This window comes from Leopardus geoffroyi, chromosome A1, assembly GCF_018350155.1.
Source record: "Leopardus geoffroyi isolate Oge1 chromosome A1, O.geoffroyi_Oge1_pat1.0, whole genome shotgun sequence".
NCBI lineage: Eukaryota > Metazoa > Chordata > Mammalia > Carnivora > Felidae > Leopardus > Leopardus geoffroyi.
The window spans coordinates 95,055,807-95,127,895 of record NC_059326.1 but is presented as its reverse complement, the minus strand read 5'-3'; the positions used below and the strand labels follow the sequence as shown (position 1 = coordinate 95,127,895).

At 45.1% G+C, this 72,089-nt stretch overlaps 1 long non-coding RNA gene across 1 annotated transcript; it reads right to left on the bottom strand.

The window, feature by feature from the left end:
* Nucleotides 1–38,359: 38,359 nt before the first annotated feature.
* Nucleotides 38,360–70,019, bottom strand: LOC123602142. Its single transcript, XR_006714384.1, has 5 exons — nucleotides 69,734–70,019; nucleotides 69,405–69,590; nucleotides 62,414–62,553; nucleotides 38,810–38,879; nucleotides 38,360–38,674 (listed from the first exon to the last, which is right to left on the bottom strand). It is a non-coding gene; the product is annotated as an uncharacterized LOC123602142 (long non-coding RNA).
* Nucleotides 70,020–72,089: the final 2,070 nt, after the last annotated feature.

Genomic DNA, 72,089 nt, shown 5'->3' with positions numbered 1-72,089 from the left:
ATATTTCCTTGGCCTTCCCCCTTCCCTCTCCCGTTGTTACTTTGGCCCCACAACCTCATCTGAGGACGCATTTGTTTGCGTTCCTCATTGACCCGACAGGTCTATTTACCAAATCCTAGAAATCGATCGTCTGCTTTGAAGACGTGAGCCCTTGCCTCGCTTTCCCGTACACGCACACACACAGGGCTCTGTCGTTTCTTTGACGGTCAGCAGACACGCAAAATCCTACCGAAACCGGGTCGGACGCTAAAAGCAGCTATAAGGACGACGCTTTTCATCGGAGCATGCCAGGACCACGCCAAGACGGGTGGGTGCCCCAGAGACCAAGAATTTGCTTTCTCGGCCAATGGATATTCATTGAGATCTTGATAAAAGAACACCAGATGGATAAATGAAGAGGGGAATCCAATCCCTAAGGCAGCCCACCTCTTCTCGGCAGCAGCCCCAAGCCATCCACCTCTCCCTCAAACTTGCACTCCCACCTCTGCAGAACAAAAGCCCTGTGGTTAACCACATCCACCCCTCTTTAAAGGCAATTTAGCAACTTTAGGACCGAGCAAGGCCTTTCGGTTCCTTACACCCCTCCAGGCCGAGCACTATGCCAAATTATTCCAACAATTCCACCAAAACCATTCTCCCCCAGAAAGGAATTCTGGTCAGTATAAATGTCCCCACTTCACTATGGTTCCAGGGATGCTTTTGTGCTGTTTCTATATCAGCGCCCCAGACAGCTCCCCAGCCCAGCGAGCACAGAATGGGAACCAGGTGGGAAGAAGGAGCAGGGCTTCAGAGGGCAGCTGTGCTCTTAGCTTCAGGACAGGCTTTTGGGAAGGGGCGGGGGGGGGGGGGGGGGGGCGGGCAGGCCCGAGGCCAGAAGGACCCGCCATCCTGTGAGCACGAGGCCATTTTCTAGACGCAAAACAAAAACTTTTCAGAGTCCACAGGATGGGAAGTCATGGTGAAGTGCCAGCCTTGATCGTATGGAATATCATTCACAGAACGTACAGGGGGACTTCGTTTCCAGTGATCTCTCTGTTTTCCTCCCTTTGCAATCTCCTTAACAGACCACTTCCATAGCACTGATGTCCAGCAGAAACTAACGACAGCCATAGAGTATAATTATTAAGTTTTCTAATAGCACGTTTTCTTTTCTTTTTTTTTTGAACTTTTAAAAACATTTTATGTATTTTTGAGACAGAGACAGAACATGAGCGGGGGAGGGGCAGAGAGGGAGGGAGACAGAATCCGAAGCAGGCTCCAAGCTCCGAGCTGTCAACACAGAACCCAACGTGGGGCTCAAACCCATGAACCATGAGATCGCCATCTGAGCCGAAGTCGGATGCTTAACCAATGGAGCCACCCAGGCACCCCAACCTTTTATTCTTTTTATATTTATTTATTTTGAGAGAGAGAGACAGAGAGCAGGAGCAGGGGAGAGGCAGAGAGAGAGGGAGAGACAGGATCCCAAGCAGGCTTTGCGCTGAGACAGGGCTTGATCTCCCGAATGGTAAGAGCATGACCTGAGCTGAAACCAAGAGTCAGATGCTTCACCGACTAAGCCATCAGGCACCCCTTTGATAGCCACATTAAAAAAAAAAAAAAAAAAAAAAAAAAAAAAACAAAGAACCAGGTGCAATTAAATTTAATATCCCCTTTAGCCCAATATACCCCAAATAGCATCATTCCAACATATAGAAATATTAGTGTATTAATTGTTTTAATATTACATATTGGGCAATGCAGTTATAAAGGCTCTTAGCCTCATGATGCGATTAGTTCTTGTTCCCAGAGAAATTTCAGTCTGAAGAGACAGTTTAAAGAGTCTGTCTGAGAGGTAGAGTTATCTGAAGGTCCCGTCCAGAAAAAAAAAAAAAAAGAAAGAAAGAAAGAAAGAAAGAAAGAAAGAAAGAAAGAAATCAAGCAAGCAAAGAGGAACTGTAAGTGATTAGAGGTCAAGGATTCAAACTTAGCCATAGATCCTCAACTCTGCCCCTTCCTATTTAGGGAAAGAGAAGGTGGAAACAGAACTCCAACATAGGGGAAACAGATTCCCTGTAGACAGAGACCCGGGCACTGGCTTTGCCCTGTTCTGGGTCTCAAGGTACTGAAAGAAGGACACATTCAGCATTTAGTAAGGGCGGGCACAGTTCCTGACTGCTATACGGCTGGTATGTAGGGCCCTGAATGACCAGAGCCCCTTCTGGCCATATCAGCTCTGAGTACAATTCTGTGGGTTATGGAGCAGAGGGGGAGGGGGAAAGCAAGAACAGCAGAGGTCTGCCAGCACCCCAGGGTCCTTTATAACCCAAGCTCCTCCTCCTCGGGCAGCAGGGTGGTCCCATAACATATTCCCTCTTCCCCGTCGGGATTTCCTGGTCAAGGTCCTGTTCTCAGTACCAGGTGCTAAAAAGATGGGGTGAATTAGGACATCAATGGAGGGAAACATAAAGTCTCTGAAGTGCTAAGAGCGTACATAGCCCAATCTCCCATTTTTACCCCCCGTGCTCCTTTCTAGGGGTCCTAACAGGATCTTTTACTCTCTGCTTGCCCATTTGTTCAAGCAAGCTCTCTGGTTGACCAGGTGTTAGAAAGATCTCCCCTATGTGGAGCCAAAGCAAACTTTAGCCGTAAGTTCCAGCTCACCCTGGGCATCGGTCTTGCCCCTGGGACATGCGTAATATCCCTTCTGCAGGCCACTCTTTAGGTCCACGAAGGCGGCCGTCGCATCTCCCCTTTGCATTTTGTGAGTGTGTGCCAAACAAACACCTTGGGATTCCTTAGTTCCTTTCTCGTTCGTCAAGGTTGCCAGGCCCTTCCTGGCCCCGGAATCTGCTGCATTTTTTGAATGTCCTCTTAAACTGCAATGCACGGCGTGGAATACGCTCCTCCCTGTCTGCGCTGAGCAGCGTCCAGCACAGTGGGGCTATTGTCTGGGACACAGCTTGGCAGCGCAGCCGCACGTCCGCCTTACCATCCTTGCCCAATCAACGTTCCCCCTTCTTCTCCCACCAGAGATGCTCTCTGTTCTCCCTTCCACAGCGATGCTCCTACCTCCTCCGCACCACCCCAGCCCTGCCTCTGCCCAGGGCCTCATCATCGCTCACCAAGATTCCTGAGATGGGTTCCAATGGCTTTACCAATCCCAGCCTCTCCTGTCTGCAATCCAACTCTCACCCTGTTTCGAGAAGGTTCTTTCTGATCCACAAAGGCATTCACATCACACCCTTGTACAGAAACAACCACAGCTCCCTATGGCCTTCAGAGTAAGTCTTAACCTCAGGGTATAATGTTCCTACTTCCAGTTATCTGGCTTTAAGCTATCTTCTTGACCTCATGGTCCACTCTACCCTTCCAGCCATGCCGGATCCCTTGCCATTCCTTTGAGCCTCAAATATTCATACTTCCTCCCTGGTTGTAGAAGGCTTTTTGATCATCCTTTAAAGCCCAAAGTCAAAGTCACTCCTCCATGATGCCTTTAACGACCTTGGAAATCCCACAGTGTATTATTTGTATTTCCTTATTGGGTCATTCATTTATCTTTCTTTTGCTCTTTTTTTTTTTTTTCCTTTCCTTTTTTTAAGTTTATTTACTTACTTTGAAAGAGAGAGAGCATGTGCAAGCGGAAGAGGGGCAGAGAAACAGGGAGAGAGAGAATCCCAAGCAGGCTCCAGTTCAGAGCCAGACCCAGGACTCGATCCCATGAAACGTGCGATCATGATCTGAGCCAGAACCAAGAGTCAGAGGCTTAACTGAATGAGCCACCCAGGTGCCCCTACCTTTCCTTTTCAACCAGACACTGTCCCTATACGCAAGGAGGTTCTGACTCTAATGAGAGAAATGGACAAGCAAAGAGCAGACAGAATCACGAATGCTCTAAGGGAGGACAGGTATGGGAACTTTAGGTGTAAGGGGTAGGTGTCTAACCAGACAGACTTTGGTGGCATGGAAGTCTGCACAGAGAATAGGTCATTAGAACAGAGTCATGACCTGAGTCGGAGCTCCAGGCTAAGGGAGTTATCTGTGAAGAAGCCATATGACGAGTGAGATCATGAACCACTGAGAGAAATGAATATGCAAATTTGTGGCTGTGGCACAGTATAGGGATGGGCCATGGAGAGGACAGAGCTGGGACTCTGGCGAGGCCATTTCACACAGGACATTGAAGGCTACAGGGTGGGGCATCAAGGAAGGGTTGGAGCAGGGGAGTGATGTGCAGAGATTTCAGGCTTAGAAATACCATTTTAGCAAGAGTGTGGAGAGTGGCTGAGAGCCAGGTTGGAGTGGAGTCAGAGAGACCCATTTTGAGACTGGAGCAAAACTACAGATGGCCGTGGGTCCAAAGATCGGTGAACAGATTCAAAAACGAAAAGGAGTAAGAAACATCAAGTGGGGAACTTGAACATGAACAGAGAAGGATAAATGCTAGGTCTCTATTTTGTCTTTTTTGGTATAAACTGCCTCCAGAGAGGGAGCCCCACCCTCAACCAAGCCCAAAGTCCCTGGTAACAGGCATAATCTCTCAATCAGCTTTAGAGCCTCCACGTCGCCTTTGACAGTATTTTGCACAGGTAGGGTCTTCTTTTTTATCTTCTTCTTCTTCTTTTAAAGTTTATTAATTTCTTTTGAGAGACAGAGTGAGCAGAGGAGAGGCGGTGGGGGGGGGGGAAGGGGGTGGAGAGCATCCCAAGCAGGCTTGTTACCATCAGCGCAGACCCTGACATGGGGCTCGATCTCACAACTGTAAGACCATGATCTGAGCCAAATCAGGAGTTGGATGCTTAATCAGCCGAGCCCCCACCCCTGCTTAATCACCCGGGCCCCCAGGAGCCCCGACACAGGTAGGGTCTTAAGAAGCTTTTGCCAAATCTGCCCAAACACCTAATTTTTTGTAGGCCGGTTTAATTTATGACAATGTGTCAGGTAGGGCACAAGTTGGGGTGGGTCACCTTGAGAAAGGCCCACAGTTGGGTCATTCCACGTTCATCCATCCATTTTTTCTCTCCCCAACTATTTACCCAGCGTCTCTCACATGCCAGGCGTTGTTTGAGGTGTAGGAGACAGACAGTGAATGACAACAAGCTTCCTGCCTTGATAGAGCTTATATTCTACCAGAGGAAGACAAACATAATCAAGTAATCCAATAAGATGAAAACATAAATTCACAGAGGTATGATTGCCAAGGGGGAAAATAAATGGAATAAGAGGCAAGAACAACTGACCATGGAGGTAATATTTAAGCTGTAAACTGGATGACAAGAAGTCAGGAAAGACATGTTAGAAGAGTATTCTAGGCAGAGGGTGTCTGCGACATAAAAGGGAGGGGAAGGAAGGGCAGGGAAGTGTCTAGAATGAGTTCAGAAAGGTGGGGAAGCTCTTTTAGGGCCTCACAGGTCGTGAAAAAAAAACGTTTGACTACTTCGCATGATATTGGCATGATCTGGCATGAACCCCGCTTTGGGGTTGTTATAACCTGCTCCTCATATCATTGGAGAAAAGCAGGGCAGTTTCCTATGACCGGGCTTTTCCTGGGAATGTTCCACAGGGAACCACCCCAAATCACATGAGCGACCTTAATTTAGTAAAAATTTCACCCAGGTTTTGCTCCAGCATCTTTAGCAACATTCTGTACTACTTATCTAGGTACAGGAATGCATATGGCTCTTGGTCCACCAAGGGGACTGAGCCTAACAAAGTCTCTGTGGCATGTCTGCTGTGTGTGGTGCCTTTGCCTCTGTTCCCTGTCTCCTCCTGCAGCGTGAGGTCCTGGGATATGGTGGTAGACTGACAGAGCCAACATGGCATCCTGTGACTGGAACCCAGTGCGGAGGTGCAGAAGGAGAGGGAGGAAGAGAAAAAGGAGGAGGACAGTACACTGGCCACGCCAGGCCTGGCAAGAGCTCGTGAGCAGTGACTGTGGGTGACGACGCGGAGGTTCAAAGAATAGGGAAAGAAAGGCCGAGGAGAAAAATTCGGCTCTGTGCCTCTTGCAATGAGATAGTGACTCAGCATCAAAATCACAGCCATGGGACACTTGTCTCTTCTGGTTCCCGCCGCCCCCCCCCCCCCCCCCCCCAGGAGAAACAGAGGTAATTATTTCTGAAGTTCCAAGGGATAAAACTGGAATAAGCAAAGATCGCAATGAAACCACAAACTGAAGAGAGATATGACAAGCCCTCTGTTTTTCCTCCACCCCATTTTCACACCAGGTCTTTCTTATCCCTTAAAGGGTCAAGAGAACTTTGTAGAGTAAGGAAAAAAGACTTAGAACCGTAACTCCTATAAAGAGGGAGATTATCAACGGCAAATGGGCCTCTGATGAGCAAGTTCTGTTTTGTTTTCTCTTACAAAGATTAAAACACGAGGGCCTGCCACGGTATTTTTGTGACAATCATTCGCCCCTGTCCTGACTCTCCCCCGCAAAACAACAACACAAAATCTCCCCATCCTTACAAGAAGCCTGTTTGCAATTACCTCTAGATTCGGAGATGACGGTTCCTTTTCTGCTCGCTATAAATGTGGTTGGGGCCATACCATACACTCTGGGGTCTCGGGTTCTTTGGCCCAGTCCCTAGGATTTAATCAATGCCCTCATAGTTGAATGGCGCCCATGTGTTAGTGATCTCACAGATACATCATTGTAATGCTTCATTATGGTTTTCCTTAGAAGGGGGAGGAAGCCGGGGGGGGGGGGAATTCTGTATGAGTTCCAGCATGTACAAAACACTGCTGTCAGAATCTTACCCACAGTAGTAGCCTGAGCATGTCATTCTAATCACAGGGGAACCATATTGGCTCCTTGTCAAATGTTGAATTGATTTTCAAATGGCTTTGATGACTTATATATTCAGCGCACAGTTTGGGGCCTCTGTTTATCTCTCTGTATGAGCCTAGTCACAGCTTGAGAGCATTTGGAACTTGTTCTGTTGGCCATTTGAAAATATAGGTTTAAGTCACTCTTTGGTTGCAAGAGACGAACATTTGGAGCTCATTCCTGGCTGGTCTCCAAAGCACAGAATGAATAGATCTATTTAAGATGAAATTTGAGTTTTATCTTCACACGGAACGCTTTTGAATTAAACATATACATAAGTTGTGCATGATTTTATTTGGGGTAATATAGCACACGAGAGCTTGAAAGAAGAGAAGAGGAGAAGAAAACAAAAACACCACCCAGCCTCCTGGTTACGCTGGTCACATGCTGCCTAGTTTACCTTCCAAGTTCAGCCAGGTGTTCCGTACGGCAGGAGATCTGACTTTTGCCTGAGTCTCCCTCCAGGATAGATAAGAAAATCTTGCCAGCATGGAGTGAAAATTCAGAATTGGACTAGAAAGATGAGACTTTTGCTCACCTAGGAATTGATTAATAGATAAGAGAAGGGAGGAAGGAACTGCAATAAAAACCCAGAGGAAATCTACACCTGGGACCTGGCTGGGGTGGGAGAGGGGGAGGCTAAGCTTTTGTGTGACGCGTTAGATCAGTGAGGATGATAATTAGTTGAAATTAGCAAAATGGGAAGCAAGACAGGAATGTGAGAGCCTGAACACCCAGAGTCGCCCGAGCTCTGCTTGTCTGATCATGACTAGCACAATTTTCCCCGGGGTGGCTGCAACACACAATTCCTTATGCTATGGACACATTTGATGGATTAAATGAAAATCTAACCTGGGCTATCTATTACATTGCAAGATGCATGCTTAATACACGTGGACTTGGTGGGAAATGTTTATGACGGGAGGCAGAGACAAGTCAAGCCTGCTTTTTAAAATTCATAAGGTTAATGCTTATGTTCCCCAAGGTCCAGAGAGCTAATGATTTCACTTTGTGATCATGCTTTGTTCCTGTCTATATTGGAAAGAATTCAGTTGTTTCAATTCTGTCTCCAGAGAACTGAAATACCCTTAAGTCATCACCACAGATGTAAAATGAGAGAGCAAGTAAGCCCTGAATTAGCTAGCATTCCTCACCCCATTTCAGGGTTCGAGGTCTGCTGGAAGAGTCAGAAAGAAAGAAAATGATGTTACAGCCAATCCTGGCCATGTTCTATCAATCTGTCATGTCATTTTCCAAAACATAGGGCCTAAATGCTGAATTCAACAGAGAAAGGTATATTGGAGCTGGGACGTGAGGACAGCTAAAGTATTCACAGCTCTAAGGCTGCCAGTCCAGAAAGGGTTAAGATCTTAGGTCAAGCCAAGATGGGATCAGTCTGTCTCCGCCAGTCAATACGTTTCCAAACGATAGTTTTAAATCTGAACATCTGAGGTAGATTTCCAAAGAGGCCAATGACTTTTTTAAAAAATTATTTATTCTGAAGGGGGTGGGGGGCAAAGAGAGAGAGGGAGAGAGATTACCCTAAGTAGACTCTGCACTGTCAGCAAAGAGCCAGACGCAGGGCTTGATCCCGTGAACCATGAAGTCATGACCTGAGCTGATATCAAGAGTTGGACGCTCCTCCGGCTGAGCCACCCGGGCTCCCCTCCAATGAAGCCAATGCCATTTAAGCTTCAAGACCCCTCACTTTGCACAGACCTTGAGAGGGACCTTAAGTATGTATTCTCATGGTCATGTGTTTTTACAAAACTTGTAAAAGCAAAGTCCTTTAATTACCATGGAAAGAAACTATTGTCCACTCTGACTTACTCTCCATCATACTTCCCCTCATGTTGGGAGGCCCCAGAGTGGCTGTGCTCATGCTGAGTATCTAAGAAGAGAAAGTCGAGTTGGCGATCCCTTGGCTTGGGTTTAGGATGACATATTTATGAGGTTTTCAGGGTTTAACTGTGTATAGTTAAGTGATCACTAGTCATGCTGGAATAACAGTGACTTCAGAGATGGCCCAATCACCCACAGTGAAAATTCTCCCAGTGTTGGTTCATGAAGGGACAAAGTCTGAAATAATATTATGAGATGAATTTCTCCCATGGTGTTCAGCACCAAACGTTTGTTGGTTGGAAAAGAGAAAAAAGTTGGACAATGCTTGGATCCAGAAGCTATTCTGGCTTTTTTAACTGGATTTGTGATCTTAGTGGTATTTGATAGCTGTTTTAGATGTATGATTTGTTGTGATTTCTTTTCTTATTCGAAATTAATATTTATTTTTACATTTAATTTTTTTTTGAGAGAGAGAGAGAGGGAGAGCACAAACTGGGGAGAGGGGCAGAGGGAGAGAGAGAGACAGAGAGAGAGAGTAAATCTTAAGCAGGCTTCATGCTCAGGGACAGCCCGACGTGGGGCTCGATCCCACCACCCTGGGATCTTGATCTGAACCAAAATCAAGAGTCGGATGCTCAACCAACTGAGCCATCCAGGCACCCTATATTTTGACATCTAACTTATATTTGTAATCATGGATTATTTTTCTAAAGAGCCCTAAAGGTGATTCACCTCTGCCAATGATCCAAGAAGTCAACTAGATAGCATCAGAGACTATAGACTAAGGGTTAGTGTAATAAAACCTTCTGGAACCTGAGATTCCAGAAGCTACAGAAGGTATATGATCAACATTGCTAGAGATTCTAGTATAGCCTCAAGATATGCCTGCTCTGATCAACCCTGCCTGACCAGTCCATCACTGGATTCTGAATGAGATCTTTCACTCTAAACAACTTCTTCCCAAGAAAGACACAGTACCCTTGAAGAAGGGTCATAATCATGTGCCATGTTCCTTCCCACAACAGCTGTCATACTCCAAGGGCTGGACAGAGTACCCTCTTGAAGAAACTGTGATAATTTTTTTTTTTTTTTTTTTGAGAGACAGAGAGAGCAAGGCCAGGAGGAGCAGAGAGAGAGAATCCCAAGCAGGCTTCGTGCTGTCAGCGCTGAGCCCTGACATGGGGCTTGAACTGAGAAACCCTGAGAACATGACCTGAGTCACAATCAAGAGTCAGACGCTTAACCAAATGAGCCACCCAGGTGCCCCAAAATTGTGACATCCTATCACATGCACTTGGTTTACCTCCTATTACCATTTAACCTCAAGGTAGGAGGTGTCAAATCCCAGAGCCTCTCCCTATCACCTCAAACCCCCATTTGTGTTTCTCCAGGATGCCAACCTCCTCATCTGTTCCAGGATAAAAGGAAATGAAAACCAAGCTCAATGTGATTTACTTAATGGCCAGAACACATTCTCTCTTCCAACCCTTCAAGCTCCCGAGCGTTTATTCTGTTCCACAACACGAGGCTTTGTTTAGTGTCCTAACACGATTTCATTATCTCTCAATGTCTCTTGCTTCTTTCATAGCCCATCTAAACACCATTCTCCAAACGATATTAACTAACAGAAAAAAATAGCTGATGGAATGTAGTGTGGGGTCAGGACCTATCATCACACGTACTTGCTTCTGCTCCACAAAACACAATCGAGGCACCACGGCCTCAAGCAGCGCAAGTCCGTCAAATGGGTTTAGGTAAGGTACTTTCAATATAGGCCATTTGTGTATTTATTCTTGCACAGAGCTGTAGCAAATTCGAGACGATTCCAAAGAAAATATAATTGGCTTTGGGAGAGTAAAGAATAAGGAAGTTTACATCCCATAAATTAATATGAGTAAAAAGGTCCCAGGTATATGAAGCTATGTTAAAGTGTGCATGCATTATATGGACACTTCACCCCATGGATGCAATATGTGTGTCAGCAACCAGTTATGAACCGACATTCTCCGAGATGCACTGTCAACTATTTGTTTAATGAAGTTGAAAATCTTGCGTTCAACAGCATCAGACTGCAAGCATAATAATAAAACATTGTCTCAGCATTTGTTTTTTTTTTTTTTTAAATTTGTTAATGCTTCATTATTTTTGAGACAGAGACAGCGTGAGAGGGGGAGGGGCAGAGAGAGAGGGAGACACAGAATCTGAAGCAGGCTCCAGGCCCTGAGCTGTCAGCACAGAGCCCGACGCGGGCTCGAACCCACAGACCGTGAGATCATGACCTGAGCCGAAGTCAGATGCTTAACCGACTGAGCCACCCACGGGCCCAACACCGTCCCACCATTTCAAACGTCCGCAATTAAAGATAACACTAAACATAAGCAACACTGAACATCCTATTCTTACTATACCCTTTACCAACATAGTACAAACAGTAATATTTTACCAGAAAGTTTCCCGAACTATAAACAGCATCCTATGATAGCCAGTCTCCAAGATGTCCACCAATGATCCCTGCTTCCGGGGATTCACACCCCCCAGATAGCCTCCTCCTCAACCGTATCAGATTTGATCGGTGTGGTCAACAGAACATGGCAGAAGTCATGATATGTCACTTCTGAGATTCGGCTCTAAGACTGTGGCTTTGGGGGCACTCTCTTGTTTTTTCATCCAATCTCAATCCTTTCCTTTTTTTTTTCTTTCTGTCTTTCCCCCTTCCCCACATCGCTTCCTGTGGGGGAAGCAAGCTGCCATGTTTTGAGCTGCCCTCTGGACACGTGGACGTGTTGAGAGCACTGAAGCCTCCAGCCAATAGCCAGTAAGGAACGGAGGCATGCTAACGTCTGAGTGGATGGAGATTTGACTGGTACACCCTCCCCCACACCCCCACCCCCACCCCCACCCCCGGTTCCAAAACTAAGTCCAAACTTCAGTAACTTACTGGTTGAGGGCATATCTCTATGACCTCATAGAGATGAATGAGAAAAGCCTGTGTGTACATTTGAAACGGAAAGGGTCACATGCTGAAGAAATAATCACCTCCCTTGTTCAACCCAAATACAAACAAGTGTACTTAAAGGCCACGAGAATGGAGCAGAGCACAAACAAAACCATAAACGGTTCTGTTCTGTATTAGCTTCAAGCCCATCTCGTCTCCTTAACCCAGGAGGAAAAAACACGCTTAAACCCCACGTTTTAGGGGCATGTTAAAAACGCACGGCACTGAATTTCCTGCAGATTTCTTTGACTTTGCATTTGCTGTGCATTTAGAAATTGCTTCTGATAAGTCAATTAGTGCTTTTCAGAAACTGTTAACTTAGGCAATATGTCAAGTAAGCAAAGCATTTTTTAACCTACCAAGGGAACAGAATATGAAACATTCAATTCTGAAAGTTCCCAAAGGTAGAAGTCAATATGCCCTAATTCATTGATATTTCTGCCGCAGATTCTATGGACAAGAAGTCAATATTTCTACCCTAAAACTTTGGAGAGAAGCAGAGTGGATTTCCAAGTGACTATGCATATTTTAAGAAGGCCTTTTCTTTCTCATTCTATCTTCCTCCTTCCCTTGTAGGACTGTCACTGATGACTCCTCTGCTACCATATCCTGGAGGGGACAGACGATGTCTGGTTCACTTCTGAGTCCCTTTCACAGTGCTTATCACAGAGCAAGTGTACCCCAGACATAACAAATGGTTTGATGTTAACCAAGCCCTTCCTTCCCAGGTGAGAGCCAAGGAGATTATAAAAGAGAACAAGGGTCAGTGAAACAAAAAGTGAGTAACATTCTACAACAGCAAGAAAACGAATACACAGGCACCCTGTGATATCCTCATGAATTCTTGCTTGAGTCAAAGACGAAATATACTCAGCATACTAAAATAGAACAAGAGTGAGTGTGTAACCAAGATTTAGAGCCAAAGCAACATATACTAATGTGCCAGAACAAAGTGGGGATTTTCCTGATTCCATAGAAATCACCCATCTTTGTACATGTTAGACAATCAACACAAGGAAAGTGCTGTGTTTTCATGGGTAATAATGGGTTGTAGTGAGCAACTTTTCCCATATACGTTCCCACTGAAAAATGTTTTTCCATGAAGAATTTACTGCTCCTCAATCCCGGAATTTGTCTCATAAAAACCACACAGAAATCTCCTCGGTCTTCTAGTGTATGTCATAAACTTCTCATCCCAGGCATCCAGGAAATAGAACTTTATTTACAAAGTTAAAATAGAAGCTGCCATAAATAATTACTGCCAGAAGGCTAAAAATAACTTTTACTCCTAATTACTACTAAAATAATACAAGGAAATGTTGGAGCCGTATTTCCCAGCACTTCCTGGCTATGAAAATGCCAAAGAGTCACTTGGCAACTGTAACTCAAACAACAGAGTTTTGTGTCAATCAAGACAAAGCAACTGGGATGCCTTGGGAGGCGAGGGAGTGGGGGGGGGGCGGGAGGGCAGTTGGCAGCTCCTTTATGAACAAGATTATTATCTGTACCCTACCCCGGCCCTTTCGTATTTTTATGCTTTTTCCCCCAGATCACTTGTTAATTTCCCATTAGACTGAATCAAGAGGAAACATTCTCAAGTATTGAATAAGCATCTGGTCATAATGCAAAACAACTGTGTCGGTGAATCAGCACCTTTTCTAAAATTGAGTTTGACCAATGAAGCAGGCAGTCTGTAAGAACTTTCATGTTCAACAACATCTGTCACTAACGGAGGTATTTCCAACTGCTCTAAATTTCCTATCTGCTAAATAGTTCCCACATCACTAATCAGTTCAGTCTGACTTTGCTAACCCAGTATCTTCTGTGCAATTGGGTACCAAGTACATATTGCCCAGGAGTATGGACTGCCCAGGTTTGAAGCTCACTGTGCCACTTACTAGCTACGTGACCCTGGGCAAGTAACTTAATGGGATTTTCAGCAATGGCAAAGAGGAGAGAAGAATGGAACCTATTTCATAGGGTGGCTCTGAGTATTGAACAAGGCAAATGAGCATCCCACATACTTGGTACAGTACTGGGCATAAAGTTAAGTGCTTAATGAAAGAGTGATGGGCCTCATTATTCTTGCCATTTTTTAAAGTCTTATTTCTGCTGTTAATATTATTACTCTTCCAAAACTATGAGGACTGACCTCCTCCAATAAATGTCCAGAGGCACACTCACATGTAAAAGCTTGACTACAGTCCATGCGTTGATAGGCTATGTTATCAAAAGGTACATTTATCAAGCCCAGACATATGTGCAGGTCCATGAAAGGTACAGAAGAGATAGGGTATGGGCTTTACATCCTCAGAATCAATCATGTGTGTTCTCTGGTCCCGTTTTGAGTCACCAAGCTGTTTCTCCCAATATTCGGCATGGTAATTATTTTACATCTGCTATGAAAATAGATTCCAATTCTCTTCTTAAACCCAGACTCTTTCACCCTCCGTAGTAATTCTCAACTTCTCCAGTGGTAGAATTCACAGGATAAGGGATGAAAAGAACTTTTAAGAAATTCATCTCCACTCCAAAGAACAAAACAATAGCCAACAGGGATTCTATAATTTACTCATGTCCTTATTCAAATTAAGATATGGAGACACCAATAAGGGAAACCAGGAAAGCTGTAGGCTAAATAGCTCGTCCAGAAGAAAAAAAAAAGGGGAGGGTTTGGCGGCTCTGAAATGAAGTCTTCTTCATAAAAGCAGAATTCCTGCGGGGCAAGTCAGCTGATTGGTTTTTAATGGAGTGCAAAGTTTAATCCCGTTACAAACTAAATCGTACCTAAATCAAATCGGAATCCCTCCAGCTGACTGTAAAAAGAATCTAAGAGGGTACCATCCCTAAACATACATACATATATCTCACACCTCCATGCTGTGGCCATCATTCTATAAAACACAGAAATCATTTACCGGTAACTCTTTGAGTCACGATTTACATTGAGTCAACTGCTTTTGGGGAAAAATAAAATAAAATAAAAAAGAAACTGTCTTCTCTTCCTAAGGTCAGGAATAATCCAGGGCTTTTTTGAAACAATACAAGAGACAATATACTTTGAAAGAGGGTTACCAGTCATGTGAAAGTCAACTTTCATCTGTTTTGAACTTAGCAAAAATAAACCAAACAGTGGATGTATTTGAAGTTCTGACAAATGGAGAAAATGATCATTTATGTCAATGGGTAGAACTCATCTGGCCATGGTAAAAAAAAAAAAGAGAGAGAGAGAGAGAGAGAGAGAGAGGAGAAGAATTGACCATTCATTGTGAATCTATTATGTGTCAAACAGTGATGTTTTATGTAGACTGTCATTTACTCCTCATAACAATCCAATGGTGAGAATATCGCTGTCGCCATTTTAGGGATTATCAAAGAAACGGATATTCAAAGAACTTGAAAAGACTTCACCAGAGTACTGCAGCTATTAGTGACTCAGCCACCAGAGACCAAAAACCCATCCCTGGTCTCTACACTATACCATTAACCTACCAATGGACCAACCTACCTCACACAGGTACACAGACATTAATTTTTAAGCAAGTTCAAAAAATTATTAACCTGGATGTCGGGAACTCAAAGTGCATTTTGATATAGAAATAACCGTACAGATGACAGACACGTCGGCCACTTTGCAAACAGGTAACAAGGCCAGAATTTCACAAAAGCGAACAGCTGAATAGCCCTATTGCTGCTGCAGAATTGTTGGTTATTTGGGCTTCCTTTATTTTCTCAGATAAGGGGTTTCGGTCTGTAGGAGAAGGAAGGTGAAGAATTGCAATTAGTGATTCCAGATATTAGCCAGGGACGATCTGGTTGCAAGAATCAAAACTCACTTAAATTAGTTTAAGTAAAACAGGAAGAACATGGGGATTAAGGCCGGGACTGGCAAGCTGCCACGAACAGATATTCCAACCTCCAGTTCCGAGGGTTCAGTTCTTGCCTTTGCACTGATCTGTGAGGCTGCTTCTTTCTTCTCTCTCTGAGGATAATTTTCCCTGCCTTTCCACACTCGGGGGGCGGGGGGGGGGGGGGGGGCGGTGGGGTGGAGGGAGGGTCCACTTTCATCATGTCCCAGTTCAAACACGTCCCTGAAAACAAAAATCTCTGGGGCGCCTGGGTGGCGCAGTCGGTTAAGCGTCCGACTTCAGCCAGGTCACGATCTCGCGGTCCGTGAGTTCGAGCCCCGCGTCAGGCTCTGGGCTGACGGCTCAGAGCCTGGAGCCTGTTTCCGATTCTGTGTCTCCCTCTCTCTCTGCCCCTCCCCCGTTCATGCTCTGTCTCTCTCTGTCCCAAAAATAAATAAACGTTGAAAAAAAAAAATTAAAAAAAAAAAAAAAAAAAAAAGAAAACAAAAATCTCTGAATACATTGGCAAATATCCTTTAGAATATCTGGCTCACTGGAAACTTTGATTTCTTTTCTGTTCCAGCAGCAGAAGAGGGCTCTTCAAACACTCAGCTCATAGACCTGTGTCTTAGTCTGCTCAAGTTGCTACAACAAAATCCTACAGACTGGGTGGCTTGAGCAGCACACATTTATTGCTCACAGTTCTAGAGACTGGGAGGTCCAAAAGGCAACTGTAGACAGCTGCCTTCTCAGTGTGTCCTCAGATGTACACTGAAAGAACTCCAGGTCTCTTTATCCTACTGTAAATCCCATCATGGGGACCCACTCGCCTGACCTCATATACCATCACATTGCGGGTCAGGGACACACACGTTCAGTCCATAACAAGGTGGCTCACCAGGACCTTGGTTCTCAGTGTCTCTAAGGGAGTCCCAGTCCCACACTTCCTGGCCTCTCCTTCCATCCATAATCTTTCTTCTACTGCTGACACTTCTTTTTTCTCTGTTTCATCACCTGGCAAAGCTCTAGAAGAGCTGTTGGCCAAAGACTTTGGACCAAGAGTAGTTTGGGCACTGAAAGGTCTAACAGCAGGTATATAGCTCCGGAGGGGTCTCTGGTGGAGGTGGTCTCAAATGCAGCAGCCCGAGAGCAGACTTAGGGATCGCCCATCCCGGACTTTTTTCAGGCACCATCACCTGATAACGGTTATCTTGGGCAAGTCACTTGTTCCTTTTCATGTTCATGGGAAGATCTGAGTAGATGAACCTTCAAGTCTACAATTCTGCGACCGTGACACAATGTCAACTTGCCCATCTTCCATTCATTTGACCTGAAGTCTATATAACCAGACTGAAGGCTTAAGCTACATCTACCCTCATATTACAAATTTCCTTCTCTCCATACTTGTGAACACAGATTTTTAGTTCTTGAACAATCACCATCAATCAAAAAGGTTATGTTGTGTTTTATGAGCTCTTGACTGCAATTCGCACTCCAGGGGAGTCATTTACTCATTCATCTCTTTGGACCATTGCTTAGCAGCATGAAGAAAAGGGTAAAGGCATGGCATAACCTCAAAGGAAGCTGAACTTCAGGGGAGAGAGAAGACTGATCACCATCAAAGGACAGCAGAGAGAACTGGCAGCTTTAAGGAAGGCTAACCATCATGGCAGGCTAAAATACCTTTAAAGTTCGGAATTATGGGAAAAAATATCAGTGATGATGTTTGCCAAATGTCTAAATGTGTCTGAAAAAGCCAAGTCCTTACCAGATCAGCTCCAATAAGCTGTCTTCTAGGGGAATTAAGAAGTCACAAAGATACACAACAAAATTGAGCATGAAGGGAAATAGGGGAAGGGATATTATTAGTTGGATCCAGGTCTGGTTCTTATCTTCTTGCTACAAGTGGGGAGGGGAGTGGCAGAGAAGGTAAGAGTTTTAGACATCTGTCACTCATGATGCCATATTGCACTGGAACAAAGGTGATTCACAGAAAGTCCAGCCAGCCAGCTGTGTGGGTCTCCCTGGTCATTTCATTAATGGCCATCACCATCCTCACATAAGCCAATAAAAGAAACCCATGGTTTGTATGATTGAATTTTCCCCACCTGTATTAGCTGGAATTCCCCAGAGAAACAGAAATCAGTCTACCTACCTACCTACAAACCTACCTACCTATCTACCTATCTACCTACCCACATATAGACAGAGAGCAATTATGAGGAATTAGTTTAAGAGATTAAAGAGGCTGAGAAGTCCCAAGATCTGCCATCTCCAAGCTGGAAACCCAGGAAAGCTGGCGGCATAATTCAATCTGAGCCAGAAGGCCTGAAAATCAGGAGACTGTTGGGGTAAATCCCAGTCCAAGGTCAAGGGAAGATGAAATGAGATGTCTCAGCTCAAGGAATGAGGAAAATAGAGGGGATGGTGGTGCTGAATTCCTTCTTCCTCCACCTTTGGTTCTATTTAGGCCATTGACAGAATGGATGCCCACTGGGGAGGGCAATCTTCTATATTGAGTCCACCAATTCAAATGCTAACCTTTTTCAGAAACACCCTCATGGCATGCTTATAAATAATGTTTAATCTGCTATCTGGGAAACCTGTAGCCCAGGTAAGTTGACAGGTACAATTAACCATCATACCGCTTACCGCACTAGGACATGGTTGCACTCTACGCGAATAGCTTATAAATTGGGGTAAGGAGTGATGGGGGTGGGGCAGACTAATTGTGAAGTAAAGGCAACTCTAGGCCTCCCACAGGCAAGAAAATGTGCTGGGAGTCTAACCAAATAACAAGAAGGATGATCTGTGAGTTTCTGCTTTTTTTCATGAGTGTCTTCATGCCCATGTTTTTGCTCTACTCCCACACTGCCCTCTTGACCCATTCACCGTGGGGTTCCCAGCTGGCCTCCCCAGGGCTAGGCTTCCTATCCTTCAATGGGATTTTCAAACCTTAATTAGATATCTTCTCCTGACTGATTCTATCACATCACTCCCCTCTCAGAAACCTGATTCAGTCTACATCAAATACCTGGACATAGCATTCAAACTTCCTGTTCTCATTCCTGTCAAACTGGTCTCACTCCCACAGACAGCATGCTCATTCCTGCCTCTCTGCCACGCTCCTCTTCTCGAATACCTGACTACCTGCCCATCACTGGCTTGAACCTTCCAGTCCTTCAAAGTCAGGAAAGTTCCCCCATCTTCGTAAAAGTCAGCTGTGACCACTCAGATCCTCCCCCAGGGGATGGGCCCTTCCTCAAACATCCACACTGCCATGTCAAACAAGTTTGCGAGTAATGATGTGTTTTAATACCTTTTAATCTTGTGTCTCCAGTCAGACCGTCAACTTCTGCCACTCAACCGGTCACATAGGCTCTATCGGTGTTTAACAACTATAAGAATGAATGACTATACTTGGCCATATGACCTACACCCTTTATCTCTCATAAAACAAGTCACACAAGGCAGTACCGATATTTCAGCCCAAGTATTAGTTAAATGGTGTCCAGTGGTAGCACTCGGAAGAGTTGTGAGGTGATAACACAGGCAAACTCTTACCTTCACAGGGCAAGGCATGTAAGTAAGAAAGACAACATCTAACGTCTATATGGTCAATTGAATATTCTGGACGTATAGAGGATGGGGAGACAGTTGTCATGCGCACAGGCCACGAGAGGATGTGAGGGCAGTGGGATGGCAGGTAGAAAGCAAAAAGAGTAAAAAAAAAAAAAAAAACTAGATTAATAACGAAGACGAGCATGGAGACATCTGTCCACATCTCAGCTTGGATAAGGGTAAAGGCAAAGAAGGGAGGAAACAGGCACAAGACATATGTACAACCTGGGACCCCTTTAGCTCTGTCCCCAAAATAGGAGTCTGTGCCTGTTGGAGTTGCAGCAAGAAGGTGGAGGCTGGCTTGTTAACCCGTTGGTTGTAACTCCAAGGATCTGAATGGATGCTATCCAGTCACCGACTCCAGGTGTTGTGTGTGGGTTCTGGTGGTGATTCATTTGTTCATTTGCTATTTTATTAGGTGTTTACTGTTTGTTACGTTCCCTGCCAGCTGATGTTACGAACCATACAAGGCCCTGGGCTGGCCCTTCAGGTGAAAATAAAGGCTGATGAGAAGGAAGGAAAACGGTAATGTGAGAAAAGCAGGCAAGGACCCTGTGGGTGACCCTCTATGTGTCCAGAGAAGAAGGGCTGACTCTGGAGGCCGCTGCTGAACTAAGAATTGGTTGGAGCCAGCTTTTAAGAATGTTAAATTGTTTGGGTTTACAGTATACATTTTTTTTTTATTTTGCATTTCACTGTATCTGACATCAGGATAATAATAATAGCAGGCATTTAAATAGCACAGGCTGTGTGCCGTGATACATTCTCAATGCTCTACAAGAGTTCATGAGTCTTTACAATGACACACTGAGGTAGATACAATTATCAGTCCTGTTTTAGCGAGGAGGAAACGGAGGCACGGGAGTTAAGGCGCTCACCCGAGACCACAGGGTTTGCCAGGGGGGAAGCCCTAGTGTTCACGCCACGGAACTGGGCTCCAGAATCCCCTTTCATCAGCAATAAACTTAAGGTAATATGCACACGTGTGCATCGAATATATCCACCCCCAAACAGCTATTAAATCAAAGTGCATCTTAAAACCAAGGGCTCCTTCAGGTCACAGAACCCTGCACTGCCTTGAATTGGGGTGGGAATCCTATGGGGTTTAGCAAATATTTATGTAGCTGTGGAGGATTAAGACACAAATAAGATGTAGTCACTCCCTGTAAGGAGGTCAACGTGTAGTGGGAAACGCAGATAAGTAAACACCTCATTATGGTGCACCGTGCTAAGGGCCGTGGTACTATTTCTATTGTGTCGACAAGCTCGTGGGCTGCTAAAAACAAAAGGATTCAGTCTGTCTGCCAGGTCTAAAGAGGCCTCACAGCGCTGGTAATCACCGAGCTGAGTCTCAACAGAAGATACATTTCACTCGGGCTAGCAGAGGATTGTAAGCGTTAGCAAAGACCTTCCAGGAGATAGTCCTACAGAAAGCTAATAAGGGATAATCATGAAATGGAACTGTAATAGCACCTAAATTCTGTTTTGGCCTCTCCAGTCCTTCCTCTCCAAGGTTTCTGAAGAGGGGCGCCCGGGGGGCTCAGTAGGTTGGGTGTCCAGCTTCAGCTCAGGCCATGATCTCACAGCTCGTGAGTTCGAGCCCTGTGTCGGGCTCTGTGCTGACAGCTCAGAGCCTGGAGCCTGCTTCGGATTCTGTGTCTCCCTCTCTCTACCCTCCTCAGCTCATGCTCTGTTCTCTCTCTGTCTCAAAAGTAAACAAACAAACAAACAAATAAATAAATAAGTCAGGTTTCTGAAGAGCCTAGGTGCACAAAAAAAAGCCCAAGCAAGGTTAGCTAATACTTTCTTCTGAGCTTCCTGCCCGCCTCCCAACCTCAACCCCTACTATAAAGTCAGAAGCTAAGCTAGACCCGTGGAAAATGCCTTCATCTAGGTTAGGATGGTTGAAATACCCTAGAATCCCAACAGCGCAGAACCCAAACCACAGGTCTCAGCATTCTGGTTTCATGATCCAGGTGTAGCACCAGAGTCAAGACAGAGCATTTGAGCACAATGGCCTGGGCAGCATGAGAGAGAAGAGAGCCTTCCAGTGAGGAGCCTGGGTCTCTCCTGTGGCCCAAAGCACCCCCGGGCAAGTAAATGGAAACACAGGATGTGGGTAAGAGCGAGAAGCAGTCTGCTTACAGGACTGGTCCTGATCCTCAGTTCCACTCCTGCCTTGTGCGGTCCTCTGGAATTTTCATAATACAAGCACTGGGACTTTGTTTTTTTTTTAAAGATACGGTATAATGAAATCTTTAGCCACTGGCAGTCCTTATGAGAGACTGATTTATAGCACCCGTTCCTTCATAGAGTGGAACAAGCCAGGTAAAGGGGAACCTGAGGAACAAATGGGTCTGCATCCCCCACAACACACGGAGGCATAAAACTCTGCCATGCATGTAGGGAGCCAGTCTAATTCAGCATTGCAGAGCATCTATTCGGTGAAGAGTCAAAGAGGTGAGGTCATGTCTCCCGGTCAGTCTGTCTCCCCATTTGGAAATGAAGGAAATCATCCTGAGATCTTAGTAGGCAGCAGTTATTTCTGACACTCTAAGCATTTTTTGGTCCTAGCTGGGAGGAGACACAAGGCTTGAAGGAGGACGGGATTTCACTGCCTAGCTCTGTGGCCTCACGCAGGTTACTGACCTCCCTAACCTCACTTTTGTGGATCGGGATGTCAACAAAATGGCGGCAGTGCCTACCTCCTAGGGTGGTTGGGATGAGCCAGTGAAAGAATGTATGTCAAGTGCCTCACGTGAAGCCTGGCACATGGAACTTGTTGGTTCTTTGTGAGAGCCTACTGTACAAGGACAGTCTCTGCCCTCAAATTCTATCAGACTGGGCATAATTACTGTTAGTTGCAGTAGGGTCAGTGCAGGAACCAGAATTCACCTCACATGTTTTCAGCAGAATGGGTTTAATACAGGAGTTGAGAGGCTGACAAATTCACTAGAAAGTGAGAGATGAGCTTCTTGGAATGAGTCCCAGAACAACCCAGAACTGGCTTAGCACAGGGCCTGCGAACATAGAGGCCCAGCTACAGCCCTGGCAGGCGTCTGAGGCCCCTGCTGCAGCAGGAAGCAGGAGAATAGACTCAAGAGGCTGTGCTTAGAGACTGGAGATCAGATCAAGATGTGGCCACTACCCCCACTGCTTCCTGACAAGCAGGAAGCTACAAAAGACCAGAAGCCAGGGCAAGAAAGCCATGACCTTGCTGGGCAGTAAAGACAGCCAGAGTGGAAAAGAAGCCCCTGTTTCTCTTCTTAGAAATCTCCTATGAGAACTTCTATCAGTGGAGCCTAATTTATAGCTTGGAATTTTAGCTGCAAAGGAGCCTGGGAAATGTAGTTTCTAAGTAGTCAACCATGCATCAAGCCAAAACGCTAGGACTCATGACAGAAGGAACAGAATTTTGTAAACAACTAAAAATCTATTTCTTTCAGTACAAGATGGAGGAGAGGGTATGTGAAGGCGGAGAATAGTATCACTAAGCCCCCGAGGAAGGAAAAAGGAGTCAGCAAGAACAATGGGATGACCACCAGGAAGGAGGATAAGAAGGACCCTATGAAGAAAGCTAGAAACTGGGTACTTGACATTGTCTAACAGTGGAAATAAAGACCATTTCTGACTTTCCTATTTTCATCCTTTTGGAGAGTATAATTCCTTCTTCAGGATTCTTTTTTCCTAAGTGTCCCTAAATGCTGTTGAAAGTCTCATTAACTTGTCTATTGTTAACGAGAGCATCATTAACTGGGTCCAGAAAGAACCAGAGGCCCCTTCCTCAAAGGCCGGCTCTGCGTGGAGCTGGTCCCCATGAAGTTGTACCACATCATCGGCTTAGTTCAATTAACGCACAAAGGAGTTGTTAGTAATTACCTGCCACTAGGTTTTCTGGATTTCTCCTTTAAAATGCCATGTCTTATTATTATTATTATTATTATTGTTATTATTATTAATCAAGGTATGCTCTTTGAACCAAGATTGCTTAGAGTTGAGTACGGATTGGCAAAAGGAAAGCAGACCATGGGTGGCAATTGGGTGTTTACAAGGAAACATATTTTATATCTTGAAGTACAAGCCTCTGATGGCTGACGCCATTTTTCTTTGTGCCCATGGTACAGGGAAAGGCTCTAGTTCTTTACTGGTGAAAATGGCAATGGCAGAAGCAGCAAAAAGACACTATTGTTTTCATTTTGCACTAAGGTCCCCAGACAGAAGCAGGCATTTCTCACATTTGCTTTCTCAAGGCCTTTATTGTCCCAGCTTCCTGTTAAAAATCGAGCTAGTGATGGCAGACCCATGCGATCCCATTAGAATACTGAAAGCAGTGTATTACAGTACCAGGCAGGAGAGTGAGGGCCAGACAATAGGTATAATAGGAAAGTATTAACCCCAAATGAAATCGACAGTAAGCTGCAAATTGCAGAGCCCGGGCTCCGGCCAACACAACGAAGACACAAGTTACCATTGATGGGAGTTTCACAAGCAGGCAAGATCGGAGAGGCTGAGAACAAACAGAGAGGAGACAGAGAGGTTCAGGGACCCCCAGCTTTGTTCCTGCCAGCTCTCCCAGGGAATTCACCACGTCTCTCTAATTTACATTAAGTTGGCGCTATCAGAGACAAGCATAGCCCAGACATTGAAAGAACAGTTTCGAACAGAGCTATTTGGACGAAGAATGCTGGATCCATCAAGTGGAGAAACATGCTCGGAGCCTTTAATCTTTTGTGTGCATGCCCCTGTGTGCATTATCAGCCATAACATCTAATGGTGACTCCTCTCCTTGCCTGAGCAGGGGGAAGCAAGAAGAGACTGTCTTTCAAAAAACAGAGAAGATGAACTTTCGGGTCGGTTTCTTAAGGGCTTCTGGCTAGATTTCCTCCACCTTCAGCGAATCTAAGAGGTCGTTGGCCAGAGAAAGATCAGCAGGTAAACATATAAGAATAAGGGTGAGTGATTCTTCAGCTGGGCCTTGAACATGTCCCAGCGAAAGAATTATGCTGAAATATTTCCAAATTACTAGAGAGCGTGTTTCTAAAGATGTAGACATACAACCATAGGTTCACAGCCTCTGTCCACATTAAACGTTGTCTTAGAGAAGGCAGGCCATCCCTTGTACAGAGATGATTCAAAATTCCCCATAAAGGTATTTATTCCAAGAAAACAAAAACTCACCTTCCCCACATCCTCCTGCCTGGAACAAATGGCAAACCTTCTAGAAAGAGAAGACACATCCTAATGATCTGAGGTACACAAACTTCTCAAAATCAGCCTAGATATTTTCAGCAGAGAAGATGGGTCTATTTATACACCCTTAACTGAAGTCAGGAAGTGGGAAACTGTAAGATTGTTCCCGTCAAACAAAAGACTTTTGCCTTAAGACCTATATAAATAAAATCATAAAACTTTACTGAAGAGCATAAAAGAAGATTTGGATAAATGGGGACATACCGCATTGCTGGACAAGAAGCATCGACGTGATAAAAATGTCAATTCTTCTCAAATTAATCTACAAATTTGGTGCCATCTCAAGTAAAACACCCACGGTTTCTTTCATGGAACAGACAAGGTAATGCTCTGGGTTTCTGTGGAACAGAAAGTGTCCAAAAATAATTAACAATAATTTTTTTAAAAAATGGTTTAAGTAAAGCTATATGAGATAGTGTGTGATTAGCACAAAAAAAGTCAATGAAAACAGCTAATCACAATAATGTACTAAATATCTCCCGTGTATGTATGTGTCTGTGTGTGTGTGTGTTTTGTGTATATATATGGGAAATTACTTCCAATTAGTCAGGGGTGGGGCACCTGGGTGGCTCAATGGGTTATAAGTATCCAACTGTGGTTCAGGTCACGATCTCACAGTTTGTGAGTTCGAACCCCATGTCGGGCTGTCTGCTGTCAGCACAGAGCCTGATTCAGATCCTCTGTCCCCCTCTCTCTCTGCCCTTCCCTACTCATGCTCATTCTCTATCTCAAAAATAAATAAGTAAACTTTAAAACATCAAATTAATGGGGGAAGGAGAATAACCAATGTAAATGTAGTTTTTTACCCATCTTAGGATAGATGGGTAAGAAATATAAGGTCTATCCATACCTTCTAATACAATCCCCCCAAAACAATCAAACATTATCATAAAAGCATCAGGAGATGCAAAATCTAGAAGAAATAGAAAAGACTGACAAATATAACTGTGCAAAACAAACTTGTGATCGTAACAAAATACTGTAAAACAAAAAGACAAGGAATAGATGAGAAGAGAATATTTGGAACATGTATCAGAAAAAGGGATAATACCTCACAATCTAGAAGTAGGTACTGCAAAGCAGTAACAGAGAGCACCATAGTCAAAATGGCAGAAGGTTTGAAAGGCAACCATAGAAGAAACTGGGCAGATGAAATGGAATCTTCCTTGACTCTTCTTTTTCTTTTTTTTTTTTAAGTTTATTTATTTATTTTGAGAGAGAGAGAGAGAGAGAGAGAGAGAGAGAGAGAGAGAGAGAGACAACGTGAGTGGGAGAGGGGCAGAGGCGGGAGAGAGAGACAGAGAGAGACAGAATCCCAAGCAGGCTCTGCATTGTCAGCGCAGAGCCAGATACGGGGCTCAAACCCACGAACCGTAGGATCACGGCTCGAGTCAAAATCAAGAGGCGGATGCTCCACCTGCTAATCCACCCAGGTGTCCCTCCCTTGACACTTCTCTGTCACCTAGCCCTACATGCAATACATGACCAGTTCTTTTCTCTCCAGTTCCACTGCCAGTACCCTAGTTCAGGGTCATCTCTCTCTCCCTTCTACCCTGACAGCCTCCCAATTGAACCCCCTGGCAACTAGTGAGTCCTCCACACTGAAACCAGGCAGAGCCCGATGAAACACATCACCCCCATGCCTGAATCACTCCTTCCATTACTCTTGGGGGTGAGAACCGAGTCTCAGCAGGGTCTACAAGGCCCTACAAAGTCTGGCTCTTACCAGCCACTCTGAGCTTGTCTCCCATGGTGACAGATTTACTCTCTGGATGTTAGCCTTGTTTATTTTTCTCAAATGCATGTACCTCCTCCTATCATGAAGCCTTTTACCAAGCAGCTTCTTCTACCTAAAAAGCTCAGCTGTCCTGGACCCTCTTTTCCCCTCACGCCTGTAGAGGCCAAGGGCAGGCCACTCCTGCATTGAACACAGTTTTGAGTTAAAGGCAATTAGAGCCCAGGGGATTCAAGAAGGGCTCTTTACCGCTCCCCCCTGCACCCCCCCCCCTACCCTCAAGGCCTAAATTTACACGGGAAAGGAGAGCTTATACCAGGAAGACAACTATCAACAAAAGATTCCTCTCTACTTGAGAGACTACCTGCTTCATAAGGCAACCTTTATTTTGCAAGCATCTCCTCTCACATTCTTGCTGATGTATCCTCAGACCTCACCCCTCTCCTTGGCTCAGGATGGCCTCTAAGCCTCGTGGAATTTTGTGTCTGTGTAAACCCCCCCTTATGTACGAAACCAAATTTGATTTTCTGTCAACTCGTCTCCTATCAGTCTGATTCTTAGTCCAGCTAGATGGACCCCAAAGGGGAAAGGAAATCCTTGCTCCTTGACATCCCTATCTTTTCAAGGCACCATCTATCTTCTTCCTGAAAATCTCAATTCAGTGTCATCAGTTCTTCCAGAAAACCTTCCCTGGCGTCTTGGATTAAGCCCTTGTCCCCAGCATAAAGTCTTATAATACATACCTCTCCTTCATGGATGGCATTGCCACATTTGTAATGTTACAGGATTCTTTAATTGATCTCTCTCTCCTGCACTAGGCTGTTAGGCTCCCCAAGAAGAGGGACCGTGTCAGTTTTTGGTCACCACAGTATCCCATTGCCTGGAACATAATAGATGCTCAATATATAATGTTATGAACAAGTGAATTTTTAATAAAAATGCATATATGTATACTTATATATACATAAATTTATGTATATGTATAATTATATATATTTGTATCTATCATTCATATTTATGTGTCAGATGGAAAGTGCTGGAAAGAGCACAGACAGTGTTAGCAGAATTTTTCACTGGGGATTTTTGGAGATTTTTACTCAATTTCACATTTTAATAGTGAGTATCAATTCCATTGGGAAGCTAAAAAAAATGAAGTTATTACCATTTGGAGGAAAATACTCAAAAATTAAAGCTATGTAGCAGCTGGGAAATTTAAAAAATTATCAGATTTGAGATGATGATTCTGTATTCCTTTGTTGTTTTTGTTTTGCTGTGCTTTTTTTTTTTTTTTTTTTTTTTATGTGAGTTGGCCAAAAGCCACTGCTCAGGCCACCCACTCACCTACAGCTGCAGGATTTTCAAGTCACCTCACAGCTTACTACTGCAGGTTAACTTCTCTTGTCACCTCAGTTTTTTTACCCTTATCTGTTGTTGCTTTACTATTGTTATTAGTTTTCTTTCTTCCTTTCTTTTTTCTTTCCCTTTCTTTCTTTCTTTCTTCTTTCTTCTTTCCTTCCTTCCTTCCTTCCTTCCTTCCTTCCTTCCTTCCTTCCTTCCTTCTTTTCATTCAGCAAAGCTCATTTTAATTGCTCACTGCAAATACCACCTACTTACCTGGCAACACAGACTGTCTGCCTGTTTGAAAAAGCGAACCTAATTAGCAATAATGCTAAGAAGAAACTAGAAACAAGAGGGTGGAGGAGGCAATGGAAAGAATCATTGAGAAAAAGTATTTTAAACAGTTTAGAGCAGGGCCCCCAAAAGGCCAAGGTGGCCCTGAGTTTTGAGCGATTGTCGGGCTTCTTAAAGGTGAGGCTTCTCAAATAATTACGGTAGTGGAGCCGGAAAAGGTGTTAATTGACTTGGGGACTCAGGCGGCTTTTCACTTTGCATAATTTACTCCGAGGAAATGAAAGACAGTTGTGGGTTATCCTATATGAGTCCATCACTACTGTAACCCAGGAAGGGACTAGCGTTGTGACAAAAGAAAGTTAATGAAACGAGGATTTTTGATTAAAAGTTTTAGATTCTGGCCTCAGCATTTGTAGGATTTCATTCCCCTTGCAGCGCTGAAAACGATCATGCCCTCTACCACATTTTAACAAAATGAAAGCCATGTACCAATTTTAAATCTTGGAGACCCTTAGCAACCCAGGCATTTGCTCTGATTTTTATAGCTATTATGAAATTATTGCAAACCTCACCTTAAAAAATTAATAAGTGACACTCCGTGAGCATAATTACATTGTTCATCTTTCCATAATCCATAATTCCTCTGCGTGTAATAACATGTGATCGGTCCTTCTGTAACCCAGCTGCTTCACATAATTGCTTGCTGTCCTACTGAGAAAAACTTTTAATAAACGACACATTAAGCAAAATTGTGCAACTCTATTCTCTTAGCTACAAAATCAGAAATGGTTTTTCCCCCAGAATTGAATCCTATGATTCTTTCTCCCTTTTCACAATAGCATTGGTGGGTTGGGGAGGAGTGGGGATTCGAATATTTCAATTAGAACCCCCACAGTTCTCCAGGAATACTACCAGGATTTTGAGACTAATTGAAGAAATAGATAACACGTGTCTTTCCTGCAGCGGCTCTTATTTCCTTAATGGACATTTTTTCAGCAACTTTAAGACATGTTTCCCTTTTGAAATACAACATCACATAATGGGCCCCATCTGGAATGGAATGTGCACAAACTAAGAACTGGGGGAAGAAAATCTTTTTTCCTTTTTTCTTTTTCTTTTGGTCTTTATCTAGGGTAATTGCAATTAGCTACTGTACTATCTATATATGTTACCATGATAGAAAATGAGCAAAGCTTTTCAATGACTAGGAACTCCAAATCTTGAAAAGGTTGATATCCAAGGGGGAAAAAAAAAAATCTTGTGAATTTTGTTTTTCCAGAAGGGAACCGTTTTGTTTTCTATTTAGCTCTATATTACCTTCATGACTGATAGATTGGCTTTTTTTTTTTTTTTTTAATATCCATTTGGAATAACATCTGAACTTTCTAACCCCCTTCTTCAAATTTGGATGAATTCTGTGGTGAATGAATCTTTTCTTTCAGTCAAAAAAACATGGAGAATTTCATGAGGAAAAGTATTCTCTGAAATCTTATCCTAGTGTTGGGGTAAATGAAGACTTGGACAAAGCAGAAGGATTTAAGACCTAGGGACAGAAAAATATTAAATCAGAGCTGCTGACTCCCTTCATTCTGTAATGATTTCCTAGGTCTGCCATGAGAATTGTAGGTATAATTTAAAACACCAAATACCCTGTAGTGCGTGAAAGCCAAGGCCCAACCCTGGAAGTATGGACCAAAGATGACATTTGGGAGGAAGCAACAGACAAATATATGAGGGGATCATTCTCTTGAGAGCGAAATCAGAGAGGGATTCCTAGTCCTGTGTGGAAAAGGGCCCTAAATTTCAAGTCATGGCAGTGGGATAAAATATTAGGTGGTTAAGGGACAACTGGGAGGCTCAGTCTTCGGCCCAGATCATGATCTCCCGGCTCATGAGTTCAAGTCCCGCGTTGGGCTCTGTGATGACGGCCGAGCCTAGACCCTGCTTTGCATTCTGTCTCCCTCTCTCTCTGCCCCTCCCCTGCCTGTGCTCTCTCTCTGTCTCAAAATAAATAAACATCAAAAAAAATTAAAGAAAAATATTAGGTGGGTTAAGTGATATCCCAGCTTTGGCAGATACTGACAGTTAGGATGGGATTGGTGGCCACATTAACACAATTTTGTTCTTGCTCTGCCTTTCTCTGCCATCTGTGGTAAAAACCATGGGACCAATCCTGGAGACGTGTTTCAGGATAAGGCAGTGCGTTCAACCCCTTCCTTTAGTTCTGTTGTACGACATGGTTCCAAATCAACAGCTGTACATCCTGTTTGGGCAGAGTTTTCTCCACCCCTCCCCCAGAAATTAAGGTAAGGTATGCTACCTGGCAAATGAAGAAGAGAGCAGGGGTTAGTTCTAATTAGTTCTAATCAAAGCATTGGGTTTTGAATTCTCCTTGTCATTCTATCTGAAGGCCTTTATAAACCCAACAATCACCTATGACAACCAGAATAAGAAGCCTTCTCATTCTCCTCCAGCCTTTCTATCGAATAGTCTTTGGCGCTGATTGCTAAAATGCAGATCCAATGACAGTGTCTGTGCATGGAAATCACAAGCGTCTTCCAAGATAAAACAGTGAGTGCAAAGCTCAAGAAGCATTAAAAGGAAACTACCTGTATTTTCAGACCTCAAAGGAGTGTATATCTTTGGAAGATAATGACATCTTGGACACAAAAATCACTACTTTACAATAGAAATCTCTGATACTCAATCTGCCTCTGTCAACATATGTTTAGGGCCAACGCATGCTGCTTATTTCATTAAATCACCATGAATCTGGGATTGGAATCGTTACACTATTACAGTGCTGTGCCTTCCTCTAAAGCATTATGTTCCCCTTAAGTGTTTACTTTCATTCTTTATCCCAGCCCTCTATCCTATTTCCCCTCTCTCTGGCAATTATCCATGACAGTAAGAATTGTCTGCTGGTGTCATTTTGTAATCCAGGAATACGGGAGCTCATACAAAAGTTTTACAGTTAACTTTGGGGAATGAGATCAAAAACTCCACCATAACACTCTATGATTGAACAATTATCTACAAAAAAAAAAAAAAAAAAAAACCCCACAAACGTAATAACTGTTGCATGGAAGGCATAGCAAGTCAAAATTTCTCCATTTGTGCGTGGCTGCGATCCTCCTGACGTGTTATCCATCTAACAGCCATAACCTGCAGCCCAGAATAATACCTCCCCCAACTCCAAAATGTGGTAGATCCCAAGGGATTCCTCCGGAGTCACAGACATCCCCTCAGGGTGACATCCCAAGTCAGTGAAACTCAAGTTCCCAGTTAAGAGAGGTGACCACAGGTAAAAGTAATGTTCCAGAATTCATCTTTCAGGAACGGTAAATCTAGAACCTGTGTAATTAACATTTTGCAAATGTTTCCCTCAAGGAGAAAAAAAAAAATTAGATAAACGCTCCATAAATTTTCACAGCGAAAAAGGGCGACGTTCTGACTGCGGCCCACCCACTGCATAAACAAGTGACAGAATGGGCACCATTGGCGAGCCCCTCTGAGGCTTGATTAAAGGCTCACTGCACTTTTCCTAAAAATCTCCGTGTTATCACACACTCTCTGGCAAACCCTGAACCCTGTCATTACCCTCGGCTCAACAACACTCAGAAACCTTGGTCCCCAGGGATGTTGCCATGTTTCACAAAGGGCCGCATTGTGTCTCTAATTCCTACTCTCCTCGCGGTTCATTTTATATGCTCTGCATGTGTGTTTGGATTTTCAGAACATGACTCATACCTTTTACATTCCTCTGCAACCCTACCAATGGAGAAAAGGAGTGATGGGTTGGCTGATTGGAAGTGAAAGAAGGTGTCCTTCTCTCCCTGGACAGTATGACTTTTTAAAGGATGCACTAAGTGACTTCCCGGCTCACCAAGATCAATGCGATGTGACATCTGAGAAGGGACAGGAGTAGTGGGTGTTCTCCTTATGTTATTTTTAGACAGCTCATCATTTCTTCCACTGACAGAAATAAAGCTTTTTTTCTCCCCCGTCTTTCTCTCAATAGAATAACAGAGCAACATGGAATAAGTCTAGCTCCGTTAGCTCTCCCACACAATTGCATCTAACCGAAAGATTTCGCTAAGCCACCTATTTAGCGTCATAGTCAAAACACATTGAACATGATTCTGTTATCAGTGTTCGGCCCTGAGAGGCTGCGGAATTTTTAAGGAATATGTAAATTTTTCACACTTTTGTCAGGAAGTGAAGACAATTTTTTCTCTGGATCCAGTTGGAAACCCTCTTCATTATTTGAAAGAGTGCCTTCTGGAAGAGGAGGAGCCTTGCCCAGGGAATTGGGGGTGGTGGGAGGACGCTGCCCTGCTTGAGACAAGGAAATGAAATCTGTTCTTCGGCTCCCTTAATGGTAAGGGACAAGGGATGTGGGAAACGAGAAGGGTCAGGGAGAAGAGTCAGCTTTTGGAAAGAGGCTCTCAATCTCTCCTGGAAAGGAGTGGTCACTCAAGATGTGTCCGGAACGGAGTACTGTCTTCACTGTTGCCGAACAAACGGAGTCCCACCTGCACACCCAGTGCACTCTCCCCCATTCCTACATGATCGACCTCACGTTTGGGATGGAAAATGGGGACTGTTGGGATCAGAGAGGCTGAGTTTCTCTGTGCTGTCTCTCTAGGTCACACGGTAACGAGTCTGCCTGTCGGCCGCAGAAACCCCAAGACAGAAACGAGAAAAACTTGTGTAACCATCAGAAACCTGGGGAACTTGTAGAAATCTTGCAGAGACTTGGGGTGCTCAGAGACCCGGGTAATCTGACTCAGATCTATAAGAGCAGAGAGGTTCCAGCTACATCTGGATTACACTTTTCCCCTCTCTCTCGGTATTTACACAACCTTTTTATATTTCGTAGGCGTATGTCCTGCGCACACGTAGGTTTGGGTCTGTCCATGCACGTGTGTGTGAGAGAGAACATTTACAGCAGGATCTGACCCAAGACGGGGAGCTCACTGCTCTTTTCCATTCTTCTTTTTTCCCTAAGAGCGTGGTTAGTTTGAGACAAATCTGTTAAAAAACTTGGGTGAAAACCCTGGGGCCTACAGAGAAAACTTGGCTTGTCATTGAACATTCCAATTGTCCTGGGGTGGAAGGCTCTGACATCATTGGAATCATAATGCTTTTTTGTTCTTTTATTCTTTGGACTTACGTCTTTTATACTTTTCAAAGGACTTTCATATCCTTTATGTCATCTCACACTGACGACATCCCTGCAGGGTGGAAGGACAGGTATTATTATAATAACTCAGCCACTCTTCCAACAACAGTCATCATTCACGACTGAGGCCCCAGAGCCCACAGCAGGAAAAGCAACCGAATCACTTTATGGCCTCCCGATCCCCACCCAGCAAGGTCCTCTGAGGCCGACTGTGTGACCAGGCTTCGCAAGCGGCCCTAGGAAAGAGTCCCAATCAAAGGGCAGCCTGCCTGATGGTCAGATGCCAACAGCTCCGCCTGGTAGGAGCTGGGTGGGTTGGGGAGAGAGATGCTCTCCTGTACGATGACTTCTCTTCTTTTGAGTCTACTAGAGCACGTGAGTTAGAGACATGGGGTGGGGGTGGGGGGCTCGCCAGCGTGTTTGCTGCCTTCCTTCGGTCTGGGAGATAGAATGCAATGGGACAGGATGAGAAAGAACATTCCCTCTTTTTTCGTTTAGAGCTCTTTCTTTGGTAAAGCAGCAAGAAAGCAAAACTCTCTAGATTTCGAGGAAAGATGCATAATGTTCTTTTCTTTTGTCCTTTCCCAGCCGGTGACGAACATGCGTCTGTAGAGCAAATGGCTGGACTATTTCATGGCCCCAGTGAGTCATTTTATGTTCTTCAGGAACTTCTGTGTTCACAGCATGAATTTAAAAACAATGCGCAGGGGACGCCTGGGCGGCTCGGCCGCTTGAGAGTCTGACCCTTGATTTCGGCTCAGGTCACGATCCCAGGGTCGTGGGATGGGTCCCCACGTTGGGCTCTGTACTCAGCGGGGAGCCCGCTCGAGATTCTCTTTCTTCCCCTCTGTCCCTCTCCCCCGCTTGTGTGTGTGCGCACTCTCTCTCTCTCTCTCAAAATAAAATAAAATAAACCATAAATAAGTTAACTAATTACAAAAATAAAAATGTGTAAAGTTATCAACCTAGTACCTGCTACACAGTAACAGTTCAGTAAGTGTCATCTATTGCTATAATGATATGCATAATTATATATATACATATGTACGTGTGTGTGTGTGTGTGTGTATAAAATTTACTCTCTGCAACAGAGTAAAGGTTGGTATGTCTCTTGAAGCGGCAGGAGGTGCCACATAGTACTTCCGTGCCTAGGCGTGTCTAGATACGGCTCATAATTTGAAATTGGCAAAACCAGCGTCCTACCTGTCCAGGAACTGGGGTGAGCCCAGCCCGCATGGAGAGGCCACTGGGTGTAAGATTACCACCAACCCTGCTGGACCCACTAACGCAGGGGGAGCACACCTGCAAGCAGACACCATTACTTGGCACTAACACGTGAAACCCTTCATTAGGGGCAGGGAAGCAGTGTGACCGACTCGAACAGGCCTATTCACATTTGTTGGATCATCCCCCACACAATTCCAAAGGCAAGAGCCTGCAGCCATTTTTAAATGTATCCATTTCACAGCCAAGCGAAAATGTTTCTGTACCAAGAATAATCTTACATTAAATTTCTCTTTTTTTTTTTTTTTTTTCCAGCAGCCTAAATTTAACCAGGGGGAATTCTTTTTTTAGACGCTATTCTATTCAACCTTTAAAAATGAAGGATCCGAATTTAATGTGAAATCTGCATTTCATCAAAGATGGGACGCCGCGTCCTTGGCTTAATTATTCTTTGGAAATCGAACATCTTTACTACTGCATGCTTAACAGGTAGAAGGAAAAACAAACTGCAGACGATGTGATTCAGGCCTGAGGGACTGGAGGCACTGTTTCCATCTACACTGATATCGCAAGGGGAACCCCCTTTGCACTGATAATACTCACATGCTGAACTAGCACGCGGTATAATAGTCAGTGATAATGTCGCTCGATGTCTACCCTTAGAAAGAGCATGAATCAGTAGAATAATAACACTCCCCAATTACATGACACTTTGCTTTATAACCCCCCCCCCATAATATGGATCTCTCCATTTTATTCTTTTATTAGCCCCTGGAGGGGAGAGTCACCAGGGCTCAGGGAAGAGAGATTACCGTAGGTGGTGAAGTCAAGATTTGCATCTTACCCTTCTAGAGCACTTCTCTTTCCGTGGTGCAGCTTCCTGATGAACACTGAGAGTTTTGTGAATGGGGGGGAAGGAGGTGTAGTAACTGTACCTCGGGAAACAGCTTCGTGAAAAAACAGAGGAAGAACTGAGGGATGAAAGTCAAACTCAGCCGGAGCCTTGATTATGCTTTTGAGGCCTCAGGGTGACCTGGGACAAGTGCCTTAAATATCCACTGCCTCTGGTTTTCATCTCGCAGGAGGGAATGTTAATTCTAGTTCTTTCCACCTCATCAAGTTTTTAAGTAAAGAAGGAGCTAATGAATATGAAACTGTTTTAAAAGGTATTAACTCTTTTCAAAATGTAGGCACTGGGAGATGATTTTTGAAATAAAGTATATTGCTAGTTAACAGAAGCAGTTGGATCAAATGAATGTACTCAAGGCCTAGGAGGTCCAGTCTACTCCTGGCCATTTAGATGCCTCCAGAAACCAGTGATGGAGCGGGCACCCGGTCTCTGTGCCGTTTCACTTGCATTTCCCTTTTGATGCTAAAAGGTAGAGATTTACCTTGGGAAACTCCTCCCTCTGGATCCAGACAAGAAGGGAGCTTCGTCAAGGAATCCACCCTCCCTGGGCACGGGCACCCTGCACAGAAATCGGAGACTGAGCAGAAGGTTATGGTACCTAAGAAGGGTTGGTGCCCATCAGCCTGCAGTGGAGGCTCAGAAGAGGCCTCCCTGCCTCCAGTCTTCCGACAGTTCCTTACTCCTCTGCCTGCCCTGCCTGGTTTCTCAGCCTTCCTTTTGATTCTGGAAATTCTCCCACACCCTTGTAGGAAATCCCATCCATGCCCTCTTAGGGGTTGTTTTACACCACTGAGTCTAAGAGGGGCTTGCCAGGTCACCATAGTTATCAGGACAGAAGATTTCTTGAAAGTGGGACTATTAGAACCCCGTCAATGTTTAGACACGAACAACCTGTTCTTTGAGTTGGCCAGGGTTAGTCCCAGCAACTTGCAAAGAAAACACCCTAATGGTGAAAGCTGCAACACTAACAGATCGTTGCAGCCAGAGGAAGGCGGACAGAAGAGTGACGATCAAGAAAATCAAACCATTTGGTCACCTAGGAATCTACTGCGAAACAAAAGGCTGGCAAGTCAGGTAAAAGAGCCGCCAAGAAGTCTACAACCACCATTCCTGAAAAAGTCTCCTTTTTTCTTCCTTTGCCAAGTCCATAAAAGTTTAAAAGATCAAAATAAAAATATTACGGTTATGACAAAAATTAGTTTCAAACTAAATTACACTGTGTGTGTGTGTGTGTGTGTGTGTGTGTGTGTGTTCTAAAAAATTTTTTGTGTGGCCACGTAAAGAGTACTGTTCAGTGTTATTAGTTTTATAAGAAATGTACTAGTAACTCTGCTAAGGAAGTTGTCAACTTTTTGTTTTTTTAAACTTTTTTTTTAAATGTTTATTTTTGGCAGAGAGAGAGAGAGACATAGAGCATGAGCGGGGGAGGGGCAGAGAGAGAGAGGGAGACACAGAATCTGAAGTAGGCTCCACGCTCTGAGCTGCCAGCACAGAGCCCGACACAGGGCTCGAACTCACAGACTGCGAGATCATGACCTGAGCCGAAGTCGGACGCTAAACCGACCAAGCCACCCAGGCACCCCAGTTGTCAACTTTTTGTATGAAAGTTAACTCTGAGGGCGCGTGGGTGGCTCAGTTGGTTAAGCGTCCGACTTCAGCTCAGGTCATGATCTCACGGGTCCTGAGTTCGAGCCCTGCATCGGACAGCTCGGGGTCTGGAGACTGCTTTGGATTCTGTGTCTCCCTCTCTCTGACCCTTGCTCCACTCGCTCTCTGTCTCTCTCTCTCAAAAATACAATATTAAAAAAGGAAGGAAGGAAGGAAGGAAGGAAGGAAGGAAGGAAGGAAGGAAGGAAGGAGGGAGGGAGGGAAGGAAGGAAGGAAGTTAACTCTCTTCAAGACTCGGTTCTGCTAAAGTGTATTTGATGGTACGGGGTCATCACGGAATGAAATAGCAAGGAAGAACCGCTTTCCAAAACCTTTGAAATGTCCTGGAATCAGATAAATAAATATCTAGAGATACTTCCACAAGACTGTTCAACAGCCAGAACATCAAACATGAAAGGGAAATTCAACAGGTTCCCCGCACAATAAAATCACCACCCTCATTTAGTATCACGCTGTCTTCACACCTAAACATTGACATATTCCCTCTTTCAAGAAATCTTCTGTTCTGATAACTACTGCAACCTGGCAAGCCCCTCTTAGACTCAGTGGTGTAAAACAACCATTTTCTAATGTTCCCAAATTCCGTGGGTCGGGAATTTGGAGTGTAGCCAGGATGGCTTGACTCTGCTCCGGGATGTCTGATGCCCAAGCTGGGAAGCCGTGGTCATGGGGGCGAGAATCGTGTGAAGGTGCCTTCCCTCACACGTCCACCGAGAATGCTGGCTGTCAGCCAGGACCTCACCTGGGAATGTCAACCAGAGCATACACAAGTAGGCTTTCCATGTGGCCTGGGCTTTCTCGCAGCCTCAGGGCAACTGGACTTCTCACATGTTGGCTCAGGACTTTTTCCATGATATCCCAGCCAACAGGGTGGGAACTCAATCTCATTTTCTGGGCTAGCCTCCGGAGTTACACGGCGCCATTTCTGCTGGGCCCAAATGAGTGACAAGCCCATTTAAGAGAAGAACACACCAACTTCCACTCTGAATGGGAAGAGTAACAAAGTCTCCTGATAAAAGACCAGGTGGGATGGGAGAGATTGTGTGGCCACCCTTGGAAGATACAATCTGTCACATCATCAGGGATCTCTTCTTTCCAGCTAGAAATAAGCTCTCCTTCTGTAAATTCTCACAACGCTCTATTTTCGAACTGAGGCTTACAGATTTCCATCTTACACTGTAATTACCATGGAACATGGGCCATCTTCACCATTCCATGAGCTCCTAGGGTTTTCTTTCCTTTTTTTGGATCTTCACGGTAGCTTACAGAGCTCCTGGCACTTAGAAAATGCTCAATAAGGTTTACTGAAGAAATGTGTTTGTTTTTTTTTTTTTAACCAGTTTCAGATGGGACTACAGCTGACCCTTGAACAGCACAGCGTTGGGATGCCAAGCCCCGGCCCGATGCAGGTGGAAATTCACATAGAAATCCTGACTCCCCCAAAACTTTACTAATAGTTTTCAACTGACCAAAAGCCTTAGAGATAACATAAAGTGTGGATCAATACATATCTTGCATGTGATATGTATTATATACTGAGATCTTACCAATAATTCCCAATTTTGTGTTACTTTTTAGAGTATTTCTAGGCTATGTGCTTCACCTGGGAGTTTTTTCAAATTGTGGCAAAATCTCCCCCAAATTTCCCAATATATTTATTGAAAAAACACCCGCGTGTAAGTGGACTCACACTGTGAGCTCAAGGGCCAACTGTATTAGCTACCTAGGAGACACTCACAAGTGCTTTTGGAAAGAAGGGAGGGATGAAGGAAGGGAGAGCGGGAGGGAGGGAAAGGAGTGGGGGGAAGGGAAGACGATGCAAGGCAAACAGGCAGGCATAACTGTTTGAAGTGAATCGTTCATTCTCGAAACATTTACATTGCTGCATTTAAAATTTTCTCTGGAGGACAAAAGATCCAGTTCTCCACCTTTCATGTACACAGCTAAAGATCCCTAGGGAAAAAACACACAATCATGCTGACAGGTGTCATTTCAAACCCAGGACTGTGAACATCAAGGAGGCACTTGTGCCGTGCTTCCCTAACCCATTCGTGTCCCTCCCTTCCCTCACAGGTGTCTATTTCATACCTTCTCCTCTCGTCTCAACCTTCAACATCTTCTCCAACATCTTTGTTTTCGGTCAATGACCTCCTTCCTTCTGTGAACAACAAAACGATGCAAAGGGAGAGCTGCAGAGACCCCTCCCCTCTTATCATCCAGCCGGGCCTCCATGCAGAGGCCCTCTGTCTTCCCACCGCTGCCATACATGGACCATCTATGCCCCATTCCAAAGCCAGTCCCGCTGCTCTAATGCTGGACTCTAGTCCCACCTACCATGATGCTCCCAAAAGTCCCACCCCCATCCCCCTGCACCAACAATGTCAGTCGTTGTGTCAATATGCTGGTATTTCTCTCTTCTTAAAAAGATATCTGGCTTCACCATAATTCACCAACGGCCCATTTGTTTTCTGTCCTTCATAAAAAAAAAAAAAAGTAGTTGAAAGTTGTTTATACTTATTGTTTTATCTACATCTTCTCAAAGTGTCTCTTAAACTCACCCCAATCAGGTTTTCACCCCTACCACAAAATGTTCTTGTCAAGGTCACCCTTGGACCATCTCAGGACCAAATCCAATTTCCAATCCCCAGTCCCCATATTGCTTGACCCATCGGCAGCATCCGATGCATATCCGTAATTGACTTGGTTTCCAAAACACTATATTTCCCCCTCCCCCCAGCTACCTCCCCCACTCTCCTTCTGTATCTCCTTTCTTGGTTCCTTCTCCTCTTCTTCTTTGCATTTAATGTTTGGAGCTCGAAGCTCAGACCTTGAATTCTTCTCCATCTCCCCTCGTTACCTTGTCCAGTTTCTAGTCGCAAAGCTTTAAATTACCATCTCTACATGGGAAAGAGCTCCCAGAATTTATCTCCGCCCACAACTCTCGTCCAAACTCCAGACTCAACATCTCTGCTTTAGATGTCTAGGAGGTAGCTTGTACTTAACGTGCCCAGTAGTGCTCGTGTAGTCTCTCCCACCTCAGTTGATGGTAAACTCCAATCTTGAAAATGCTTACACCAAAAACACTGCAGTCATTCTTGCCTTCTCTTACATTTTATATCCATTATATCGGGAAGTCCTGTATCCAGACTGTGACGACTTCTCTCCACTGTTTCAAGCTACTACCATCCCTTGGCTATTGGAATTGCCTCCTAACTGGTCTCCTCCCCCCACCCCCCCCCCCCCAGCTCCTGCGTCCCTACTGTCTGTTAGCAACAGTGCAACCAACATGGTTAGTTAAAATATCAGTCATATCCCATCTCTCCTCTGGTTAAAGCCCTGCAACACCTCCCCATTTCAATCAGAGGGAAAGCTAGAGTCTAAACAATGACCAACAAGCCACTACATGGCCCGACTCCTGGTTACTTCTCTGACTTCACCTTTTATTGTTCCCCGCCTCCTCCACTGGTCTTGTTCTTTACTTTGAATGTTCCAGGCATGATCCCACATTAGGTCTTTGCCTTGGCTCGTCCCTCTTTGTGGACTGCTCTTCTTTGGAATATGTGAATGGCTTATTCCCTTATTGCCTACAAATCTTTATTCAAATGCCATCTTTTTTGTGAGTCTACCCTGAACACTCATTTCAACCTTCAGTGACCTGCCCCTGGGCATTCCCAATCTCTCTTACCCTGCTCTGTTTCTTTGGTATCATTTATCATTGTCTAACAGACTATTTAATTTCCCCATTTATTATTTATCATGTCTACTGTTTGTTCTGTATCACTCCCTGCTAGAACATAAGCCTCAGAAGAGCAGAGCCTTTTGTCTGTTTTGTTCACGGACGTGTCGTGAGCCCTTAGAGTACTGCCTGGCACATAGTAGGTGCTCAATGAATAATTTTTGAAAGAATAGTGTGAAGACAAAAATCTGTGCAGAAATGGAGTAGAAGAGGGGCACCTGGGTGGCTCAGTCACCCAGAGTGTCTGACTCTTGATTTGGGCTCAGGTCATGATCCCAGGGTCATGGGATTGAGCCCTGCATCAGGTTCTGCACTCTCTCTCTCTCTCTCTCTCTCCCTCTCCCCCCTCCCTTCCTCCCTCCCTCAAAAAAAAAAAAAAAAAAAAAAGAAAAGAAAAAGGGAGTAGAAGAGAACGTACATGGTGTGATTTTAGGGACATTGTGGCATTTCTTTTGTCCCAAAGTAGCTTGCCCAACACAATACCAAGGCGTGACCACCCTTCCTTCTCTGGCTTACAAGTGCCACCTTTAGACTCAGTCATTATTAGTCCAGAATAGTGCAGTCAATAGCTAAAACACACACTCATTCTGACGTGTTGGTAGGAGCTCATAGCAAAGTTGGGATGGGATTGGCAAAGAAGTGAGGGAGACAAGAGACAGGGTGTTAAAGTCAAAGGGCATTGGACTGCAGTGTTTGGCCGGCTCAGTCCAGAGAGCACACGACTCTTAATCTCAGGGTTGTTAAGTCTGATGCCCACATCAGGTGTAGAGATTACTTAAAAATAAAATCTAATAAAAAAGGGGGGGCACTGGACTTTGGAAGAGTTCTATAATCTCCTTTCCTCACCTGAAAAACTGAAGAGGTGGATTGTGATCACTGTGTTTCCTCCATGCAGTGAAGTACAATAAAAAGCCATCTTATTGGAAGTCAGACAGCTAGACTCAAATTCTAGCTTTCTCACTCAGAAGCCTGAGAACACCACCTAACTTCCCTGTCCGCCCTGACCAATGAGCAACATGAAGGCTCCCAGACCATGAAAGACAATGCCTGGGGTGTGTCCTCAGAAACAGAAGTTAAAGGATTTCGGAGGCACTGAAAGATAAACATGGCTGCCTCCATCCTTAAGCCTTGCTCTGTAGTCTACATATGGCCAAGACAAATATAGTCTCCCCGGTCTTTAAAACATCGTAGCGTTACAAAGAGGACATGTGACATGGAAAGGGGCTAAGACGCTCTTACCTTGTCATCCATTTATTAACTGTGACTATGATGAAAACCTAGAGGGAAACATGTCCTTACAGTAGACCCTGGGGCCCAGGACTATAACTTTAAGTCAAAGGAGACTCAGAGGCGGTACTGTAAAACCCAGCCAGGCCAATCCCCCGGGGTCCTTTTAAGGAACACAGGCATCAGAACCATGTGTCCGCGGCCCTACGGCACAAGTCAAAACAAGTCAGCTCAACAAGACTTTCATTTAGAGCTAATTCACCCTCTCCTGTAAATAAGGTCTAAGGTAGTCATGAACTGGCTAATGTAGCTTGTTCATATTCTTCCAAAATTTTTCACGGACTAGATCACTTTCAGAATAGCTACAGTCAAATGGTACCCAACAAACGTCCCCTCTCATGCTCTTCCCCACCCTCCCTTCCTGCCTCCCTCCGTGCCTCCAAGAATTGGCGTGGAAACCATCACGGCATTATGTGTAGAATCAAGAAACTAAGGCGGTGTTAACAAAAAGAAGCCAGACACCACAAACTGCATCCTGTATGATTGCCATTTATACGAAGTTCAAAACTCAGCGAAACTAATGTAGGAGGTGAGAGGTCAAGGTCATAGCTCAGTTAGTGGTGGCTGCTATTATAAGCACCTGCTAGGGAGTTTCTAGAGTGCTGGTAATGTTCTCCCTCTTCATCTGGGCGATAGTCACATTATAATATACTTTTCCATAGGTTCATTCTACTTCATGTAAAAAACAAACTGGGAAGTGTTTTTGAGGGAAACAGCCTCCTTCATATTATCAGTGAGCCCACAGTTCAATCACACTACAGTGAATATGGTGTCTGTTCTGTTCCAAAATTAAGTATATGGCCTACAGAAAAAAAAAAGTCACAAAAATTAGTAAAAAATCTATCATACCATCACATATTTGAAAATCAGCATGGGGGCACCTGGGTAGGTCAGGTGGCTGAGCGTCCGACTTCGGCTCAGGTCATGATCTCATGGGTCGTGACTTGGAGCCCCACATCGGGCTCGCTGCTGTCAGTACAGAGCTCGCTTTGGGTCCTTTGTCCCCCTTTCTCTGCCCCTCCCCTGCTTATGCTCTCTCTCTCAAAAAATCAATAAAACATTTAAATAAAATAATGTAAAGCAAAAAATAAAAAAAATCAGCTTGGAGGTCTGTAATATTCTAGTATCAAATTATTCATGTCTCAAATAGAAAATCTCCAATGTTCACATTTATTTTTAAATTTTGTTTTTTTGTTTTAGAGACAGCATGAGCAGGGAAAAGGGGCAGAGGGAGAGAGAGACTTAAGCAGGCTCCACACCCAGGGTGGAGGCTGACATGTGGCTCAATCCCACAACTCTGATCATGACCTGAGCCAAAATCAAGAGCAGGACATTCAACCGACTGAGCCACCCAGATGCCCCACAAATGTTCACATTAAGCTGGCAGCTACTGCCTACTAAAATACTGACTATATGCAATGCAGGCATTCAATCAGTGTTTGAAAGTTTTGGCAAAGCCAAAGCACGGCCTGAGAACAAAGGAGAAATTGATTTCTAATAGATGTTCTGAGATGTGTTGCTGAAAAATCCCATACTATAATACTTCAACAAAAACTGTGGTATGGAGGGGTACCTGGATGACTCAGTAGGTTAAGTGTCCCACTCTTGACTTCGCCTCAGGTCATGATCTCATGGTTCCTGGGGTTGGAGCCCCATGACAGCATGGAGCCTCCCTGGGATTCTGCCTCCCATTCTCTCTCTCTCTCTCTCTCTGCCCCTCCCCTGCTTTCTCTCTCTCTCTCTCTCTCTCTCTCTCTCTCACAAAATAAATAAAATGAAGATTTAAAAAAATTGTGATATGGAAACTCTCCTCCCTGCCCAGATTCTGAACCAGTGAGTATGGAGAGATGCCTCTGGTGGAAGAGAAGAGAGCTTCTCCAGGAGAAAGAAGGAAGGAAGGAGAAACTCACCAAACAGGTAATTTCACAGCATCTTCTATTCCCCCGGGGAAGGAATGAGCCAAGGCCAAGATGGCAGCACTGATGCTCTTCTAGTCTCGTGGAAGGAAGCATAGTGGGGTCCAAACTCCCTCACTTACAGATACCAAGATTTGATTAGTAAGTTAAAAGGTGGCTTTTAATGAGGTGGCTGTTGCTAAAAGGACATTCCACAGATCCAGTCTTCCACAGAGGTGGGTGCCGGCCCCAGTGCTGCTTTTTCCTATCTTTCCCCGAATGTTTTAAGGGGACCATCCTGGGGGGCACCTGGGTGTCTCAGTCGGTGAAGCATCCGACTCTTGATTTCAGCTCAGGTCATGATCTCAGGGTTCTTGGGTTTGAGCCCCGTGCCGGGCTCTGCACTAACAGTGTGGAGCCTGCTTGGGATTCTCTCTCTCCCTCTCTCTGCCCCTCTCCCGCTCCCTCTCTTGTGCTCACCCTCTCTCTCAAAATAAATAAAATTAAAAAAAAAAAAAAAGAAAAGGGGAACCATCCTGGCGTGCATGAGGGGTGCCCTCGTGGAATCCAGAGAGACGAACTCTGTGCTGGGCAGAGCTGGGTGACAGGTTTATGACAGCAGGAACTCGGGGGCCAGAACAAAGGAGAGGCAGTGTGATAAGGAGCCAGACCTGCCTGGGCTCAGGGACCTGCCTGCTCAAGTACCTGGAACTCCACCAGCCCAGGCAGGGAGCGTAAACTCTGTGTGTCTCAGGCTCCTCACCAGCAAAACAGGATAAACACAACCATCTCATGGGTTTATCATCAAGTTTAAATGACCGTATGTACATAAAGCACTTAAAACACCTGGCACACAGAAAATGTTATACAATTTTGGCTGTTATTCATATCATTGCACTAAATAATAATGTAATATAAAAGGCAGGACACATTTGGAAGCCTGGAAATATACATGCTTTGGTTGTTTTGATTTGCTTTTCTAACCGATCAAGGGAGAAAGTTAATAGGGATGCCCAGATGTATCAGTTGAACCATGTAAAACAGGTGATTTGGGGCCAATTGTGTTGTTGTTGTTGTTGTTGTTGTTGTTGTTGTTGTTCTTTGCCTATGCAACAGCACTTTCATGTGATTTGAACTATTATCAAGAGGGGGGATATGAATGTGGGGTTTTTCCTGTTTTTTGAACTGTCTGGGCCCCTCTTGAACCTAAGGCCAAGAAGTGCTTATGGATTTGCAGTCCCAGGGCTCAGCCATTAGGCATCCTCTACCCTCAGATGCCGCTGGCAAAGGTGTGCAGCCGGCCACAGCCACACTGGGAGACCCTTTCTTCTCGCCTGAGCTTTTAGGCGGGCAGGGAGGCGGACAGGGCCCGAAGGCATCCATGGTTTTACCAACTATTTCATGGGGCTCTTCAAGTCTGTACGCTCTTCAGACTGGAAAAAAAAAAAAAGTGACGTGACCTCCTTCTACTGCAAGTCCCAACCCGCGGCTGAGGATGCCAGCCTGGTCTTCCTCCGTGTACGGACCCAGCCTGTTTCACAGTGCACAGTTATTTTTTCACTTGATCCATGAAGGTATAAAATAAATACGAAATCTTCCTCGCCTATCCTCAATAACTGACCCCTTTCCCTAAAATAAATACTCTTAAAGGTTTTTTTTTTTTTTTAGGTATTTAGCCTAAAGAAGTTATGTTTTTACCTGTATTTTTTTTTTAAGTTTACTTATTTATTTTGAGAGCGAGACAGAGAGAGAGAGAGAGCTAGGAGGGGAGGGGCAGAGAGAGAGGGAGAGACAGAATCCCAAGCAGGCTCTGTGCTGTCAGCACAAAACCCAACGCTAGGCTCGAACTCACAAACTGTGAAATCATGACCTGAGCTGAGATCAAGAATCAGATGCTTACCCGACTGAGCCACCCAGGTGCCCCAATGTTTCTTTTTTAAAAAAATCTACCCAAATGATGGGATCTTCCATGCATGCTGCTTTTCTTTCTTTCTTTCTTTCTTTCTTTCTTTCTTTCTTTCTTTCCTTCCTTCCTTCCTTCCTTCCTTCCTTCCTTCCTTCCCTCTCTGTCTCTGTCTCTCTCTCTGTCTTTTTCTTTCTTTCCTTTACAACCTACTTAGAAATCTATTCACTACGTACATATAGGAGACCATCCTGGAGTCCACGAGGAGCCCCCAAGGAGTCCTAAAGGTCTGTTGGGGCAATGGTCAGTCATGTTGTAACACTACTAACAGTCCTATCATAAAGTAGCTAGAAGGCTCAGAGGCTAGAGAAGTCTACCTGTGGAAAATTCTGCATAGATGTTGCCCCCAATTTTTTTTTTTTTTAACGTTTATTTATTTTTGAGACAGAGAGAGACAGAGCATGAACGGGGAGGGGCAGAGAGAGAGGGAGACACAGAATCGGAAACAGGCTCCAGGCTCTGAGCCATCAGCCCAGAGCCCGACGCGGGGCTCGAACTCATGGACCGCGAGATCGTGACCTGAGCTGAAGTCGGACGCTTAACCGACTGAGCCACCCAGGCGCCCCTTGCCCCCAATTTTTTAAAACAGTTTTTTTTCCCCATGACCTTCCATGTTCCTCCCAGTTTTTTGCTATTTAAAATGTTGATACGCTGGGGCGCCTGGGTGGCGCAGTCGGTTAAGCGTCCGACTTCAGCCAGGTCACGATCTCGCAGTCCGTGAGTTCGAGCCCCGCGTCGGGCTCTGGGCTGATGGCTCGGAGCCTGGAGCCTGTTTCCGATTCTGTGTCTCCCTCTCTCTCTGCCCCTCCCCCGTTCATGCTCTGTCTCTCTCTGTCCCAAAAATAAATAAACGTTGAAAAAAAAATTTAAAAAAAAAAAAAAATAAAATGTTGATACGCTATTATCTTTGGCTCAGAGATGCACTATTTTTCGGACAATCTGCTCCCCTGCAGGACACTCCAGTTATTAGGAAATGTGTCCTTGATTTGATACAATACCCAACACTTTTTGAGTTCAAAGTATTGGTCATCAATTATAACTTTAGAGTCAGAGAGACAAAGAAGCATGCGGAATAATGCACTCTCAAGTTTATAAGTCATTGCCAGTTAAGTATTGCACATGTATCCCTGGCAGGCTTGACAGATTTAACAAATAAAAATACAGGACACCCCGATGGATTTAAATCTCAGATAAGTAATGAATAACGTTTTTGGCATGAGTTTGTCCCATGCAATATCTGAGGCATAATTATACTTAATAAATATTAATTGTCTATCTTAAATACAAATATAACTGATGCCCTGTATTTACCCGGTAAGTATGTACCCTTGGGTTTCTTCTTTCGGCTACAAAGGTCCAGTTCCTGTGACCATTTTCCATACAATTTTATTCCCAGATCCTCTAGCATTGGGACATCTATTTGTTAAAATTTTTAAGAACTGGGATATATTTTAAAATTGGGACATCTAAATTAAAAAAAAATTTTTGTTTATTTTTTCAAGTTTATTTATTTATTTTGAGAGCAAGAGAGAGAAAGCATGAGCAGGGGAGGGGCAGAGAGAGGAAGAGAGAAAGAATCCCAAGCAGGCTCTATACCATCACCACAGAGACTGAGGTGGGGCTTGAACCCAAGAACCATGAGATCATGACCTGAGCCAAAACCAAGAGTCAGACACTTAACCTACCAAGCCACCCAGGTGCCCCACAGTGTGCACTTTCCTTAATGCAAACCCTAGACTTTCATAATGTCACCCATCCTTGAAGTTACTTTCCTCCATATATATTTTTTGTAACTTTGTCAAATTGTTGGATTATCTTTGAGGCTTTTATAGGAGCCAAAGGAAGCAGGTTTCCATAAAACGGACACTCTTACCGTTGCTCAATTATTCATTCGCCTGATCGTGGGAGCTGGGGTGTGGGCAATGGATCCATTTGTTTTGACACTTCGACTACCAGTTTGGATGGGCCGTGCTGGTTGTTGATGACAGTAAACAGAAACGGTTCAGAGTAGGGTAGATTGGGCTCCCAATTTTAAGCCACGAGGCCAGGGGATTAAGAGAGGGAAGAATGGGGAGCAAAGGGGAAGGCAGAAGTCATAAAGGAAAGTGGAAAGAAAAGGCACGGGAGAGGACTCATTACTCTTATCCCTGCTCCTGAGTCCCTAACCCAGGTCATTTCTTCCTTTCTTTTTTGTTTTCTAATGTTTTATTTTTTGAGAGATCGTGCACATGAGCTAGCACAGGGGAGAGGCAGAGAGAGAGAGAGAGAGAGAGAGAGAGAGACAGCAGATCCGAGGCGGGCTCTGCGCTGTCAGTGCAGAGCCCAACGTGGGGACTCAAACTCACTGTGATACCACAACCTAAGCCAATGTCCGATGCTTAACCAACTGAGCCACCCAGGTGCCCCTAACCCAGGTCATCTCTATCAGGCAATCATTTTCCTAAAGAGCCCTGATAAAATAGAATTCTAGTAACTGCAACTTCTTCTCCACTCAACAATGCCTCCTGAAGATAATTCCACGTCTGCACTCACAGACCCACCTCACTGTTTTCACTACTGCATACAGCGTCACTGTATAAATAGACAATTTATGTAGACCGCCATCAAGGTGTTTAGCTTTATTGCCATGATAAACAATGCCGCGAGACATATCCTGGTTCAGTCATTCTCCTGCACATCCAATGGGTTTCCGTAAGTGTAACTTCTGAAAAGTAGAATTTCCAGGCCAAAGAAAATGAACTTTAATTTAAATAGATACTGCCAATTTGGAAAAGGTCTGGAAGGTAATGGTCTGTCTTCCGGGGAGGGGACTGGTGTGACAGCCAAAAGGAATTTTAGCCTTATCTGGAATGTTTGAATTATTTTTTCAAGAACAAGAATGAATTCACTTATTAATTATGTAATGAGAAATAATTTTTAGAAAAGAGATTTTAGACACAGAATACATCAATGGCTTAAATAACCTTGAGAATGAAAGAGATCCAATCAACCTGCCTAGACTCTAAGGGCCCAGGTGATAACAGAGGTGATAACAGCTGTCCTACTGAAAGGAGCTCAGGCTTGCTAGATGCTTCTCCCCCGCCCCACATCACACACCATCTACACAACACACACCATGCCCGCATCCTACATGCCCCCCACATCACATACCACATACATCACACACACACACACACACACACACACACACACACTACACGTATACCACAGACCAACCCCCATGCCTCCACACACACCACACATCACACGTCCTACCCACACGAACATACACCACACATACACCCCACAAACATACCACAGAAACACACCGTCTGAAAGGCATCCTTGCGTGAGCCAAACCTGGTACAAGTTGTGCTCGACGGAGTTAGGGTTTCTGAAGGAGAAACCAGTGAGTAGCTTCCCCTGAGGAATGAAACGGGATTAAATCCCGTGAATTTAAACACAGAATTAACGTAGAGGCCAAAATATCTTTATCAAGCTGATTCTGTAGGTTTAAGGATATGGTTTCCATCTGAGAGTGGGTGCTCGTACTAACATGGAATTTAGAACCGTAGAACAGGCCAGACACCCCTACCAGTCAGGCCTCCCCTGGGTCCCTGCTCCCATCAGTGAGGGTCCCAGCAGGATTCAGAAGACACTCTCAAATTAGGATAATTCAGGGAGAGTGCGTCAAAAGTATGGCGGGTGAAAGTGCTCTGAGGTGAAGTTGGTGTCGTCGGGAAAAAGCTCTGAGACAGAGATCAGCAGGCAGGAAGTCCACTGGGAAGCATTCGCAAGCCCCACACGTGCGAGGGAGTAACAGAGGTGGAAGAAGCAGAGGGAAGGGTTGAAAGGCCGGGACGTGGCAATTGAAGGCCTCAATTGATCCAAGGACTGGGATGAGCCTTCCCAGATGTCCTGCTCGTTGCAAGGGAGATGGGCCATTACGCTGACCCCACGCTGGACGGGGGCTGCCTCTGGGGAGCGGGATGTGACCTGGGGGGAGAGTGACCTTGGCTCTCTTTAGCGGAAGGCAGCTCCCGGAGAGGGCCTCGGCTTAGAGGCCCGGGTCACCGAGTCACGAATGTTCTCTGAAGCTGCAGGGATGGTCTCCTCTGTCCAAAAGGGGGATCTGGCAGCTCAGCCCTGGGCCACGTGGATCCACGTTCTTCAAAGGTAAGATCTGGGAACAGCTCCTCCTGGATTCTGGCTGGCCTGTTTTTCTGGGTAAATTTCCTCTTAAGGAAGGCTAGTAACATGAAATACGGCTGTCGTCGGGGCAGCTGGTCTCAAGGTCACCGATACACATCATCTCTCCACTCTGCGATTGCTTTAGATGCGTCTCGCTCTCAGCTAGCACCGTTGTGGGTCTAAGGGGTTGACCCGGTGGGCTCACCCTGACCTTCATCAATGGCATGCTCTGAGCCCGTGGTCACCATGCCCTTCTCAGGCTGTGGCCACTGCCTTTGTCTATTTATTATTAAAAATGAGTTAAGGGTGGGGCGCCTGGGCGGCTCAGTGAGTTAAGCAAAGGACTCTTGACTTCAGCTTGGGTCATGATCTCATGGTTCGTGGGATCAAGCCCCTCGTGGGCTCTGTCGCTGTCTTTTAAAATAAATACATTTTTAAAAGAATGGGTAAGGGAGTTCCAAGAGACACCCCAGGATGTGACAGTAGCCCTACCTCCTCCTGATCATCCCAGTCTATTACCCCTGCTTGGATGGAGATTATTTCCCTTGCTTGGAAGACTCTGGCACAAAGGTCAGTCAGCAGATAGGGCTTAAAGCTTAATGTGACACCTGCTGAGTTTCCTGATGGAAATGTTCTCCTTCTGGAAAGTGAAGTATCTAAACCCAGAAAGCCGTGAAGCAACACTGCCCTAAGTGGGTCACTGGGAATGATACCAGCAAAGCCACACCTCCTTGGTTTCCAGACTCACACTTGCTACCTACTGGTGACACAGCCCCATATCATGGTGGTTGATGTAGGGTGCATTCAGTGTCCTGAGGATGGGGCCCATCCTCATAGCATATCTTCTCTAAGCTGAACCTCAGTGGCTGTTAAGAAGCTGTTTCATTGTAGCCAGCAACTTCTGAGGGACACAGTAGGTGACCAGACCAGTGGATCCCACGGTCATGTGCCCACTGCCACACCTCTATGTCTACAATTGAGTCTCTCAGTCCAATGACGTGGGATCCTGTGTCAGTCAATTGAGCGCTCTACGAGCCCTTTGATAGTCATGCTGGCGGATGCCTCCAGGCAGAAAAAGCAATCCTATGTCCGGTGTCCATGTTAATTCAGTCAACATGAATTGCTGCTCCTTCAAGATGGCAGCAGTTGAATGTAATCACTTACCGACAAGTCTCCACCGAGAATGATGCCAAGTTAGCAGCTCATTATTGGTCTCTATCCCTAGAATGTTGGGCAGATCACCGGTGGTGAGAGGAAACCCATGCTGTTAGAAACCCATGCATAGCTTTCATCCCTGCCACCATGGCACGAAGCCCCTTTTGCCAGTATTGGAGTGTCCAAGGATTGACATCACTGGCCAAGGCATTTTCTCAACTTGGTTGTTTAGTGTCTCCTCCATGGTGAATGGATGCTCTCTGTTGAGCATTCACGTTTAACCGGAAGTTTGCAACATACCATGCTCCCTCCCATAGATGCTTCCATATCCTTCTTCCCCAGACTTCTTTGTCACGTCTCCTCCAATCTTTCTCCCTCTGGATCACCCTCATCAAGCAGACAAGCCCTTGATTACTGACCATGAGCCCATATTTATTGTTCCTTTGGCTACTTGTCTCTCAACACAGAGTGGCTAATCAGATACATCTCCCAAATCCCTGTTGAGAGGATTTCTCTTCACTCTTTCTTTCAAGCAGCCCCTGAACGGAGCTACAGGACAGCAGCCTACTGTCAGCTTACAACAAATACTAAGAGCCAATTCATCTGAAAACTCTCTTTGGCCTTTTACCTCTTTCCTCAGTTGGTCACAGGGGACCTTGTTGGGGGAGGTCATGGAGAGGACATGGCTGCTGGTTGAGCCATGAGCTGGACCCAGGCAACTGAAGGATCCTCACCCCCACCCCCTGTCCATGGAGTGTACGTTCTGCCCATTTATTCTGCCCATTTGTTTTATTGTGTAAAATAATAAAATAGGGAGCCTGGGTGGCTCAGTCAGTTGAGCATCCAACTCTTGGCTCAGGTCGTGATCTCATAGTTCATGAGCTCTGTGTGGAGCCTGCTTGGGATTCTCTCCCTCTCTCGCTCAAAATCAATAAATAAACTAAAAAGAAAAGAAAAGAAAAGAAAAGAAAAGAAAAGAAAAGGAAAGGAAAGGAAAGGAAAGGAAAGGAAAGGAAAGGAAAGGAAAGGAAAGGAAAGAAAAGGCTGTAAAATAGAAGCCATTTAGTTAATTTTTTGAAAGAGAGGAGTGGAATTCATTCTATCATCTTACAAACATGGCGCTCCCTTCCACCCCATCCCAGGGACACTAACAACAAAATCACCTAATAACAATCAGCAGCCTCGCTGCATCAGAGGAAGTGAGATTCTCACCTATTTTGGCTGCCAGTCCTTAGGAGGAAAAGCCTAACAGGACAGGCTGAAATTCACTCGCCGGCAGGGGAGGGTTTCGTCTGGGAATTACGTAATCCCCCCGCAGGGCAAACAGCCAGAAGCCAAATCTGGCAACTCACCAGGGCTTGCTGATTTCTTGCCTGTCTGTTTGGCCCTTTGGCACACTGCTTTTGTTTTGGTTTGGGATGTTGTGAGTGATGTTTTGAGCGGTGTGAGTATTCTCAGGTCTGCCCCTTCCCTTACTGGGGGAGAAGAAGAGAGCTTCCTTTGTTTGTGAAGCTCAGTAATGATCTAGTTCTTTCTACCGCAGAAGGTGTCAGAGAGTTCAGGGGTTCAAATTTTAATCTCGCACCACTGCGGGTCCTTCTGATGAATTTGTGCTTTAATTTTTCATGCAGGTCTCAGCACCAGACATCATATAAATAAATGAATGCATAAATAAAATTCATGAGGCCGGCCCAGGGATTTGAGGCTGGGAAGCCTTGCTGAGTTCCAGGGACGAGTTTTAACATCAGAGCTTCCTCATCTTATTATTCTTACCTACGCAAAACTCCATAATGAAGGAACAAAGTAGGTCAGCCCCAGCTGTACCAAAGGAGGACAAGGTGAAAGAATTATCAAAGAAATGCAAAAGCCTGGCGTGGCCATCAGGAGTGCACACTTCTGTAGTGTTTTCTGGTTTTTTTCTTTCAGTGATAATCTGGCCAACCAAAAACATGCCAGTGGATTGACTTCTCCACTGTCATCAAAGCAGCAGTCATAAATCTGGATTCCTAACAAGGTTTGTGTGGAAAAGAGCAGTGGGTATTCATGACAACTAAAAGCACTGGGAACCTGTGTGATGTTATTCTTGTGTCTTGGGGTTTTGTTTTCCTGTGTAAAATAATAAAACAACTTCAGTTTCCTCTGACCTCCTGAAAGCTGCTTTCTACGCTTCCTGAAAGCGAAATCCACGTTTGGCTGGATTCTACGGACTTTTCCTTGGGATTACCTGCATTCAAATAGCTCTACCAGTCTGCAAGCTTTTTGTTCTGCAAAGATGTAAACAAAAACAAAAACAAAGGTTTTTGGCAATTTGCCATCCTAAAAAGGAGCTAAAGTCAAATCCCACTTTAAAGAAAAGTGGGATTCAGGGGCGCCTGGGTGGCTCAGTCAGTTGAGCGTCTGACTTTGGCTCAGGTCATGATCTCATGGTCCGTGACTTTGAGTCCTGCTTAGGGCTCTGACAGCTTTGAGCCCGGAGCCTACAGATTCTGTGTCTCCCTCTCTCTCTGCCCCTCCTCTGCTCACGCTCGCTCTCTTTCTTTCTCAAAAATAAACATTAAAAAAAATTTGTTTAAGAAAAAGAAAAAGTGGGATTTGAAAGACAAAAGTAATGAATGAAGACAGAAGAAATCATGGACTATGGGTTTTACTTTTCAGAGGGTTTGCTCCAAGAGAGGTCCCCCGTTAGAAAACATTTGCTGAATATTGAGGCACCTGGGCATCTTGGTCGGTTAAGCGTCTGACTCTTGATTTCAGCTCAGGTCATGATCTCATGGCTTGTGGGTTCAAGCCCTGCGTCGGGTTCCGCACTGAACGGTGTGGACCCTGTTTGGGATTCTCCCTCTCCCTCCCTCTCTGCCCTTGCCCTGGGCACATGTGCACCCGCACGCACGTGCATCCGCGTGCGCACACACACACACACACACATTGCCTCCCTCGCTCTCAAAAATAAATACTAAAAAAGAAAGAAAACATTTATCACACAGATATAGTCTTAGCAGAAGGACGCACAAGGTCCAAATCAGCCCTTCCTGAAGGCAGGAAGCACTGTTTTCTCTGGTTCTGAAGAGACGTAGGTAAAGCAAGGAGCATTGCACCTGAAACACACCTGACCAATAAGTGTAAATTCCCTCCTCACTTACCTCCTTTCCTACCTCCATTTGGAGGGCCACCTGATGAGGAAACCAGCCTCCACACTCATGCCCGGGAAACCTGAACCCCACAAACCCCTTCTGCCAAGGGCCTGGGAAATCATGTCCTCCTGTTTGGTACGTACCCGACAGGCAGGGTGACCTGAGAGTTTTATCCCCCAAAGAGAAGACCCCTGCTTTCTTCCTTTTCCCTCCACCTCCCCATCCCCAACCTGCTCCCTGGAAGCATCTCTGTCATCTGACATAATACCATGTCCTTATAATACTAGCGTCCTTATCGTTAACACCCCTGCAAGATCCTTTTCTCCTCTTGATGTCAATTTAGAAAGAAAAAGATCCTCAAAGGGGAAAGGTGAGAAGTGGGGCAGGTGATGTGAGAGCAGCAGAATATCCCCTCTCACCAGGCTGCTGTCCTCAGGCCATACACACACACACACACACACACACACACACACACACACACCGTGAGCTCCCTCCTGTGCCTCAAGCTGCAGAGGTAAGATGCACATCCTTTGAGGTCATGAGCCGGCTTCTGCCCAGCCATCCTCTCATCCCCCACGAGAAGCAGCTTCCTATGTCTAAAGGTATGGGCAGTGCCCCACGCAGGGCCCTAGAGACAGGGTATAATGGAACGGTCCTGGGCCAAGTCAGATGGGCAGCCTTATCCCAGCTCCCCACAGATGCGCAATCTTGAGCAAATTACTTAACCTCTTTGAGCCTTTATTTTCTCCTCCAGTACATGTCATAGTAACACCTAGGTCACAGAGCAGATAAGAGGCTCAAGAAGATAACGTATAAAAAGCTTCTAGTCTGGCACGCAACAGAATCCCAATAAATATCAGCCCTTTCTCTCTCACACACACATACTCACACGTAAGGGATGGAAAAGTCAGGAGAGGAGCACACGCAGATGTGTACAGAAGTCACTCAAGTTTCACAGGCCATGGCGTTGTCCACTGTAAAGTCAGTAGCCTGGGCGCCATGATTTTGACGACCCCATGGAAAACCGAGGTGATCCATGACTGAGGGAGAGAAAAGAAATAAGCAGCAAAGGAATGGCAGACCTCAGAGCTGGATGGCAGGTTGGATCACAGTCTATAGAATCCCCAGAAGACTAAGAAGGCTGCCCTAGAGGGGATCACAAGGGTTCTTTCCGGTTCCCTTTAAGACCCCAATCCCAGAGGCAATCCCAGAATTCAACCTGAATACAGCCAACTCAACAAACGTGTGTAGGTAACAAGTTCAACAGCACACCTAAAAATGTTGCATTGAGATTGGAAATGCTGCTTCCTCCTTGGCTCCTGTCGCACTTTCTGTTGAGCAAGAGGACAAGAGGTGGACAGATGGAAGGGAAGCATGGAGGAGAGGTTCGAGCAGATCCCTGTCCTACAGACACCCTTCTCCAGCCTTGCACCTCAACCCAGATTCTTTGAAGAGTCCAAATTACCGGGACCTTGAAAACACATCCAAGTGTAGATTGCAAATATGCCAGGGAGTTTCACTTTTGACACACAGATTCTGGAGGTAATGCACACTTATCAAATGATAGGAGGACTCTAGCCTCCCCTTCCATCTTGGAAATGGGTCATTTCATTTCCTTTTTACCTTGAGACTTTACCCTTTATTTCATATCTGATACAGGTGAAACGAGACAACTGTCAGGTCAGAGATTTCATTATGATGCGGAGAAGGGAGTGAAAAACAAAAAAACAGGCATCGTTCAGAATGGGCACCCACCGCACTCTCGGGTGCCGAGAGGCCCAGCTTAGGAAGGTGGACACAGATCTCCCTCCATCCACTTCCAAAATGTTTAGGAGCTCAGGTCCAGGGTTTCTGTCACTTTCTTCCTCGGTGTATTAATATAGGACATGAAAACTCAGAATATGTCTGTAGCTACCCTCAGCATGGCCAACCCATCTGTTCTAAGTGGTGAATGATTAGAGAACATGAAAGAAGAAAACAAGCAAGATGTCTTTTAGGGTAAGTGTCTCTCCTTTAAGTTGAGCTGGAGATCGGAAGCTGGAAGTTGAGCTGGGTGGGAGTCAAAAACTGGGTGGTCCTGGAGAACTGCCAGCAACCTACCCATTCAGTGCCTAGTAGATATTCTAAACAGCAAAATGTTTTACATTTTTGAAAAGGGTGTTGGCTTTGGATTCAAAATCAGTTTCAATTCAACAACATTCTTTCCCTGTCTTGTATGGTCTATGGGACATGGAAGGTTGCCTGCCCGTAAGTGAGTTGAGGGTCGCCTTTGGTGCCTTTTGTTGGAGATTCACAAATGGTGGGGGATTTTGTTTCCCTAACTCTAGGCATTATAGGTGCTTTGTGATGTGGCATGGTAGAGTCAGGGCAGCTACGTTGTATTCATTTAACCTTAAGATCGAAAGCTCTGTGCATTCCCTAATGAACACCTGACTCTCTCCAGCCAGTATCACATACAATGAGGCCAAACACTTTTTGCTGGCAGGTTCAAAAGAAAAAAAAGGAAAGTGGGATTAAGTCCAGAATGTGTTTTCTTCACTAGGAGACTTCTCAGCTCTGCTTTCTCTCATTATAAAACTGCAAGAAAGTGGCAAACACAGAGAAAATAAGGATTTCTGGTACAGTAGGTATTATGGAGGTTTTACCCTGCTAGCTAGAAGAATAATATTTTTTTTTTTTTACAATTTCTTCAAATTCAGGCCCTGAGTAGGCTCACTCATACAAAACCGGACCCCACATTCCAATCTGTACCACGTCCTATCAGCTGATTCCAGGTGTCACACTCAAATGGTGTGACCTTGTGGGGAGTCCAGTGGTATGAAGGCTGGGAGGTCCGGGTCTCAGGAGCCAGATGAGCCTGTTTGATTTAGTGGCGGTACCGATCTGATCCTTTAAAGTGTTTCCTAGCAGAATGTAACCAGCTCTTTTGAAAGTCAGTCTGACTGTAATTTGCTACTAATTGTGGTGTAAAATGAGCTACTCTGGGTCCAGCTGATAGCAAAACATAAATTCAAGTGGCTGCTCTCAGCACGTCCTTGGATTAAGGTGAGCTTTAATATTCTCTCTACCCGGGCTTCTGGAAATCGGATCATTTCCATGCCCACTGCACATATCACACTACTCATCAAGTTAAGGTAACCTCCCAAATGATGAGAAAGATAAGAATGGCTTGGACGGTGCTGGAATTTCATCAAAGAACAGTGTCTTAGTAACTCACCGTGTAGCTTGCTTCCATTACAAATGCCTTTGGGGTGCCTGGGTGGCTCAGTCGGTTAAGCGTCCAGTTCTTGGTTTTGGCTCAGGTTGTGATCTCACAGGTCATGAGTTCAAGCCCCACATCAGGCTCTGTGTTGACAGTGTGGAGTCTGCTTGGGGTGTGCAGTCTCAGTCTCTCTCTCTCTCTCTCTCTCAAAATAAATAAAACTTAAAAAAATATATGTGTTTAAAATGTGTTTTGCTGGCTGCCCAACTTCTGACTTTTTTACTGCTCCTATGACTACGTACTCCTTAGGGCTATATTCGCCAAGCGTGGTCCATGGAGCACGATGGGCCCTTGCAAAAATGCAGATCCCCAAGACCTGATTGAATCCTACCGAATCAGAACTTGGGTGTGGGGTAGGAAATGGGTCCCAGACATCAGCACTTAAAATAAGACCCCAAAGGGATTCGACACACACCCAAGTTTGAAAGTCACTGCCTTAGGGAGAGATAAGGCTCGTTCAACAATGGGAAATTTTTAAGCCCAAGAGCTGAGTGCTGACTGTGGTGGAATCAAAACCAAGAGGAGAGTGTGGGCTGGAGGTACCAGTAGGAGTTCCCGTATCTCCCTTCAACCTCCATTACGGTCCAAATTACTGTCACCCCCCTTCCCCCATAGGGCTGGTCAAAGGGTGGTATTAAGATAACAAACCACAGGTCTGGGCTCTCCATGGTTTGGCCTTGATGCCCTCTCTCTTTCTCAAGTCCGCGCCAGGCTGGCCAGGTTAGTGGCCTCTCTTCGCACATTGGCCGTGCTCATGTGGTCACGTGCCCAGGCCAGACTCCATGCCCTTGCTCATGCTGCCTCTTCCCCCCCACCCCGCCATATACAAAGCCTCACCTCTGCCCCTCGATACATCTCAATCCTACACATCTTTCCTAAGTTCTAACTCCGTATGAACCTTTTCTGTCCACCTCAGAACACCATCTTCTCCGTTATTTGAAATTTTATTACCCTGAGAAGCAGTCTCAGGTTTGGGTGTTTTGGTTAGCATTTAGTATGCCATGTAGGACCCATCTTGCCAGCTAGATTTGGGAGTTCTCTAGGCAAGGACACTATTGTGTTACTTATCTATTAATTTTGAGAGAGAGAGAGAGCGCACAGGGGAGGGGCACAGAGAGAGAGAGAGAGAGGACCCCAAGAAGGCTCCGCACTGTCAATGAGGAGCCCAGTGCAGGAGTCAAACCCACAAACGGTGAGATCATGACCTGAGCGCAGATCAAGAGTCGAACGCTTATGCGACTGAGCCACCCAGGTACCCTGACACTATTGTAATTAAAAAAAAATTTTTTTTAATGTTTATTTACTTTTGAGAGAGAGAGAGAGAGAGAGGAAGGGCCAGAAAGAGAGGGAGACACAGAATCTGAAGCAGGCTCCAGGCTCTGAGCTATCAGCACAGAGCCTGATGCGGGGCTTGAACTCACAAACTGTGAGATCCTGACCTGAGCTAAAGTCAGAGGCTTAACCGACTGAGCCACCCAGGTGCCCCACTATTGTACTTTTTACCATTTCCCTTAATTTTTAGCACTGAGTGCAAAGTAAGTAAACAGTGCAAATCTATTAAATTCTCATTAAACTGTCGGTTGACAGAAAATACTTGCCTGCCCGGAGGACTATGTGATGATGTCCACCTCCCCTATCCCATCTGGCCACTGTCAGCACTCACTGAGTCAGTGGTATCGTAGAGGACACTGAGAAGTTGCATAAGAAACATGCACAGAGAGGACAGCCCTCAACCAGTCATTATTAAGCACCAACTGTATGCCAGGCACTGGGTTAGGTGCTGAGAATACAATGATTAGGAAAACATTCTCCTTACAGAGCTCCTGCCCTCCCAGAGGAGACAGATTATTCAGGTGATCATAAAGACCAATATAAGATGGCAACACGATACATATTAGAAGGGAAGGATCTGTGTGGGCACCTAAAGCAAGATACGAGAGGACCTTATCTTCGGGCAGGATCAGAAGGAAGGAAACAGTGTTGGACACAGAACTCTGAGCCTCCAGGCTGAGACTGTGCAAACCTCTTCCTATATCCACCTCTCCTCCCAGGGGCCCCCCAACAACTGGAGAACTGCTTGAGTCTGTGGCTGAATCGCAACTGCCAGGTAATTAATAGGTTTTACCCCCGATGTGGCCAAATCCCTGGAATTCTCCTTGGACTTTCTGGCAATAAAATGGGTATGACAGGACAGCTCTGCTAAGGTCACACTGGGATGAAAGAATGACCGTAATGCATTTGAACTCCTGGAAAGGTAGAGCAGTCATGGCCCCAAATCAGGAGAGTCAGCCTCAAATTTTTTTGCTAACCAACCCCAGGAAAACATGAAGGAATGAGGGACAAGGATGTGTGTGTGTGTGTGTGTGTGTGTGTGTGCGCGCGTGCGCACATAATAAATTAAACTCAGTTACACAGCTCAGCTGTTCTCTTGTGACTTTCTGTGGATTCCAACAAAGGGACATTTTAGGGGGTTCCAAAAGAATCTTCTGAGGAAAATTTGGCTGCCTATCAAATGACAGAGGGTATTGTTTACTCCTGAATAGCTTCGTCAGCAACAGGCAAATTTAACAGGATAGTTACCCTGAAAACTCAGTACGTAGGAAAAGCAGTAACATATGGAGATAGATACACGTTTTTATTATTTTTCTGTTCTTGTAAAGCTCACATAAAATGTGTTACTTGTCCTTCCCTCCTGAGAGTGTGTGGAAAGGTAGGCAAGGGGTGAAGGGAGCCACCAGAGACGTTGGCTGGCCACTTACTATAACTCTGTTCATTCAGACGGGTTGTACTGTGCAGTCTCACACATTGAAGACATTTCTCTCCAACTTTAAAACAGGAGGCTCAAAACAGCACTGTCATAAGACCCAGAAGATCCACACAGATAAGGCAGCTGATTGTACTTCATACACGTACACACACACACACACACACATTTTCAGTGACTCCATCTATGGGGCACTTTTGTATTAAAATCTGATCTGCTTCTCCTAGCCGATTTTATAGTTAATGTAATATAAAAGCAAAAGAGACCTGTTTTTACAAATATGTTTTCCTGGCCTATCTGTATGTCTTGCTCCTCTAAGAATTCAAATACTACACATTCAGAAGACAACGTAATGAGAAGAAAGCATATTTCCGTTTTTCTTTCAGGCCTCAAGCACCACTCTGCCTTGAGTTATAGTTTAATGCATCTACTATTTGCATACGGGCATTGTTTTCCATTCACAGGTGAGGAACCCAAGGCACAGAGAGGTTTAGTAACTTGCTCTAGGTCACAGAGCCAGCTTAGTGGTTAAAGGCATGAGTCGAATCCAGGCATATGGATGCCAGTGTCCATGGTTTGCCCGCCTCTGCTATATCCTCTCTCTGACGCCATGTTAGAGAGATGGCTGGTGGTAACTGTAATTTTCTTGGAGGAGACTGGAAAAATTTAGTGTTTCCCTAGGCTTTCCATAGGCTAATTTTTAAAACTCTTGTTTAGCTAGATGGTTAATGCTAAGGTAGTCACCAGTTAACTTACAGCAAACTAAACGTCATAAATAAATCGCAAATGGCTAATTTGTACAGCCTGAGTCAAGATTCGCAATGAAAGCAAGGGGGAGAAAATGTTTGAGCGAAGTATCTTCAGAGAAAAAAAGCAGTAAGTTAAAATTGACTCCCTGAGGTAAAAAGACTCTACTCTTTGCAATTTACCCAAATGCTCGGAGGTGACTTATAATTCCCAGCCTACGCTCAGATCTGAGTTTAAAAGTGCTTCTTTTAGCAGCTCTTGCAAGGATAAATTATGACTTCAAAGCGGAAACGTCTCCATTCACAAATGGGTCGCTGACAAGAGCTTGAGGGTGCAAAGAAAGTCTAACAAGCAGAAGAAATATGGCAACAAGAAAAATGAATTTTTACCCTAGATTCCACCTCCTCTCGGCGCTTTCACGCCGTATTATGGAGAGCCTCATTCTCCCCCTTGTCACACTGGGAGGAGCACGAGAAGGGGAGCAGGTTCAATGAAGCCCCGTGGGTCGGGTCCACGCAGAAAGAAGCTGCCCACCTAAGAGGCATCGTCTACTTCTCCGAAGGATCGTGCGGCTCTCACGGTGTGGGGGTTGACCAGGACGGGAGGGCCAAGTTTGGGGGTGGAACTCTGGGCCTGAGGTGATGTGGAAATGCCCTCCAGACGTATCCCATGAAATCACTCGGTGACCAGAGATTCCAGGTCGTTGAGGATCCGTGTAGACCTGCACCCGCGTCTTGAATCTCTGTATCAAGGTGGGGTTTCCTGTCTCAACAGGAACGGGCAGTGCTGACATTGTTCCACTGCATATACAGAGGTGGCTTTGCAAACGCCAGTGTTGACAGCGTAGGGATGAAAGGAGATAGCGTTCTAGAAAGCATGAAAACCTTCCGTGCACCCAGAGGGAGGAGCCTAGAATGTCGGGTAAGAGCAGAGGGGTCACCAGGAACACCCAGGAAAGCAGTGGATGCGTGTGAAGGGTGGGGGCCTATGTCGCTACACAGACAGAGATGACAAGAGGGCACCCCCCGCCCCCATCAGAACTTGGAACCAAAGCCAGTTTGGAAGGAGTCGGTGATGCCACTGGGAAGCAATCCTTAGCACGAGTCAGCTCAGAACCTCCAGCCAGCGGGCAGTGGAATTTACTGGAAGAAGCCCTGCTCCACTCGGGTCTCTGGCCCTTGCCTCAGTTTCCAGCCTGGCACCGCACTTCTTCCCGAGGATTAGAGCATGGCTGGGACTCCGGCCACTCGGCTGAGCCCCCGATGTCTTGTGTGGGTCCTACCATCTTCCTCCTTCACCCCTCCCGGAGGCATGAACACGTTCCCCTCCCTCAAGCCACAAGAAAGAAAACTTGGTGAAACAGAGCTCCATTTCATGACTAAGAAGTTCAGAGAGAACCTGCGAATATTCCCAAGAAACTGTGCCTTGCCTGTTGGCGCCCCTCGGCAAAAACGCTAACAGACTGCAGGCCAGGCTTTGTGCCAAGCGCTTTGGTTAACCGCCACGGCCTCGCTGGAGAAGGAGGAGTTTTTGTCCCCATTTTGTAGATGAGGCCACAAGGCCCAAAGGGGTCATGACTTACCCAGATCAGATCTGGAGTCGGCCCTTGTGCGGTACATTCCGCTCCTTCCAAGAACGTGGCGGATATATCACATCCCCTCGCCGTGTGGCGCGTCCCCTTTCTCTTCTCTAGCAGAGGTGCCAGCTTCGAGAATGGTGTCACTGGGTGAAAATGGAATCCAATTCAATACAGTCATTAGAAAACAGGATCCCCTCTGTGAGTCAGCAACACAAGGTGACTGGTGTGCCGGAAAGACCCTCTTATAGAAGGTGCCCGGGCGGCTCAGTCAGTTCAGTGTTTGATTTTGGCTCAGGTTATGATCTTGTGGTCCATGGGTTCGAGCCCGCTGTCAAGCTCTGTGCTGCCTGCTCGGGCTGCTTCAGATTCTGTGTCTCCCTCTCTCCCTGCCCCTCCCCCACTAGTGCATGCTCTCTCTCTCTCTCTCTCTCTCTCTCTCTCAAAATAATAAATAAACATTAAAAAATTTTTTTAAAGGAGCAATTTCTTAGGTTAAGTTTATTTATTTATTTTGACAGAGAGAGAGAGAGAGAGAGAGAGAACACAAGTGGGGAAGCGGCAGAGAGAGAGAGAGAGAGAGAGAGAGATGAGGCACAGAGAGAACCCCAAGCAGGCTCCGCACCACCACAGCAGAGCCTGAGCCTGATTTGGGGCTCAAACTCACAAACCACAGGATCATGGCCTGAGCTGAAGTCGGACACTTAACCGACTGAGCCGCCCAGGCGCCCTCTTACAGTTATTTAAGACTTCCCTCCCCACCACCCCATCTCCCTCTACTTTTGTGGTAACATAAGGAAAAAGACAAAGTCAGCATTTCAATTCTTCCTGCTGTCTTGATTCAGCCAAGAAAACATGAAAAACAGATCCAGCTCCCTGAGGAACAGAATATTGAGGAGCAGGGGTGGAAAGCGTTAGCCGGGGGCGGGGGGAGGGGGCGGGAATTGGATGCATCAAGAAAAATTAGAAATGAAAACAAAAGTGAGTTCTTTTATTACTGCTAATATATACCATATCAAGATACAGATGGAGGAAAACTTGGGTGAAAAAAAAAATAAGGAAACAAAAGAGAGGGGGAAATTCCTTTTTGCGGTTATGTCTCTTATCTCCAGTGGCATGATAATCCAGGTGGCAGTGGGCACTGAGGGTCCGCTCTTGGCCGTGTTGCGAGCCGGCTGTGTGACACTGGCCAAGACGCTGCCCGTGCCTGGACCTCTAGGTTCTAGGTTTTGGTCCAGCCACAATCTAAACAAACACATTCAATCAATTCACCAATCCACCGGCAGTTGCTTAGCATGAGTTGTTTCTACATTTTTATGCCCGTAACATTCGGAAAAGCGAAAGGTAGGGAAGAAAATGGCAATACCAAGTCACCCGTTTTCCTGTGGGAAGAATTGTTTCATCTCAACGTCCTTATGAAACAATTTAAAAGTCAGCTTTACGGGCACCCGAGTGGCTCAGTCGCTTAAGCGTCCGACTTCGGCTCAGGTCATGATCTCACGGTTTGTGCGTTCCAGCCCTGTGTTGAGCTCCATGCTGACGGTACAGAGCCTGCTTGGGATTCTCTCTGTCTCCCTCTCTCTCTGCCCCTCCTCTGCTTGCACGAGCCTGCTCTCTCTCTCTCTCAAAATAAATAAACTTAGAAAAAAAAGTCATCTTTGCATATTCATACTCACATACATGCTTTCCCTGTGATTTAAAGAAAGATGCGTACTGACATTCAGAAAAGAAAAAAAAAAAAAAACAGCAGGTGGATAGACTGTGAAATTAACATTGCCATATTTCAGTTCTGCCATCCTTAACCTTAGTCCGGATACAAATACAGCTGACGAAGCATGTGGGCTTGTAGAAAATAACCCATATTTCATTTCCAGGAAGAGCTTGTATCATTTCCTCCAGATAAAACAATGACTTGGGGACTTAACCTTTCTTCTCTTTCTGGAAGTGAGTAAATGTTGTAGGCACAATCATCAAATCTGCGTATCTGTTTTCCAGAATACTATTGACCCTTGAGTAACACGGGTTTGAGCTGCACGCGTCCCCTCACAAGCGGATTTTCTTCAATAAATACGGGAGAGTACAGTACATGTATTTTCACTTCATTCTGATTTTCTGAAATAACATTTTGTTTTCTTTAGCTTTCTTTACTGTAGGAATATAGTATATAATCCGTATAACATACATATCTGTGTTAATCGACGATGTTATCAGCAAGGCTTCTAGTCAACAGCGGTAGTTAAGTGTTTGGGGGAGTCAAAGGTTATACCTGGATTTTTGACTGTGTGGGGATCAGCGCCCCTAACCCTCCTGTTCAAGAGTCAAGAGTAGGTGTTTTCAGACATTCTTAGCTAAGAAGATTATCACCCACGTTTTTAAATGTTAAATACACACAGTATGAAAGCAACAAGCATAACTGACATTTTGTATCAAAATTAGTCTCCCTGGGGCTGCTGGGAACTCTGAACACTCCTCTGAACTATGATTGTGATGGAAACCTGGAAAACGGCAGACGACGTCTGGTCTGACGGAAAGAGAGGTGGAGAAGGGGTCTATACTGTCTACCTTTACCTACGAGATGCTAAGTGAAGAAACACAAGGAGTCGCTTCTAACCCTTGCTATGACATGTTCTTTATTTAATGCGCTCAGCCACTTAATTAGCATGCCAATTTAAAGCTTTGAAAAACTGTGTGCAAAGTCAGCAGGGGGTCTGAGCCCTGATGTTATTTTTCCCACAGCTGAATAAGTGATTTCCACCACCACCACCAACACCACACTCGCCCTCATTAGTATGTATGACATGAGTGGAATAACCATTGGGAGATTTATACCGTGCAATCTCCAGCTTAATTAATAAGAAAGGGAGCCGATTTCTAGAGGAAGAAGTACACGTGCACAGGTTCCTACGTACCTCTGTTTAATTAATAATATAAATCCATCGCAAGGAGAGTTTAAATGTGCCCTCCTCGTTTTGTCTACCCATTTAACTATTAACTAAACTTTGTAGTAGCTTACAGATGTGAAGGTGCCGTGATCTTTGGGTAAGCGTCTATAATGCCATTATAACCTTAACATCCCTACCCCACACCAACTCAGTCATTTAGAGAGTATTCAATGAGAGTCAACCAGGCGAGACAATGTGTTAGGGATGCAGGACACACAGGCGAACAAGGAAGAGCCCAATTTTCAAGGAACTTTCAGTTAAACAGAGGAGACAGGGATATAAATAAACGTGATCCACGGAGGGATTTTTCTGAAGGGGGGTGTGTGTATAAATTCTAAAAAGAGCCTCAGCCAATGGTGCAGGGTGAGAAGAATACAGAAGGAAGGCAGAAGAGAGTTTCACAAAGAGCTGGTATCAGAAGACAAGGGCCAGGATGACAGGACTAAGTCCATTAAGTCACATCCACCAGTCTATCCCCAGCACCTAGCACACATTCTGTGCCCAAAACAATTTTCTGAGTAAGTTCACGAAGTCTGGCAGGCATAGGATGGGACAGCATTTCAGGTGAGGCACAGGGACAAGGGTCAAAGGTCTCGGTTTTGAGAACCACAAGTAACTATTACAATAGAGAAAGTGGTTTGGGCAAGGAAACGATGGGGGGGGGGCGGGGACTAGAAAGGGATTAATAAAAATCCTGGTTTATAAAATTAGGTAAAATAGGGGCAATGGGGTGGCTCAGTTGGTTAAATGTGTGACTTTGGCTCAGGTCATGATCTCATGATTCATGGGATCGAGTCCCACTGTCAGTGCAGAGCCTGCTTGGGATTCTCTCTCTCCCTTTCTGCCCCTTTCCTGCTCGTGCATGCACGCTCTCTCTCCCAAAACAAAGAAGCATTAAAAAATAAAAAATAAAATAAAATTGGGTAAAATAAACAGCCGTCTTCAAAGAATATTTACTTCACTAAAACTTGGAAGCCTATGAGAGCGTATGTCAACCTCATACATAAATTCAGCATACTATTAGCGGGTGCCTTGATAACTACCCTACATCGTTTCTTGGCTTGTCATGCATGGCAGAAAGAAAATAGAGCCAGGTATCTCAATAAAAAACATATTTCTTTTCAGTTTGGAATGATGAAAAAGTCCTGGAGATGGACAGTGGTGCTCTCCATAACAGTGTGAACGTACTTAATGTCACTGAATTGTACACTTAAAATTATTACAGTGGTAAACTTTATGTTCTGTATATCTTACCACACACACAAAACTATTCTTTGAGGGCCTACCAGGCCCAATAAGCACAGATTTTACCCTACAGAGTTATGGTAAAGACTGAATATTAAGCTCACTGGATTTTCATTATTTTTTTGTTGCGATACAAGTTACACACACACAAATCTTAAGTATACAGTACCAGGGGCACCTGGCTGGCTCAGAGGAGTGTATGAGTCTTGATCTCAGGCTCACGGGTTTGAGCCCAATATTGGGTGTAGAGATTACTTAAAAATGAATAAATAAACTTAAAAAAAATTTTTTTAAAAAGGGTCCTGCTCAATATGTTTTAATATATGTATATACCAGCGTCTAGATCAAGCACGCTTACCAAGATGCCGACAATTTCCAGCACTGTCCCAGGTCCCCTCCTGTGCCTCTCCCAGTAACCTCTCATTAAAGCTACTGCAACGCTGATTTCTATTTGAAGAATCTCTTCCTCCTTCTTCTTTTTAAAAAAATGTTTATTTCTGAGAGAGCACAAGCAGAGGAGAGGCAGAGAGAGAGAGGGAGAAGAAGATCCAAAGCGGACTCCGTGCTGACAGCAGAGAGCCTGACGCTGGGCTCAAACTCACGAACCGCAAGATCACAACCTGAGCCAAAGCTGGACGCTCAACCGACTGCGCTACCCAGGCGCCTCTCTTTCTTCTCTTGAAAATGTGCGTTCATGGGCGCCTGGGTGGCGCAGTCGGTTAAGCGTCCGACTTCAGCCAGGTCACGATCTCGCGGTCCGTGAGTTCGAGCCCCGCATCAGGCTCTGGGTTGATGGCTCAGAGCCTGGAGCCTGCTTCCGATTCTGTGTCTCCCTCTCTCTCTGCCCCTCCCCCATTCATGCTCTGTCTCTCTCTGTCCCAAAAATAAATAAATATTAAAAAAAAAAAATTTAGAAAATGTACGTTCAGCCTCACTGTTTCCTGATTTTAAATAAAATCTACTGAATGGTAGAAGCGTTTGGCAGCTGTTGAAAGGACAGTGTAGGTTTCATTACGGTGTCATGAAGCATCACAAACTCTGTGACTTAAGACAACATAAATGCATTATCTCTCCATGCCCAGGGGCTGAGTCCAGGCACTGGTTAGCTCGGAACTCTGCTCAGGACCTCAACAGGCTGAAATCAGGGCGTAGAAGGGGGTTGCTATTTCCTTGGAGGTGCAGAGCCCTCTCTACCCCTCACTGGCGGGGAGTAGAATTCATTTCTTCGCAGCTGAGTTGCTGAGGTCCCTGTTCTCTTGCAAGCTGTCAGGCAGGGACTGCTCTCAGCTCCCAGAAGCCACCCTCCGGTCCTTGCCACATGGCCCCCTCCACTCCCACCATGGCAGCAGACTGTTCTTTCAAAAAGAAGCCATCTTGTAAGGGCCCACCTGATGAGCTCATGTCCACCCACAATAATCTCCCTTCTGATTAGCTCAAAATCCACTGATAGGACCTTAATTATATCACCAAAATGTCTTTTGCCACAAACATAACACAATGATAAGGGAGTGACAGTCCATGACAGTCACACTCAGAGGAAGAGAATGTACAAAACATGCACCTTGAGGGGCAAGGGTCCTGGGGCCATCTTAGAATTTGGCCTCCTCTGGTTGTTCTTCACTTGTGTCGCCTAATCACAAAAACAACAGTTTTATTTCTTTTTAAGACATTATAGAGAATTGAGAAGATCCAGATCAAAGAAAAGTAAAATACAAATTAATATTCCAATCATGATTATAACCACATAGAATCACTGTTAGTATTTTAGCGAATCTATTTCCGTTTTTTTCCTAAGCATTATAAATATGCATATGTGGGTATTTATAGAATAGAGATTGCACTGTCTAATGTTAGGTAGCTATTTAAACTGAGTTTCAGTCCAGTTCACCACTGTTTTCTTGAAGGACTATTTTCATCTTTTGATTTTGAGCATATGTGACAGACTAGCCCTGTGTTTATCTCTGTATTAAGCTCGTGCATATGTGTAAAGACATACAATTCTAAGTTTCGCTAGACCAGCATGTGCAATAAGTGAATGCCAGCAAAATATCCATGAAGTACTGCTTTCTAGGTAGCAAGCTAGAGACAACAGGACAAGAAGAATGCTCCTCAGCTGAGGGGCTGCCCAACTGAGCTTTTACTGGATAGCAGGAGGCACAATTCATGAACAGAGCAGTGGGGTATGTCATAACTCATTTCTTTTTAATAATTTTTCTCTTTGTATTTTTTAAAAATTTTTATTTATTTTTGAGAGAGAGTGACAGAGCATGAGTAGGGGAGGAGTAGAGAGAGAGGGAGACAGAATCTGAAGCAGGCTCCAGGCTCTGAGCAGTCAGCACAGAGCCCGACGCAGGGCTCGAACCCATGAACCATGAGGTCGTGACCTGAGCCGAAGTCAGTCACTTAACTGACTGAGCCACCCAGGTGCCATGAAGCATAAAATTTTTTTTTTAATTTTTTTTCATGTTTTTATTTATTTTTGACAGAGAGAGAGAGAGAGACAGAGACAGAGAGACAGAGCATGAGTAGGGGAGGAGCAGAGAGAGAGGGAGACAGAGTCTGAAGCAGGCTCCAAGCTCTGAGCCATCAGTACAGAACCCGACGTGGGGCTTAAACTCATGAACCAGAAAATCATGACCTGAGCCAAAGTCAGACACTTCACCAACTGAGCCACCCAGGTGCCCTAATTTTTCTCTTTTTACATCTGTAGCGGTCATCTGAGCTTCCACAAATGTTCCATTTTCCCTTTTCTGAGCATATCATAAGACAGCGTTTCCCTGTCCCCACGTAGCATGGCCTGTGTGACTTACCTTGGTCATGAAATGGGAACAAAAGTGATGTGTGTCATTCCACAGCAAAAACATGAAGAACAAGCTTGTGATTGGTGATGGGGACTTCGTTACCCCAGCTCTGCGAGACTGCGTGAGCTGTTTGGAGACAGCATCTTGGCCAGCAGGGTCGCTGGGCGGCCGTGATGGGCAGAGGGACTCCCTGTACTGAAAGAAACAAAATGTTGCCTTATGCCCCTGAGAGTTGTTTCTTACTGCAGCATGGTCTAGCCTCAGTTGAATAAGGCAAAAATGAAAGTTTAACAATAACTCGTCTCTTTTTATAAATTAGGGCAGATTCAAGTTTGTACCTGTAAAAACATGTCTTGCACTCACTTGCATCCTGATGAGTTTTTGCGGAGGGGGAGGGAGCGGGTCATGGAGACACGGATGCACCGAGAAGCACACATGGGAGCCCGTCCTCAGAGTGCACATCTTCTTTCATGTGTGACTTAGCGGGAAAAACGTTGAGAACAGCAGATTATCACACTGGAGCTGTGAGGCCGGAGGGCTGAAGCATCTGTCTCCCTCGACGCTTGTGTCTCACTCACTGCTAGTTCATCAGGTTTGTTACGAACTGTAAGTGAATGTATCCAAATGCACATCCAAACTAGGAAAGTCTCAAGACCGCTACAATTCTCTTTTGAAAAGTAGGGCACCATAAATAATTACTGGTAAAACATATGAAAAGGCCTTAGTTGGTATGCACTTAACCCTTTATAGTAATGTCTAATAGGAATTAGCAGAGGGCAGAGTTCGACCACTGTAGCCAATTACAACATTATGAGGCCAAGACACGTATGAATCGTGGTGTTTGCTATTGACACGGAACAAAACAGACACGCGAACAAAAACAAAAACGGTTTTCTTGAGTGTGATGAACTGAAGTGATATTTTTAGCAGAGAGCAGAAGAATGCTTTTAGACGAGCTAAAATCTAGCTTCCGGTCAGGTGGCACAGTTACTATATTTGATATCGAAATCACCCCTCCCCTCACCCCCCAGCGTCTATTTCCCCTTCTTCAGGTAACTCTCCTGATTTCGTTTCATTTCCAGGTAGCTACACCTTCCGTCAGCATCTTGTGCTTGCAGGGAGGTGACTGTCCCCTGCGCCCACTGAGGGTATGCTATGGAGCTCAGGCTTCAGCTAATCTCCGCGTTCTTCTCCCATGGCTACATTGATCGGCTCAAGTGGATCATCCACCAAGTGGATAGACAACTGTGGGCCAGTAAGACTAGAGGCGATTCTTTTCCTGTAACTCCCAAGGAAGATCCATCTTTGCTCTTTTCAGAGAGCTTATGAGAATGGCCACCTCTCGGATCTCTCCAAGGATACCTGTGAAAGCCAGCAGCCTGAGAATTTGTTAGCAGCCAGATTACCCCTGTGAGGTAAGACCAGCCTAAGGGTGAATCTGCTGTTGTGGTGAGCAAAGAGGAAAAATGAAAAGAAACCTTGATTACATTGTTGAACTACTGACCTGAAGTAATCCAGAGGTCTGTCCTACCTGTAAACTACCCGCTGGACACAGTAATCTATGTGCTTCTAATGTTGAAGACTGTCTTTGTTGGGTTTTTTATTCTTTAAAAATTTTTTTAATGCTTATTTATTTTTTGAAGGAGAGAGAGAGACAGAGTACAAGCAGGGCAGGGGCAGAGAGAGAGAGGGAGACATGGGATCCGAAGCAGGCTCCAGGCTCTGAGCTGGCAGCACAGAGCCCAGACATGGGGCTAGAACTCACGAACTGTGAGATCATGACCTGAGCCAAAGTCGGACACTTAACTGACTGAGCCACCCAGGAGCCTCTGTTGGGTTTTTGATTCTTTACATCAGACACACTTAAACAGATACAACTACAGACTGACTGCAAACCCAGTTGCCTAAAGACCCACATGGAACACAAAAATCAGAAAGTAGTTGCCCTTTCAAAGTAATGGCTTTAAGGAGACCGAGCCTAAGCTTCCTAAAATGATATATCATACTATACCCTCGCAGTTCCAATTATGTTGAACAGAATGTAAAGAATTTCAGGCAGGGTGTTTTCAGTGTTTTGGGGAGATTAAGGATGTGTGATCAGGAAGGGAATGACAGAGAACAAAGAGAGAACATCGACCCGAAAACCAAAAAAGCTAATGTTATACTGGGCTTACTGTGTGCCCAGAAGTATCATGGGCAGTGGGCGTATTAATTCACCTACTCCCCATAACAATCTTACAGTACAATTATATTTGTTTCAGAGAAGGAAACAGAGGCACCGGAGGTTAAGCACCGTGCCCTTGGTGCAACACAAGCTAGGGATCTGGCTCCAGTGCTGGAAGCATTTGCCATTTTAGTCACTTTTTAAGGAGACACCGAGAGGGGCCCCTAGCTAGGTGGCTCAGTTGGTGGAGTGTCTGACTTCGGCTCAGATCAGGTCACGATCTAATGGTTCAGGAGTTCAAACCCCACATCGGGCTCACTGCTATCAGGGCAGAGCCTGCTTCGGATCCTCTGTCCCCTCCCTCTGCCCCTCCCCAACTTGCGCTCTCCCAAATTTTTTTTTTTTTTTTTAAAGGAAATAGGTAGAAATCCCTCACTATCGATACTGGGCATTCTCTGAGAGACTCTGCACTGAAACCCAATGGACGTACGTAGGACTCATCTGGATGAAGCAAGATGTTCACATAGGGA